This window comes from Globicephala melas, chromosome 5 (genome assembly GCF_963455315.2).
Source record: "Globicephala melas chromosome 5, mGloMel1.2, whole genome shotgun sequence".
In the NCBI taxonomy this organism is placed as follows: domain Eukaryota; kingdom Metazoa; phylum Chordata; class Mammalia; order Artiodactyla; family Delphinidae; genus Globicephala; species Globicephala melas.
The window spans coordinates 465879-535795 of NC_083318.1; the positions used below are offsets into that span (position 1 = coordinate 465879).

At 52.7% G+C, this 69917-nt stretch overlaps 2 protein-coding genes and 1 long non-coding RNA gene across 5 annotated transcripts in view; all 3 read right to left on the reverse strand.

The window, feature by feature from the left end:
• Positions 1-2057: 2057 nt before the first annotated feature.
• Positions 2058-27849, reverse strand: RNF212 (ring finger protein 212). The gene is made up of 11 exons (XM_060299186.1): positions 27741-27849; positions 24981-25042; positions 21371-21445; positions 18416-18472; positions 18123-18181; positions 16353-16405; positions 16205-16265; positions 15404-15449; positions 12050-12113; positions 2668-2737; positions 2058-2238 (listed from the first exon to the last, which is right to left on the reverse strand). The coding sequence occupies exons 1-11, from the start codon at positions 27847-27849 to the stop codon at positions 2058-2060; spliced, it is 837 nt and encodes a 278-aa protein (XP_060155169.1).
• A 1772-nt stretch (positions 27850-29621) lies between these two features.
• Positions 29622-47647, reverse strand: LOC115863755 (uncharacterized). Its single transcript, XR_004043657.2, has 5 exons — positions 47449-47647; positions 42283-42383; positions 31378-31503; positions 30563-30709; positions 29622-29777 (listed from the first exon to the last, which is right to left on the reverse strand). It is a non-coding gene; the product is annotated as an uncharacterized lncRNA (long non-coding RNA).
• A 20276-nt stretch (positions 47648-67923) lies between these two features.
• The window catches only part of SPON2 (spondin 2), a 3659-nt gene continuing 1665 nt past the window's right edge, over positions 67924-69917 (reverse strand). The window contains exons 4-6 of one of the 3 annotated variants that reach the window (XM_030876650.3): positions 69751-69917; positions 69478-69649; positions 67924-68317 (exon numbers count right to left, since the gene is read on the reverse strand). The exon at positions 69751-69917 is cut by the window's right edge and continues 25 nt beyond it. In XM_030876650.3, coding sequence (XP_030732510.1) covers positions 68133-68317; positions 69478-69649; positions 69751-69917 — 524 coding nt within the window. In that variant the 3' untranslated portion in view covers positions 67924-68132. Of the gene's footprint in view, positions 69650-69750 lie in introns of all 3 variants that reach the window. The other 2 variants (XM_060298722.2, XM_060298721.2) reach the window with 2 other exon arrangements.

Below are 69917 nucleotides of genomic sequence, written 5' to 3' on the forward strand. Positions count from 1 at the left end.
CACATCGCAGACAAGACACTGAGGTCCTGACACGGCCTGAGCAGGCCCGGCGCCCCCGTCTCCCCAGCCCCAGGCCCTGGCTGTGGCCCGCCCCTCATGCCACCCCACGACGACCCTGCACCCTGCCGCTGGCCCTGGGCCTCCCCGCCACCTGTTTTCCTGCACTCACACTCCCCTTTGTCGGTCAACGCCCAGGCTGAATCTGGACGTCCGTGTGTCCACAGGCAGAGGGTCTGAGCTGGCGTGACACCAGGTGCTGGGCTGCGACGTTGCCTTTGTCTACAGCAGGGGGTGTGCTGCTATCTGGACGTGTTATTTAATTCTGCCTCTTCGCTGAGAAGAATCAGAAAAAGGAAAGCGATGTGCTGATGTGAGTGGCCAGCTGAGCTGGAGGGGCAGGTGGCACAAGCGCTGGCCAGGTGCCCACGGGACTGAAGCCCGACTGGGAAGAGCAGCAAAGATAAAGAGCAGAATATGCGAAAAACGCGGCATCGCGCTTCTGTCTGGAAGCGCGGTGAGGTGGCCGAAGAGAGTGGGGTTTCGGAGCCGTGGGCCGGCGAGCAGGCCCCAAACCCGCAGAGCCAGGGCTCCATCTGCGGGGAGCCGGGCGGCGGCGCGCGACTCCTCTGAGGCGCCGCCGCGCCCCCTCCCGGCTCCCGCCAGCCCCTCCCCCTCGTCCCCGCTGCCGAGTGGCAAACAGGTGAACTCTGCTCTGCACACGTGCCTACGTTTTCCCGCTTGAGGTCGTCGTGCTCACCACGCTAGGAGGCACGCAGGGGCCACAACGGGGCAGGGATTTCACAAGACGCCCCACGGCGTGCTATCTCGCGGCAGGGAGGGCTGCACACCGAGAGCCCTGGGGAAGGAGGGCTCCTCCCTGCCCCGCCCCGCCCGGCTACAAAGCTACAAAGGGCAACCTGCCCATCCTCGGCTGCCCAAGTGTGCAGCGCGTGGCGTCTGCTTCCCGCCCTTAGGCTGTGGGCCTGACCCAGGTGAGAGGAGCCGGGAGTCTGGGGGCAAGTCTCAGGTAACCGCACCACGAAGGATCATAATCATAACCGTCTTTGCAGCCGGCCTTGTCCAGAGCGACACTGGGGTGAGGAGGGCACATCGGCCTGCAGGGAGAAGCCACACACGAAGCCCACGTCTGGAGACAGATGAGCCTCACGTGACAGGCACCCCCGGCCCTGGGGCGGGTCTGACCCACGTGGCCACCCGCAGGCCTCGGTGGTCAGCGCCCAGACCCCCCGCTCGCCTACCCAGGAATCGAGCCTGGAAGCCCCCAGCAGGGAGGAGGCAGGGGACGGCCGCCCCTAAGGAAGTTCTAAGGTACCAATTGCAAACACATCATACACTGCTGCCCCGAGAGAGTCCAAAAAACACTTTATTCACTCGTATCACTGAGTCACTCCATCAGGAAACGCAGAATCACAGTACTGGATACGTGCACGTGCTGCAGGCGGGCGCAGAGCCGACGTCCAGGCAGGCGGGCGCTTGCTCAGTGCTCGTGCACGAGCCCCCCGCGGCCGGCAGACCCTGCGGGAAGCGGCAGTCACAAGCCCCAGGGAACGCACAGGTGAGCGCGGCTGGGGTCTGGACCGCCGCCAAGGGCGCAGAAGCACAGCTCTCGGGGGCCCCAAGCTGTGTCTGCTCCTCACACAGCGTCTGCCTTTCCCCGCGGCACTTACCTAAATGCCGCCTCTGCAGCAGCCCCGAGATGCTGAGGGGCTGCCTGGGTGCCACCCCTGTCCCGGCTCTGCCTGCTGCCTGGGGCGCAGGGCTCTGGCTGGGCCACTCCCAGGGCGTCTGCAGGGCTGGGATCCTAGCGGTAAATTCAACAGACAAAATCACCAGCGCCTCTGGCCACGAGGTCATTTTCAAGGTGGCGCGGCCAGCCTGGGGCCACGGCAGGCAGCCCCGCAGGAGGGCTTCTCTGGGCCGTGGGGACCGTGGCAGGGCCCCCGAGAACTGCTGCCCGTTACCAGGGCCCAGGACCTCTGTCGCTGGACCCTCCCACAGGGCCCCTCTGTGCTGATGCTGAAAGAGGCAAGTTACAGTCAGAGGGCACGGAGCTGGGGCCGGCTGCTGCCGTGGAGTGGGGTGCGGCAGCCCCACAGAGGCCACGGGCGCAGCCTGCGGTCAGGGAGGTAGGTGGGTGGCCCTGTGAGTCGAGGGGCGGCGGGCACGCAGTCTGGAGGCCAGTGGCTGGACTGTGCCGAGCCACAAAGCGTGGACAGGCTTTGGGAGAGGGGTCAGGGGTCAGGGGAGGGTCCACCTTTGGAGACAGCACCTGAGTGCCCAGCGCTGAGGAGAGCGCCCCGCGTGGAGGCGGCCCTGCGTCCAGGAAGGGCACGGCTGCTCCTGTGCAAATGGCGGCGCTGGGACCTGGCCAGGCAGAGGGGCAGCACCGGCCACAGCGGCCACCTGCCCTTCAGGAAACCCTGCCGACCCCGGGCTGTCCTGGAGTAAAACGTCCTGCAGCCGTAATGGCTCTTCCGCGGTTTCTCGCGACAGGGCACCTGCTTAAGTTACGTTTTAGCTTCAAGAACGTGACGTGGTCTTCTGGGCACCGCCTCACTCGGGGCCCGCAGACGGCGCCGGGACGAGCAGGTCCCTCCCACCCCCACCTAACCCTGTCGCCCCCCAGGAGCCACGAGCGGGACCTACCTGAGTGCCTGGGGCTCGCTGGGGTGACGCGGTGTCAGGCCGAGGTGCTGAGGGCGGTGGGCAACGCTGCCTGAGGGCGGGTGAGAAGTGAACGAGCTGCTTCCCCATCCCTGCCACAGGTGGAGCCCTGCCCCCGCCCCGGGAGGGTGCGGACCCCACCCTCTTCCCCATCTTCTCACCCACGTGCGCCGTCCTTGACCGCGCAGTCTCATGCCCGGACCGGCCGGGGCTGACCTTCAGCTGCCACCCACACCCACACTGCCCACGGACTCCGTTGGGGGCCACCCTTGGTATGCGGCAGGCGCTCAATAAATGTCTGGACACCTGCTTTAAGCCTTGGCTCCTGTTACTCTGACAACCGCTCCGGGGACAAGAGGAGGGCGTGGGGCTGCGGGCGACCCCTGGCGCCAGGACAGCCGTGTCACCTCCACCCAGACCACAGGAGTTTTACACAGCTCGACCTCTGCCCGTTGACAGCTTCTGGGCTAATAAGAAGCTTCTTCTGAAGATGTAAATGGTCCCGGGTACGCTTTAGTCACACCAGGGAGCAGACATGAAAAGACCGTTCTTCCTCAATACCTGAACCCCTCTGCATCTAAATTTTGGAGAGTTTCAACAGAAGGAAGCCAGGGAAAGAAGGGTAGGCAGCACTTAGGTTAGGCTCCCTCTGTGTCCTTTCATGGTACCACTTTCATAACCAAAGAACCTGGACCAGAGAGGGCGAGTGCCTTTCCCAAGGCTGCACAGCACGAAGTGGGCAATGGGGGTCTCATCTCTTTGTCTTGGGCCGTGCGGACTGTGAGGACACTGCCCACTGCAGGTGACCCTCAGGAAGCCCCAGAGAACAGCTGAGAACCAGGCGGACAAACCATCTGGGCAGCTACGTTCACCGTGTTTGTTGTTTTCTGTACTTTACGACGGTCTGGCGTCTGGGGGCCTTGCTGACTCCCAGAGGTGGCGCCGGTCTGCCTGTGAGCGAGCGCAGCTGCCAATCCGGAGCCGGCGCTGAGCCCCCCCCCCATCCGCTGCCCCACTCAGCCCTCATCAGCCCGGCTGGACCTCAGACAAGCGGGGCGGCCCCCACACCTGCGACCACAGAGACGGCTCAAGCCAGCCAACCTCAAGCCTGCCAGCCTCTGCCGCGGCCCTGCCATTCCTCCCTTGAAAACCGTGGCCCAGGCTCTGGTCCAGGCCTCCGCCTCACCCCTCCTGGCGGCCGTGCCGCCTGCTTCCAGGGACCGTGAGTCCACCTTCCTCCTGCACGGCGGTGGCTCCTGATCTGTTGGCCTCACACACCCGACGGGTCCCGGGTACAGTCCTCTGTTCAGTGGCTACACGCTCGGCCCCACGACGGCAGGCAGCAGCACTTTCTCACGTGCGCTTTACAGGACTTCATGCGGACAACGGCTGTCAACGCAGCCGAGGCTACCGAGGCCTCAGGAAGTCAACAACTCATGGGTCGTGTGGGCAGCGCTCTGGTGCCAGGCCCTCAGTAGACCCGAGAACCATGGGCCACGGCAGGTCTTGGTCCTGAGGGCAGTGACCCCGGGCGCTGCAGGAGGCCCAGGCAGCACCGAGGAGCCGCCCCCTGGGCCGGTGCTACTGAAAGCCAATGACCGGACAAGGCCCCACAGCCAACAGGACACATCCAAGTCAGGGCCGAGCTTCTGTTCAGGAAAGCGGCGTGATTCAGTGCATTTGGAAAGATTTCCATTGAAAAATTTAAATGGAAAACATGGTGACATTTAGAGAGGATAAGTTTCCAGGTCGAGAATGTGGGGACGCTCATGTCCCTGTGCTGCCAGGTGGACAGGCTGCATCCTGTGGACGAGACCTGGGCACTGACGGGTGGGCGGCCTGAGACGTGGGAGCGGGTCGGCCTCGTGCACAAGCTCGTGGGACAGAGCAGCAGGGGGCAAGGCTGAGGTGCCCGCGGCTCGTCAACTCACCCAGGCAGCGCTTGCTGAGAAGGGCCTCCAGCTGGATGGAGCTGACATCCGCGAAGCTCCTTCCCAAGACCGAGCATGAGACGGGACCATTTTAGGACATCGTCTAAGACAGACAACAGCGCCTGAGCCCGGACGCCCGCTGCCGCCTGCCTGGGAAGGGGGCTTCCTTGCCTGGGCCGTGAGCGGGCCCCTGTGCACCTGCGCCTTTGCGTTGGGGGTGAGAGCAGGAGGAAAGAGCACGGCCGGGGGTGACCCTGCAGGACCTGGGAGCGTACAGCTTTGCTGCGTGCAGAGCAGAGACTGAGCACAGAGAGGCTGCCCTGCCTGAGAGACGCCTGGGCGCCAGCTCGCGCAGACCCGCAGAGCAGCCACGGTCACCCTGGAAGAGAAGCGCGAGGTCAGAGGACTCACACTAGACGAATTCGAAAAGTCCTCCAAAGCCACAGTGAGCAAAGGGCAGAGACAGTCCTCAGAGCAAAGGGGAAAAGCGACTCGTCACACACGAGGACACGGCTGAGGGCGGCAACCCCTCACCAGAAACAAAGGAGGGGCCAGAGGCAGCAGGACGACTCGGCAGAGTGCTAAGAACAGTCATCTGAGAATTCTCTTCCCAGTGGGATTACCCTCAAAACGAACACATCATCATTCAAAGGTGACAAAAACTGGGAGAATTCACAGCTGGCCAAACTGCCCCACAGTAACACGGTGCTTGGGTCTGAAAGGAACACCCACCGACAAGCACTTGGTCCCACAGGAAGGACGTGGGCCCAGAAACCTGACGAGCGCGAGGGGCACGTGTGCGTCTGCCTCCTCTCCTGATCTTTGGGGCACGTGAGCTTCTGTAAGGGTCGTCATCACAGGCCTATCGCTGGGGTTCTATGTAACCTAAGTGGCTACACGTAATCAAAGCATCACAGAGCAGCGGGTAAGCAGACCGCACGGGCAAAGCTGCCGCATGTGACCAGAATCCAGCTGGGTGGCCGGTAAGGCACAAGGCTGCCCCCGAGGCAAGACAACGAGACAGCGCAAACATCAACGGAAGGTCAAGTCTCCCAGTCCGCTCTGGCTGCCACGCCACCAGCGCAGGCTGGGGCTTCAGCAGACGCCTATTTCTCACAGTCCCCGAGGCTGGAGTCCAAGATCAAGGCGCCGGCAGACCTGACTCCTGGTGATCCAGTGGATCCCGCTTCCCGCCTGCAGACGGTGCCCTCCTGCTGTGTCCACACGTGACCTCTTCCCGCGCGTGCCGGCTCTCATGAGGACACGAATCCTATCGGATTAGGGCCCACCCTCAGGATGGCGCTGACCTCCTAGAGACCCCCGACTCCGAATGCACTCACAGCTCTGAGGGAACACAGGGCACTAAAAATAGTTAATGCCAAAAAAGGCAGTTAAGGAAATATAGACAAACAAAAAATCCCAAAAACACATAGCAAAGAGGCAGACATCAATCCAAACCTATTAGTAACCATGCTGACTCAATGGACTGGACACTCCAGTCAGAGGCAGAGATTACAAGCAGCATCCCACCACACACTGTCCACAAGACGCACACTGTCCACAAGACAAGACACACACTGTCCACAAGACAAGACACACTGTCCACAAGAGGCACACTGTCCACAAGAGGCACACTGTCTGCAAGAGGCACACTGTCCACAAGAGGCACACTGTCCACAAGACACACACTGTCCACAAGACAAGACACACACTGTCCACAAGAGGCACACTGTCCACAAGAGGCACACTGTCCACAAGACAAGACACACACTGTCCACAAGACAAGACACACACTGTCCACAAGAGGCACACTGTCCGCAAGAGGCACACTGTCCACAAGAGGCACACTGTCCACAAGACGCACACTGTCCACAAGACGCACACTGTCCACAAGACACACACTGTCCACAAGACAAGACACACACTGTCCACAAGACGCACACTGTCCACAAGACACACACTGTCCACAAGACAAGACACACACTGTCCACAAGAGGCACACTGTCCACAAGAGGCACACTGTCCACAAGACAAGACACACACTGTCCACAAGAGGCACACTGTCCACAAGAGGCACACTGTCCACAAGACACACACTGTCCACAAGACAAGACACACACTGTCCACAAGAGGCACACTGTCCACAAGACGCACACTGTCCACAAGACAAGACACACACTGTCCACAAGACAAGACACACACTGTCCACAAGAGGCACACTGTCCGCAAGAGGCACACTGTCCACAAGAGGCACACTGTCCACAAGACACACACTGTCCACAAGAGGCACACTGTCCACAAGACAAGACACACACTGTCCACAAGAGGCACACTGTCCGCAAGAGGCACACTGTCCACAAGAGGCACACTGTCCACAAGACGCACACTGTCCACAAGACGCACACTGTCCACAAGACAAGACACACACTGTCCACAAGAGGCACACTGTCCACAAGACGCACACTGTCCACAAGACACACACTGTCCACAAGACAAGACACACACTGTCCACAAGAGGCACACTGTCCACAAGACGCACACTGTCCACAAGACACACACTGTCCACAAGAGGCACACTGTCCACAAGAGGCACACTGTCCACAAGACACACACTGTCCACAAGAGGCACACTGTCCACAAGAGGCACACTGTCCACAAGACAAGACACACACTGTCCACAAGAGGCACACTGTCCACAAGACAAGACACACACTGTCCACAAGAGGCACACTGTCCACAAGACGCACACTGTCCACAAGACAAGACACACACTGTCCACAAGACAAGACACACACTGTCCACAAGAGGCACACTGTCCGCAAGATGCACACTGTCCACAAGAGGCACACTGTCCGCAAGATGCACACTGTCCACAAGAGGCACACTGTCCACAAGACACACACTGTCCACAAGACAAGACACACACTGTCCACAAGAGGCACACTGTCCACAAGACGCACACTGTCCACAAGACACACACTGTCCACAAGACAAGACACACACTGTCCACAAGAGGCACACTGTCCACAAGAGGCACACTGTCCACAAGACAAGACACACACTGTCCACAAGAGGCACACTGTCCACAAGACAAGACACACTGTCCACAAGACAAGACACACACTGTCCACAAGAGGCACACTGTCCGCAAGACGCACACTGTCCACAAGAGGCACACCCTGGCTTCAAAGACACAATCAGGCGAAAGCGAGGAACGAAAAGACGCCCCACGTAAACTGTACCCAATGTGAAGTTAAAGAAAATTCCACTATCAAGATAACTCACTACTCGGGTACCAGCTTATGGATAACGCCTAAGACCCATACACTGAAAACGACGATTCCTCAGGTCAATCGGGGTCCGGTAAGCAGAGAGGCAGACACGTCAGGTCTATGGACTGGGAGACACAGGAGTGTTGAGAGAGCAACTCCCCCCAAACCGATGAGCTCCTACAAACCCCAGCAGGCTTTTTTGGTAGAATGTGACAAGTGGACCTTAAGATTCACATGGAAATGCAAAGCCCTTAGAAGAGCCAAGATTACTTTGGTAAATTAAGAACAAAGTGTCTGATCTCAAAACTTAACCGTAAAGCACAAGTAATCGTAACAATGTGGCATCTATGAAAGGAAGGATGGAGTATACTCGTTGACAGAACAGGAAGTCCAGAAGGAAACCTTGACAGTTATGATCTATCAGCTACGTGCAATTTTGGACTGTTGGTTGTTAGTATACAGAATTACAACGGAGTTCTGCGTATGGATCTCACACCCTGTAGCCTCCCCAAGCTCATTTATAATGCTTGACAGTATTCTTACAGACCCCTTGGGATCTTCTACAGTAAGACCAGCTGTCTACACAGTAGTTACACCTCCTCCTTTCCAACCTATGCGCCTTAATTTCTGCTACGCTAGCGCCTCCAGGACAAGGCAAGTAGACGTGACGGCTGTGGGCATCCTTGCCCTGTTCCTGGTCTCCAGGGAAAAGGTTCCACCTCTAGGGTCTTGGCCACTCTGTGGAAGTGCCCTTCTAGTGCGTGTCTCCTAAGAGTTTCTACCACGAATGGTTGCAGAGTTTTGTCAAATTCTTTTTCTGTTGTAAAGATCTTGTTTATTAGGTATTTCATCCTACTAATATAGTTAACTGATCTTCAGATGTCAATAACCTTGAATTCCTGAGATAAACCGCGCTTGGTGATGGTATATAAGTCCTTTTATATGTTGCTAGATTTGATGGCCTCGTATTTTAAAGAATTCTGCACCCATATTCACGAAGATTATGGCTCAGTTTTCTCCTCATGTTATCTTTGGCTGTGTTATGAAGACACCACTGACATAAAATGAATGGGGAAGTTTGGTCCTCTCCTACTTTCTGAAAGAGTTTATGTAGGGCTGGTATTAGTTCTTCTTTAAATGTTTCAAAGAATTCACCCATGAAGCCAGTGAGAATTAGGCTTTTCTTTGTGCAAAGATTTTAAAATTACTAATTCAACTTCTTTACTTGACAGAGGTCTACCCAGACTTACTATTTCCTCTTGAGGTAGTTTTGATATTTTCTAGGAATGTGTCCATTGCATGTAAGTCATCTACTTCGTTGGCGGAGTTGTTCATAATATTCCTTATAATCCTTTTATTATCTGTAGGATAATACTTATACTAGTAATTTGTGTTCTCTTTTTCTCTTGGTCAGTCTAGGCAAGAGTTTGCTAATTTTTTCGAAGGATAAACTTTAGGTTCCATTGGTTTTCTCTATTGTTTTTGTTTCCTGTTTTGTAGATTTCTACTCTGTTCTCTTGTAGCTTCTTAAGGTGGAAGCTTAGATTACTGCCTTTAGATCTCCTTCCTAATATAAGCATTTAAAATTATACATTTCCCTCTAAGCCCCGCTTTACCTGCATCCTATAAATTTGGTACACTGTATTTTCTTCCACTCAGTTCAAGCTACTTTCTGATATTACTGTTGACGTTTTTTCTTTGGTCCATAAGCTAGTTATAATTGCATTGTTTAATTTCCAAATATTTGTTTTATTCTCAGAATTTTTTTTCCTGTTGATTTCCAATTTAATTCCATTGTGGCCCCAAAATACACTCCGTATGAACATCCTTAAGTATCAGGACCTGTTTTATGTGCCACTGTGTGACCTTTTCTGGAGAATGTCCCATTTGCACTTGGGAAGACTGTGCACTCTGCTGTTGCTGGTGGCATTGCGTTTGCCAGAGAGGCAGTCTCTTGTCTTCTTTCTGATCACTTGTCTAGTTGTCCACCAACTATTGATAGTGGGCTACTGCAGCGCTCAAATCACGTGTAACTCTGGCCTCGTGCATTTGGGGACTTTCTTCTGTGGCGTGTTTGCACTAACGGTTACGTCTTCCTGATAAATGACCTTTACTCATCATGCAATGCCCGTCTCTAGAGACGTTTCCCATCTTATGACCGTGTGTGTGACGTGAGGACAGCTGCTCCGGCTCTGCACTGGCTGCTGGCTTGATCCACCCTGTACGTTATCTCGTCTCAGCCTATTGGCGCCTCTGGCTCCGAGATGTGTCCCTCGCAGACAGCGCGCAGCAGTCTGACGTCTCTGCGTCTGCTGCACACTCATACCCGATGCTGTCCGTGGCTGACATCAGCGTGTCCACTTTGCTCTTTGTTCCCTACACGTCTCGTGTCTTTTTCGTTCCTGCTTCCCTCACAGCTTTCCGTCTCTGAAGGGAGAGCACTGAGCTCCCCAGACCGGATGGTTGGCTCTTCTCTCCATGGGCAGCTTTTGCTCCACGTACCTGCTCTGCTGTCAGGTGTATACACATTGGTAACTGTTGTTTTCCTGACACCCCGTTACCACAGGGTGTTCCTTCTGCTCCTGGTCTCCAGAACAGTCCTCGTCCCGGTCTGTTTCTCTGGTGCTCACGCCGCGCCCCAACCCTCATCTGGCTGCCACACGCACGGTGTCCTTCCACTTGGAACGTGTCTGTGCTGCTGTGGCTCAAGCACGTCTCTCGTGGGGAGCGTGCGGGGCATCTCTTCCCTGGTGTGGCCAGTTGCTCAGGGGTACTGGGTGGCTGACGTGCACCTGCACCTGCCATTCTATTTACTGGTTGCACCTCACTCTCTTTTCTGTTAGTCTGCCCGTGTCGCCTTCTAAATGCTTTTCAATGTAATTATTTCAGTTCCTCTTTTAAACTGCATTTTTGTTTTTTAAAAAACTGAAGTATAGTTCATTTACAATGCTGTGCTAGAAAAGCATAGTACAGCTATGTGATTGGGTTATACACACATATATGTTCTTCTTCAGATGCTTTTCCATTTTAGGTTGTTACAGGATGTTGATAGAATGGATAAACAAGGTCCTACTGTACAGCACAGGGAACTACATTCAGTATCTGCCAGACGCCTGTCTCCTGAGGGAAGGATGCTCCCAGCGCCGGGCTCTGCCCCACAGGCCGGCCTGCAGACGCTGACCTGAAACCCACACCCGCACGGCAGCATGATGGTGGGGGCACAAGGCGGGGACGCTGGGCCGGGCACGAGGGTGGAGAGGACGTTGACGCCCACAGGACACCCCAGGGCCCAGGGGAAACGCCACCTCCAAAACCAAGGGAACCCTGATGGGCGGACACTCCAGCTGCACAGGAGGATGGAGGCGGGAAGCATGAGGAAAGGGCCCTGGAGTCACAGATGGCCTGGGATCCCAGGGGAGGGCAGGGAAGGGGGACAGGAAGACACAGGCCTGACCTGTGAGCTGAGGCTGGGAGCACAGCGTCCACGAAGGGGAGAGGAGGGGAGGGGAAGGGAGGAAGGGGCAGGTACAGCAGCGATTCCAAAGCGCAGAAGCAAATCAAGCCCCAACCGGGTGCTCAGGTGCAAGGGCGGCAGCAAGAGGCCCTAGACAGCCGCGGCTCAAGAAACGTACACCTCAGAGGCAACGATCAGAATCTCAACTTCAGCACGAAAAGAAGTGAATCTAAGGACGGAGATGCAAGAAGCAATGGCAAGAAGGAAAACAGAGGGGCTGACGGTTAAGAATGGATAAGCATCTATCTCAAATGTAAATATTTCCATGACGACACACACCGAGGAAACTTCCAGGGCCTTGGCCCGAGTTTGGTGAGGGAGGGACTTGGGGTGGAGATGGGCGTGCGCCAGAGCCTAGTGCTTTGGGCAGGCGGGCAGGCTCACGCTGACCCCCGGGGAAGGCCCGGGTGCTCCCCCAGCAGCCACCCCAGCAAGCACCAGTAAGCACGGCAGGCCCTAGGATTCCTGTTCAAAGCCCAGGAGACGGGCCACGAGGGCCCGCCTCCCTTGTGCCGGGTCAGGTGGGGCCCTGGATGGACCCAGGAGGGGCCCGCTCTGGGGGAAACGTGCCTCCACATGGACCCACACCCACTGGGTAAGTCCTTCAGCACGTGTGGACTGGGGTAAGGTGGCGGGTCTCCACTTACCCATGCGTCCATCCCGAGGTGGACTGAGCAGGGAGATCCTTGTCAGGCCGGTGGCAACCTCACGCTAGGTTGTAAGAAGAAAACAATTGGTAACGTTCCAGACCTGCCACTCTGGAGGAGAGAATCTCCTCATCTGCTAAGAACACAGCCCCTCAGTCTCATCTGCCTGAGAAACAAACGCCTGTCTGACCGCGTTCTGTGCGGGAACGTGGCCGAGTAGGCAGGGCCCACGGCGGTGAGTGGACGAAGGACCCACCGAGTGCTTTTAAGAGTCTCAGAAGAGGAAAAGTAACCCAACTTCTTGGCTGACATTAGGAATTGCAAAGTCCTGAGTAAATCACTTGGGGAGCGTCCTGTCACCTTGAAATCCAGATGCTGACGGGCGTGGCTAGGGCTGGCAGGCAGTGCCCGGCGCCAGGCCTGCTCCACGCCACGCGCGCGGCAGCGTCCGCCAGGCGGCGCCCCACCCCACCCCACCCGCTCTGCCCCTCGCTGTAACTGCGCGGTGGGACCTGGGGCGGGGCACACAGCCGCTGCCAGGATCTGCCCCCCTCACTGTAACTGCGCGGTGGGGCCTGGGGCGGGGCACACAGCCGCTGCCAGGAGCCCAGGCTTGGCGCTGCTTCTGTGCCCGTCTCTTCATCTCCACAGCCCGTCCTGGCCCTTCCTGGGGCCCTAGACTCGGCCACCGCCCCACCTGCGCCCCTGCTGTGACCTCGGGCCCACCTTCCCAGCTCCCGCGCCCACGACGGTCCTTTGTTCCTGTCAAGCAGCCTCCCCGCCAGCTCGGCGGCGGCCTCGTTTCAGGGCACTCTGCAAACGTCCCCACCCCGGCCCTGCCTCCGGCTCACGCCTGCTGGCAAGACTCTGACCTTGGAGGGACTGGCCCCCAGCCTCGAACGTCGCACTGCCTGGCAGGTTGCTGCCCACCCACCGGAGCAGCCTCCCCTCCCTCTGGCCTCCCTCCCCGGCCCACCCACTCCAGGCCCGTGCCCAAGGCGAAGGCCTCTCCAGGGTCTGCGAGAACGGCAGGGCTGGCTTGGGGACGCTCACTGCTCAGGGTGCCCTCATCCCATTGCTGCAGTGGCTTTAACGTGGCTCGCAGTGAGCAGGGCCTGACCTCACAGCCCTTCCTGCCGCTGCTGTCTCTCGGCTGCGTTCAGAGCCTCCCTCCAGCTCGGCCACCCTCCCCGGCCCCTCTGCGGCTGCCTGTGCACCGGCCTCTGCCCCTCCTCCCACCTCCGGCACGTCCTACATGTCAGGCCACGAGTGTCCAGCACAGGCCAACTCTGAAAAGTTATCGAAGAGAGGAGACGAAATCGCTCCTGTCGGGTTAGCACCTATCTGGGGGAGGCTCCAGTAACAGGCGAAACAGAAAGAGTTTAAAGATGCAGAGTGTCCAGGATGGTGGCTGTGATGCAGGTGAGCGCCGGCCGCGGCCCAGGCCGGGGAAGGGCACGGGCGCGGCACCTCCAGGAAGCGGAGGTGCCGAGACAGGCCCCCACAGACCCCGCTTCTTCGAGCGCGCCGGGGAGCTGCTGTCGAGGATCTGGGTTGTTGGCAGCCGTACTCGGCTGCCCTCAGGATTTCAACGGTCACCCGGGCTCGGTGCGAGCACATCTCTGCGTGGACGGCCAGGTGGTGAGGCCGGTGTGGCAGAGTGGGACCACACCCGACCAGGGCCGCCAAGGCCAGGGATGGCCCCGACCTTGGGCTGCATTCTCCACCGGCCCATCAGCCACCAAGTCCCCATAATGCAACCGGGCTGGCTTGTGGGACGTGACTGACATGCTGCGTCACGGCCTCCTCCACACACCTCACTCCGCGGGGAGCTCCTGCCACTAGAGGACGGGTGTTCTGGAGAGGCCCAGGCCCCGTGCCAGGAAGGTGTGGTGGGGCCGTGCGCGTGTGCGGCCCCTCAGGGTTCCACGGGGCCACGTCCTCACTGGAGGCCACATCCTGGAGGGGACGACCGGGAGGCCCCTGCCTGCTGCCCGCAGCGCCGCCTCCCCACGGTTCACGGGCTCAGGCACGCCCTGACTGTACACGTGGGTCACCCCCTCCCTGTACACGTGGGTCACCCCCTCCGGGGAACCAGCACCTGCCGAGCTAGCCCTCGAGCATCCACGGTCCAAGTCCCCACGCGGAACCTCACCGGCGGGTCCCCCTCTGCTCGCAGGCGCGGCCGAGGGCAGGTGGCAGGCTCTGCCTCTCCCTCCCTCCTAGGACCCAGGCCCAGTGCAGGGGGGTGGGAGGGGGGCAGGATCCCACTCTCCTCCTCCAGGATCTCCCTCACCAAGGCCACCAGACTCCTTCCAGGGTCACCTCAGGGAGCGTGGGCACTGCCATGCCATCTGCGGGACCTCCTGGGGGGTCTTGGGGTTTCCAGGAGACACCTCACTGCCCCGCTCGGGGTCTCAGGGCAGCCCCACCAGAGAGGGGTGCGCACACCCACCCCAGGGCTGATGGGGGTGTCCAGGAGGTGGGCCACTGGGTGGACAAGCTTTCCCTGAAAACGCGCGTCCCGTTCTGACGGCCACAGCCTGTGACTGATGGCTTTCCTGGAACGTGGCCGTGCCTGTTTGCTCCCTACCGCAAGGAGTGAGTGCTGAGATGGGGACATGGGCCCACAAGGGTCGACCCAAGCCCGCGTAGATGTTGGTCTAGAACCTCACTTTGGAATCTCAAATCAGTTTGTGGCGTTCTGGTCCCAAGGCACAATTTCCAACGTGCCGCCCAGGAACACATCATCGCTGAGCCGTCAGCCTTAATCTCTGGAACGTTTAACCTCCAGAATGGGGCCACGTGTGGGCCGAGGCTCGAGGCCCAGCTCCTGGGGCAAAGGCGAGCTGGCAGGGACCTGTGAGCTCCAGGTTGGGGGACTGCCTCATGAGCGGCTGAGGCCTGGGGCAGGGCGGAGGTGTACCCACGCCCCCTTCTGGTGCTGGGAGATGGCTGACGAGGGGTAGTGGGTGGGAAGCGTCTCCCCACCGGAGCCCGGAGCGGCTCTGCTGCCCACCCACCCAGAGCACCGCTTCTCGCCAACCAGCCCACATGCTGGCATCCACCTCACAGGTCGTGTGTACTCGGTGACCACAGCAGCACGAGGCCTCCAGGCAGGACTGAGTTCAGACGCCAGCGGGGGGAGGAGGGCAACCCACCCCGCCCCAGCCCCGAAAGCCCAGGGGCCCCACAGCCGCCCCCCAGCCTCCCTCCCAGGTCCCTCCTGGGAGCCGCCTGGAGACTGGCCGCCCAGAGTCTGCGGAGCTGGCGTGCTCGAAGGTCATCAGCGACGAGAAAACCATCCACGCGGAGCATGTGGGAACCAGGCACGCGGAGAGCAGGTGCACTCACCTTTCTCCTCGGGGAGGGTGTGAGGTCAACCTCCATGGACTCCACCCTGTTACAGACAGTGAAACACGGTCACGGGCCTGGTTACGACCAAGTAACAAAAACACACGAGGCCCCGCGGGCGGCTCTCCCTCCGGCAGCTGCTGAGCACCAGGGGAGCCCGGGGATCACAGCCCCGCCGTGGCCAGCGAGACCTGCAGACCACCGCGCACCCACCCGAGGACACGGAAGCCCCCGCTGTCTGCCCTCCCGCCGCCTCCCCCCGAAGGCCCCCGTGTGGCCACCTCCTGGCTGGCTGCCCCCTCCGGTCACTGTCACTGGGCCCCTCCGCTTCCTGCTGGGCTTCCCGAAGCAGGAGTACTACTTCCGTCCACCCTGCTGCCGGGCCCACACGTTTCATGCAGGTAGGGCTCGACCCACGGCAGTTCCCTAATTGATCAGCCCAGCGGCTGGTGTGGGACGTGGCCGGGCGTCCCCGCAGGGCACAAGGCGGCGGGAAGAGGGCGTGCTCCCTACTTTCTGAACGAGCTTGGGGTGGGGGCGGCCTGGCTGATGGGGCCTCGGGCGCCCTCATCCCACTGCTGCCCGTGGGCTCGACTCCAACCTCCCAAGAGAAACACCCCCCCTCTCGTCCTGTTTCCTCCACGTCCCTCTGTCCCAGTGTCAGAGGGTGGTCCTGGGGACGACACCCAGCTGCCCAACCCCGGGTCACGTGACCACCCCCACCGATCCCTGCGGCCACATACCCCTGCGTCTGAAACACTGCCCGCTGACGTTCGGGGGTTGGGGGCTGGGGGTGCACACCTTGCAGAGGCTGATGAGTCAGGCGGCAGGAAGAGCGGCCCGTTGGGCTTTGTCGAAGGAGCTGTGGCGAGAAACCTGGTGCTGGAGCCTATCGGGTCCACTCCGTACCGCGTCACAACCCTCCCCTTCCGGGCGTCACTTTACTTACTTGAAACTGGAGTTTTTATTGTGCTGAAAGCCGTTTGTTGTGACAATCTCACACTAAATAGATGGAGAAAAGGCATTAATTGAGCCATAAACGTTTACTTCCAGGTAATTCCTTCCAACCTGAAGGTAAAGAAAACAGAAGCAGACTCTGTTCTCCATGGCGCTGCCCCCTGGCCCCTCCACAGCCTCAGTGACTGCACACGCCTAGCTGCATCCCACAGGAATGGAGGGAGCTCCTTCTGACTCACCAGAGCCCAAGACAGTGCTGAGAACACAGCAGGCGCTGAATAAAGGCCTGCTGAGCGGCCCATCGACCAGCAGGGGGACTGGCCGTGCTGGGGCCCAGCTCCCTGAAGGGCACTCACTCCCGCTTCCAAGTGACTCAGTGGAACAAACTGGGTGCCACGCTGGGTGTGTGGGGAGGGCGAGTGTCCAAGGCCCCGCCGAGACAGGCCCTGTGACAGGGTCAGCAGTGGTGACACCATGCCGTGCTTGGCGGGGCAGACCCAGGCAGGCGCGTCGGGGGCACAGGCTCCCCCCAGAGGGAGACGCAGGCCAGTGGTGCATGCAGAGCCGTCAGCGGGTGGGCCTGGCACAGAACCACCGCGCCAGGAACGCTCCACCTGGAGCCCGAGGGAAACGGGCAGATTGGGACCCTGAAGACACCAGGTGGGAAGCAAAGCGCTGTGAGGCAGAGCGAGAATACAGCAGCAGAGATGGCCAGGGATGGGCTGGGAGGGTGAGAGCAGCCGGACAGACGCGGGGAGAGGGCGTGCGCGGTGGGGCGGGGAGGGCGCCGCAGGTACTGGGGTCTGAAGGAGCAGGCCACCAGGTGCAGACACCAGGTGGGGACAGAGCCACAGAGGGAGAATGGGAAAGGTAAGGGCTGGAAGTTTTCCAGAATTAAGGAAAGACATGATTCCACAGAAAGAAAGCGAACTGCACACCAAGGAGGACAGATCCCAGGGACTGGCCCGGGGGCCTCTTGTCCCCGTGTCAGGGTCAGGCCTCGCCCGCCACAGGAGGTGTCGGCCGCGCTGTTTCCCGCAGTCCTTCAGGGAAGGGAGGGCCTCCTCTGCCGCGGCGCTGGCCCGCAGCTCGCCGACCCCAAACACGCCTTCACGGGCGGCACCGGCAGCTCATGCCCCATCACGAAGGCGGGTGGGTGGAGGCCTCTTCACCCCAGACGAGGCTGAGTCCACACTGGCAGGCGCCCAGCTCCGACTCTGGCTGGTGGCCCCGGGCGCCCACGCTGCCCGGTGCAGCGAGGAGGCAGGAGTCCACGCACTGGGGCGGGGGGGTCACTGCTGGCAGACAGCAATCCCGCAGCTTAACCTGTGGCCCCCAAGCTGGGACTTCTGAACGTCCATTGCGTTCATACCAGGTCTCATGAAACCGAGAACGTGGCTGAACACGGGTGGTGCCGTACTGACCCCCGGGGGCCAGTGGGCCCAGGGCTGCCACAGGGCCCGGACCAGGGCACGGGTGTGCTGCACACGCTCTCCGGGGAACTGCAGACGGGGTTAACTCTCCTCCAGGCCCCCTCCCGTCACCCCAGGAACCACTGGGGGGCCCCCCAAGGGGAACCACTCATGTTTTTTAAAATTCTTCTTGTCTCCCTTTCCTCCCCTCCAGTTTCCTGCACTTTTGCTTTGACAGAAGTTTCTAGCCAACGGAAGTGCTCTTTCCTCTGCACCCCTGGTTACGACAGGGCTGAGACAGACGAGCAGTCACGACAGGCCCACCGCCACCCTCGCGCCCCGGGCCTCACCTCTGCGGCTGCCCCATCCTCAGCGCTGACTTCCTGAGGGACTCTTCCAGCTGAGAAATCTAAACACAATTGAACGACTTCCAGTTACCACACGCACTACACCAAGCGACAGTTTAGACGGAACACGTGGATCCTCAACTTCTTAAACCACAAAGCAGAACGTGACTTATGTGGCAGTGGCCCTCACACTATTTATGAGTGAACGTGCACCAAGTCCAGGTCACCAGGTGTGTAGGGAAAAGCGCTGGGTGACGCGACCGCTGTTCTCCTCGCCGCCAGCCAACTGGAGTTACCTTTTCTCCGTAGAAGGCTAACAGTCTCCTCCTGTGCTTTTCTTGAAATTCTAAAACCTGCAAAGACAACACGTTGTCAGCGGCTGATGCGCGCGTGGCGGCTGCCGCAGAGGCCATTGGGGGCTTCCTGCAGCCGCCAGCTCTTTCCAGGACGTGGCCCCACTGCAGCCTGGCAGCCAGAGCTGAGGACGGTCACGGCCAGGCGCACTCCACCCAGAGGCAGCGAGGGCCGCGGGTCCCACGTGAGGACCGCGTGGGCAAGGGGGCTGCTGTGCCTCCCTTCCGCATGGCTTCAGTGGCCCTTGGGGCCCAGGCCATGGGATGCGACACATTTCACAAGGGCCGATCACCATGTGCTGTCCCTCAGGCAACAGCAACTGGATCACAGATGGCCTCCTGACCAGACAGACCAACCAGGAACCCCCTGACCTGCCACCCCGACTGGGCCTGCGCCGGGCAAGAACGCCACCAGGCAGACAGGCAGGGCCGTGCCATTCCAGGAGCCCAGCGACCTTGACTGGACATCTGGGGCCAGCAGCACCTGCAACCAGCAGCATCCCTGGTCCTCCATTTATACGAGCCCCAACCTCCTTGTCTGTGGTGCCCAGAGCCTGGACCGGCCCCTGAGAGTGCCCGTGTACATTAGAAGACGGCGACTGTGATTTCCTCAAGGGAAGAGAGCTATTTTCACCACTAGAGTTTCAGACAACGACACCCACTCTCTCAAAACACCACACTGAATTGCTTAAAGCTAATTCTTGTCGCTGTCCGCGCACAGCTGACACACAGCAGAACCGGGTGCGGGGCAAGCTGGGATTTGAAGTCCACGTTGTATAAACGCGTCACCCACTTCACTCCCCCCAGGAATCTGCCAACATGAGTGCAAACATCCAGGGACGGTGGCCTTTTCCCTGGGGCTCACTGGTCTGGTCCAAACTGAGGGAAAGGAGGCTGGCCCAGCCCACCTCCAGAGGGTAGGGCTGTGGTTAGGAGGGACAAACCCTCTTCAGAGTCTCCTGACCTCCTGGCTCCTACATCCTGAGGGATTCAGAGCCCTTGGGGCAGGGGACATGCTCCACAGTGCTCCAGTGAGCCCCCCCACTCCATGAGACCAGGGGCGCGTGTCTCCACCCAGGGGAGGGGCGACGGGCACAGGCTCTGCCCAGAGCGTCAGCCTGTGGAAGGGTGCCCCAAGGGGACCCCAAGGCCGCCGCTGCACAAAGTCCTCATGATTTGCGAGGTCCTGTCCCAGAAAGGCTCGGGACCGCACCAACGGCTCTCAAGTCCTGCTGCCCCCGGGCCTCAGCAGGCAGACTTCTGAGTCCTCACTCCGGGCGAGGTGAAGCCCCCGTCAGCCCGTGACCGGGTGCCTTTTCCTCACAGCGTGCAGGGCACTGAGGCAGGGCCGTGCACAGCTGGGAGGGGTTTTGTACAGACAGCTCTCAAGCCACCTTCCCCAATCACCTTCAGCAAGACACAGTGACAGTCACCTCTCTCCACAGCTCACTCCTCCGTGTGTCCTACGCCTGCAGCGAGAGACTAATGTCCCGCGCTGACCCCTGACCTCCTGTCTTGGTGCAGGGCCCAAACTGAGAAACAGGCAGCACCGCCTCTGGGAGCAGCCCCGGGCCGTTCTGGAGCAGCTGGCACACGGGACCCCGCCTCGCAGGCACTGGGGCTCAGCAAGGCCTGTGGACAGGCCAGTGGCTACCTCGACTCTGGCAGGCCATTTCTGAATGAAGACCCTGGTGAGGACAAGAGTGCAGGCCCTCTGTGGCTGACAGAGACGCAACAGGACAGGTGAGGCCGCAGCAGGGGCGGGGCCACGGGCAAAGCTGGCCCTGGGAGAGGGGCCGGCCGGTGGGGTGCCTGAGCGGCAGGCGAGAGCAGCCCCACTGAGGGCGCAAGGCTCACGCGGGCTCGGGGGCAGCCCGGACCCTGTGGCCACACGCCATCTGCACTGGCTGGGGCGCCCGAGGCTGAGCGCTGCGGCCTCGGCAGGGGTCAGATGGTCCCAACAAAACAAAATGAAAAAGGGCTCGAGTCCTCATGCAGCTCTGGCCCCGGGGACCTGGCCGGAAAGAGGGGCCCACTGCAAAAGGGGCGATGCGGGCAGTCCCTGACCCCCGACCCCAGCACTCACCGCGTGCTGATGCTGAGCCTTGGGGCACCCCTGCGTCTCCCTGGAGCAGTCCCGGGATGATGGGGGACAGCCATGGCCCCACCGGTGCTTCTGGCCACGTCGGAGCCAGAGAGCAGCCTCCCAGGGAAGGGGATGGTCTCTGCAAGCTGGCTGACCACGGCCTCCAGACATGCAGGCCAAAGGGCGAGAACGGTCAGGCCAGCGGCCCTGCCCCAGGGAAGGGCCTCGGCCTCAGGCAGCTCCCGGCCACTCCTCCACACGGCCTCCGAGGGCAGGTGGCAGGCAGCCAGCAGTGGGGGTTGCGCCTTTGACAGAAGGACAGCCGGGGGGACCACAGGCTGTCCAGTGACGTCCAGGGAGGAACGTGCAGAGGGCACGGATAGCGGCATTAGAGGCTGGGCACGGGGGCGGGGCGAGTGTGTGAAGCAGCAAAGGGGGCACGTGCACAGTGACGAGGAGGGTCGGGCAGGCACAGATGACACGGGGGCCACAGGGTGGGCGAGGGCTGCACAAGTGACCCCCGGGAGAGGACAGCGTCACAAAGCGGCCCACCGCCCGGAGTCCAGACAGCCCCAGCCCCACCTCCCAAACCCCAGATCTAAGGTCCGTCCCTCGCATCGTGAAGCTCAGTGGGGCGTCCTGACCAAGCGACCACTGTGTCCTGACACCCAGCAAAGGCACAGAGACCACGGGACAGAGAGCGCGGCTTCGCCACAGCGGGGGTGGGAGACACTCGCCGACCGTGTGCCCAGAGTGGACTGGTCTCCACAACACCAAGTCTCCAAGGGCTGAGGGCAAAGCCTAGGACTCACCTGGGAGGTCTCCCTTGCGTACTTCCTGCACAGGCCGTCTATGCCCATGAAGAGCGCCTGGATGTCGGAGTCCGTCTGAAAGAGAAAAGGCTGTTTCCTCTGCCACGGGCCAGGGCTCTACGTGCTTCAGGGCCCAGACTCAGCCACAAGGACGTCACGGCTGCGTCCAAGGGGCACCGAGTACTCCACGGCGCGGGTGAGGGACGGTGCCCCCTCCTCGAGGACCAAGGGCAGTGCTGAGGGGCTCCAGGCGGCTGGGGGGAGCCGCGTACAAAGGAAACAGTGAAATCAGAAGTGGGAAGAGCGATGGGCACGACTTCAAACTGCTCACAAGTACGTGTTATTTATTTTTTAAAATAAATTTATTATTTATGTTTGGCTGCGTTGGGTCTCCGTTGTTGTGCATGGGCTTTCTCTAATTGCGGAGCACAGGCTCGGTAGTTTTGGCACGTGGGCTCAGCAGCTGTGGCACGCAGGCTCTAGGCGTGGGGGCTTCGGTACCTGTGGCTCGCAGGCTCAGTAGTTGTGGCTCACGGGCTCTAGCACACAGGCTCGGTAGTTGTGGCGCACGGGCTCAGTAGTTGTGGTTCACAGGCTCAGTAGCTGTGGCACGTGGGCTCAGTAGTTGTGGCGCATGGGCTCAGGAGTTGTGGCTCGCGGGCTCTAGAGTGCAGGTTCGGTAGTTGTGGCACATGGGCTTAGTTGCTCCGCGGCATGTGGGATCTTCCCGGACCAGGGCTCGAACCCATGTTCCCTGCGTTGGCAGGAGGATTCTTAACCACTGCGCCACCAGGGAAGCCCCGTGTTGAGTTATTTAAAAAGCAAACATGAAAAAGTAGGGTTTACGAACTGGCACCTGCCCACGTACACTCCTCGTGCAGATACACCTGCCTCCCACCGCCACCCACCACCCGGCCACAGCAGCACGAGAGACACAGAAGGGCCGGGACAAGGACACACACAGGCCGATGAGACCAGGAGCCTGGGCCCCTCCCAGTCTGTACCAAGCGTACAGGCCCAGCCGCTCCCCATCTCCGCTGAAATGACAGGAACACTGCACTTAGGGAAAGCGAGATCCGAGCTAGAAACTAGGAAATGCACTCGAAGGGCCAGGGCCCCCAAGGAGCTTCTGGAGGACCCTGTGGAGGGGCGGCTGCAGGGGAAGCTGCTCCAGAATCCACTGCCGGCTCGGAGGAGGGCTGAGCAGGGCGCCAAGAGGGCAGGGCGCCCGCGGCAAGGGCTCCGTGTGCACGCGAGCCCCGCGCTTGACCTTTGCCCGAGACCCTGGACAGCACCCAATGTCTCGAGCCCCGTCTTCCAAGGGAAACAGGACAGAAGCCACACCTCCCCTGAGGGCCTGGGTGAGGCCTACACCCTAGGGGCAGGGGCCCCAGTGAGTGGAGACCAGACTGATGCCCACACAGAACCCGGTTCTACACAAAGACCTCCATGGGCCAGGAGGGAGGTGAGGGTGTCAGCACTGACCTGTCAGGGCCCAGGGCCTTCCTTTTTTTTTTTTTTTTTAATTTATTTTTATTGGAGTATAGTTGCTTTACAATGTTGTGTTAGCTTCTACTGCGCAGCAAAATAAATCAGCCATATGTATACATATGTCTCCACCTTCTAGGACACTGCAGTGCATTAGGTAGAGGTCCCTGTGCTGAACAGGGTGTTCCCATCAGTTGACTATTTTACATACAGTAACAATAGCATATGTGTGTCAACCCCAATCTCCCAATTCCTTCCACCCCACCCCTTTCCCCCTTGGTATCCACACGTTTGTTCCCTATGTCTGTGTCTCTATTTCTGCTTTACAAATAAGATCATTTATATCATTTTTCTAGATTCCACATATATGCATTAACATATGAAATTTGTTTTTCTCTTTCTGACTTACGTCACTCTGTACGACTGTCTCTAGGTCCATCCACATCTCTACAAATGACCCAATTTCATTCCTTTTTATGGCTGAGTAATATTCCATTGTATACATGTACCACATCTTCTTTATCCATTCCTCTGTCGATGGACATTTAGGTTGCTTCCATGTCCTGGCTATTGTAAATAGTGCTGCTATGAACACTGGGGTGCATGTGTCTTTTTTTAAAAAATTAATTTATTTATTTTTGGCTGCACTGGGTCTTTGTTGCTGCGTGAGGTCTTTTCTCCAGTTGCGGTGAGCAGGGGCTACTCTTTGCTGCAGTGCGCGGGCTTCTCATCGCGGTGGCTTCTCTTGTTGCGGAGCACGGGCTCTAGGAGTGCGGGCTTCAGTAGTTGTAGCACGCGGGCTCAGCAGTTGTGGCCTCGCGGGTTCTAGAGCGCAGGCTCAGTAGCTGTGGCGCACAGGCTTAGTTACTCTGCAGCATGTGGGATTTTCCTGGACCAGGGCTCGAACCTGTTTCCCCTGCATTGGCAGGTGGATTCTTAACCACTGCGCCACCAGGGAAGCCACATATGTCTTTTTGAATGATGGTTGTCTCTGGGTATATGCCCAATAGTGGGATTACTGGGTCGCACGGTAGTTCTATCTGTAGTGTTTTAAGGAACCTCCATACTGTTCTCCATAGTGGCTGTATCAATTTACATTCCCACCAACAGTGTAGGAGGGTTCCCTTTTCTCCACACCCTCTCCAGCGTTTACTGTTTGTAGATTTTTTGATGACGGCCATTCTGACCAGTGTGAGGTGATACCTCACTGTAGTTAAGGCCCAGGGCCTTCCTAAGGGGAAATACGGATGGAGTCCCCGAATGGGACAGAAGGGAGAGGGAGTGATTGCACTCCACACGCACGGAGACCCCAACAGAAAGCCCTCGCTTTCCCACTTCTAGGAATTTATGCTCTAGAAATAGTCTTACAAGTATGCGGAACTATGGTAAAAAAAAAAAATGTTCACTGTAAGATTGTTTGAAATAGAAAAAAACCCAAAAAAACCCAAAGGTTTACCAATAGGAAAATACTGTCATACCGTGCAATCACTTGTAGAGAATGTGGGTGTGTACATTTTAGAAAATGTAGTGTCAACTGGGAAACACCCCACAAAAGGTAAATCACACTAACACGCAGAGAAGGATCCAGAGAAGGACCCACGCTCCTGGCTGTCATCAGCTTTGGGAAGTAGGGCCTGGGGGACTTGCACATTCTCTGTTATGATTCTCTGCTACGTTTGAGTTTTGTGTAATTTTATATTTGTAATCAGAAAAGCAATTTTTATAGATTAAACATCAGATCAAATACACATCTTAGACCTTAAATGTGAAGGAATCAATTCACCGACTTTCCCTCAGCCCTCTTAATTGGAAATGACCCCAGGAAAACCAAACTGCACCACCTTCCTGAGGAGCTGGTGTTGTACTGAAGAAACACAGGCACCCGACTTCTGTTCCCAGGAGCACCACACCTCCTAATGGGGCCAGGCTCTGGCTAAAGAGAAAGTTGTGCAAGGTATTCAGAACCACGCTATTGGACTTTATGCAGAAAGCTTGTAAGATCTCCTACTGCACGTAGCAAAACAAACGAAAGTTTTAGACACCGCAAACGACTAAAGATTGAACGTCACATTTAAAAAGAAACACTGTGGTTAACTTTCAGACAGTACAGATTTCAACTTACACGTTTCGAAAGCAGAACTGCACGGCATGGAACTTTACAGACCAAGCATTCATCCCCTTTACCTGTAATAGAAGCATATGTTATTCTATTAGAGTGAGCAGCGCTTTTAAATACGTATAAATGCACACCTTCTTGCAAAAGTACACAGAATTACAGCACTTGCAGTGGACATGCCTGTGGGCGTGCACATAGCCGGAAAGACTTACATAAGTAACAATCTTTCTTTTCTTGTTTTGCAAATATGCTCCAAAATGGTGGCCATAAAGATCAACAACACAAACTTAGATCAGTCCCAGATATTTCTTACTATCAGGTTCTATAGGAAAAACTTAACTTAAAATTTTAAACTCTACAAAATGGAAAGCTCCTCCCACCCACCTGGGGGGCTACAGTGTTCTGCTCTGCCCCGCGGCCTCAGCCCTGCGGCAGCTGGGACAGCTCGCCTGGCGTCGGAGCATTTACTGAGCTCCTGAGACAGGCCAGGCAGTGCCGGGGCTGAGCACGGAGGTGTCACGTCCCCCGGGCCGCCCCCACCCCTCGCTCGGCCTCCTCCCTGTGGGGTGCCCGCCTCCACAGGCTCCTCCCCCACCGGCTGGCCCCGCACCCCCAGGGCTCCCCCCACTCCGTCCCCCTCGCTTCCAGCTCCTGGTTCGGCCCTGCCTGGTCCTCACAGCCTCTGATCTTGGCTTCTCCACTAGGCAGCTTGGAGGCCAGCCGTCGGTCCACATCCACCGCCACGGGTCCTTCCAGGCAGCACAGCAGCCCAAACCCGGGGCTGCCTCCCCGCCCCCCCAGTTCAACACGGCTGAGAAGCAGGATTCCAACACTGCGGAATCTGCAGCATTGCTGGGCACCCCTCTGCTTTTCTTGGTCATTTTCCCCCAGTTCCCTGCAGGGGGTACTCAAACAAGCCCCCATGTCGTCTACTGAGGAAAAGGCCCGTCATGCGCACCTCTCTCCGCCTGCACCACTCGGCCTCCTTCCTCTGTCTTAGGCCGACAGCCCCCCAGGCCAGGCCTAACCCTCCACCCTGTGCTCACCTCCTCTCCTTCCCACAGCCCTGAGGGCTCCCGTCCTGGCTCAGACGCCCTCCCACTAAGCTCCGCCCCTAGCCCTCCCTGGTACTTCCCAGCCCCGAGCCAGCCTGTCCCCACCATCCCCATAGCATCACGCAGGTCACCCAGCCACTAAGGCCAGGGCCACATGCGGATGTGCTGGCTGACTGTGCTGGGATGCCTGGTTTGACGTTTCTGCTTTCTCTTCTCCTCACAGCCTCCTCCTGTCTCCACCCACCTTCTTTAGGAAATGCTTTTCCCCAGGTGAGAACAGGCTCCTCCATCCCCTGCCTTCAGCCCTCCCGTCACCGCAGCATCTCCACTCTCTTCTCTGCACTAATCTCTCCCTGCTGCGCTCCAGCTGCCCGGACTCCCAGACCCTCGCGTGTCCTCACAGCCCCTCGGTCTCTCCCTGCATGGCTCTCCTTGGAACCTCCGTGTCCAAAGGTAAGGTCCTGGGCCTCACCCCAAACCCGCTGTCTCCCCGCAGCGTCCTGGATGGCCACGGGAACCCCACCGCCAACCCCGGCGAGCTCCACACGCTGGAAACCGAGATGCCTTTCTGCACCCAGGTCTGCCCAACCTGCCCGCTGCTTCTGTCCAGCCCCGTGGGCGGCTGTCCTGCTCTGACACCTCTCCCCTGTGCAGGGTGCCGCTTCTTCCCCAAGTCCTGCCGCCCGCCAGGTTCCACTTCCCCCGGCCACGCAGACCGAGACTCAGCCAGCCCACCCCTGGGCACGCGACGGTGCTCACCCCCAGACCCCGCATGAACATGCCTGCAGCACCACCGGTGACAGCCAAAGCCTGGAAGAGCCCGAGGGTCAGCCGCGAGCTGGGAAATACACCAGGACACGGCGTCGGTCCCGAGCAGCAGGCAAGGGGCGCCAGGGGCAAGTGTGCACCGAGGATCCCGCAGCGAGGGGCCCAGGCAGGGGCCACCCGGGGCGGGCGTGTGTGTGGGGAGCCTGCTGCCCGCTGGACCACCCGCTCACCGGCGTTAAACAGTCCAAGGCGATGGACACCAACGCGGGTCAGGACAGTGGTTTCCCTTGAGGAGGCCTGGGGTGTGTGTGTGTGAGACGTTCTGATTCTTAATCTGTGACCTGGTTTCACAGGTAGGTCACTTTATGAGAATTCACTGTGTTTCCATTTAGGCTCTTCTCCTGTATAAACTCTATACGTCAATAAAAACATTTCACAAGAAAAAAAGTACACGTCGATCACGTCACTGCCCGCTGCCCACGGCGGGGGGGCCGGGGCCTCCCTCGCAGTCCTCTCCCGCCTCAGGCCTCCTCCTTCCTCCCACCCCCTCTGCCGGGGACACTTCTGCATCCCCCGCTTCTGGCTGCGCTTGTCCTTATAGGGACCAGCCTGAGGTTGGACCCCACGTGGCAGGCGGGCCAGTGCCGGAACTGAGACACTCGGCCGGGGTGCTGCCCGCCCTCCCTGTGGCCCCTACAGGCCCTGCCCCCCCCAGCCCGCAGGCAAGCGCCCAAGAGTCGCCAACGGGAGCCTCTCGGCCTGTGCCCCGCCACCCCCGCACGCCCCGCCCTCCCCCAAGGCCCCCTGCTCCGAAGGTCCTCTCCCCACCCTCCAGGCCCGCTGAGGGCCCCTCCCCCGGAAGCCCCTCCGCCCCCCCGACCAGCCCAGGGGTCCAGGTGTGGGCCTGGCCCGAGGGCCCTCAAAGCCCTGACCCCACCCTGACCTTTGCGCAAGCAGACATCGCAGTACACGTGGCCGCAGTTAGTCAGGCTGAAGCACGCCGTCCCCTGGGGTGGCTGGAAACAGCGATTACAGAACACCCAGCCGGCCATGCTTCGCAGCGATTTCCGCTGCCGCCAATGCTGCTGCCCAACCGAAGCCCTCCTGAGACCCACGCGAGACCTGGACGCGGGATCTGGGCGTGGCCCGAGGGCTGCAATTCCACGCCTGCGCACCGCCAAAACTCATGTGTTGGAAGGTACCAACCGGGGAAGAGAGGGAGGTTAGAATTAGACTTTCCTCTCTGAGGGTTGTTTTGGCTGGACGTCGGGGAGGAGGAACATACAGGCGAGGACCTGGCCTCGCTCTTTCCAACGCTGCAACCTCCAGCGATTCTCCTGAGGGCAGCGCGTTATAGTCCAGGACCTATGTGGGCCCCCAGGCGGCGCCGAGGTGGGTGCGCCGGGACGCCGGCGCAGGCGCAGAGCTGTGGGAGGCCGCTGCACCTCACAGACCGACAGCGGGCCGCCAGAGTCAGGTGAGACCCACGCCTGAGGGTTGGGTGGGAGTAATCACATGGAGGCGGGATGTGCATCGACCTTGAGACACGGAGAGCTGAGCGGACCGGCTAGGTGGACCAGGTGGCCCCTCGTGCCCTCCATTATGCAGGGGGTGGGGAGGTCAGGGGGAGGGCCCCTCGGTGCTCGCCGTACTGGGAGTGGGAGGCGTAGGGTCCTTGGGGCCCCGGAGGATGAGGGCCGGGAGACAGGAGGGACCAGAGGAACAGCAAGGGGGTCTGGGCCGTCGGAGGTAGGGGATGGGAAACTCTGGGGCCGGGGCATTAGGAGACCTGGTAGCCCAGGACCAATGTCAGGATCACGATGGGGTGTGAGTGGGGCCCGGGGCCCACTGTCCGGACCCCATGGTCGAGGTGGGCCGGGTCGGGCCAGGCGCCGTTGCTTGCCTCTAACACGCACATGTGAAAAGGCTTGACCTGGGGGAGGTTATTTCGCTTTTAAAAACGGTGGATAGGGGAGTTGGTGGAAGGGACTCTCTGCACTGTTTTTTGTAACTTCTAGTGAGCTTACGCTTATTTTAAAATTTAGAGGAAATAAATGGAAGTTGCTTCTCCTAGAATTACACTCCTCGCGGGATGCCCCATCCTCTCCGAAGAGCAGTTTCCATCCGCCTGTGGAGGTGGATCAGAGTGGGACCCACTGAGAAAACTTGGTTTAGAGGAAGTCTCTGGGCCATTCACTTGTGTGGAGAAAAGTGGCCATCTTTCAGGGAAATAGAGAAATGCAGAGATTCAGGACCACTCTAAGTGGAACGCCGTGGGGAAACGAGGTACTCCCTCTGTCCCGTGCTGTAGCCATGAACCTTGTGTGGCCATTGGTCTCTGAAATGTGACTGGTCCAAATTGAGATGTGCTTTGATTGCAAAATACACCTGGGTTTCTAAGACTTCCTATCAAGAAAGGAATGTAAACTACCTCATTAATAATTATGTATTGATTGCATGTTAATATGGTAATATATTTGATCTATTGGGTTAAATATAGGTCACTAGGGTTAATTTTACTCTTTAAAAAAAAACTTTTTTAATGTGGCAACCAGAAAACTTAAAATTTACATATATAGCTCACATTTATTTCCGTTGGACGGTGCTGACCTATACCAATTTTAAAATAAGGCCTGGATCATGTATTTATTTTATCAAACTCAGAAGCCACATTGTTAAAGTGACATTTTATCAGTGTTACAATGATATAACATCAATTCCAACCTCTGATGTCTTTGAAATCAGAAAAGTTATGCACACTTATGAATATATTTTGATATTAACTCAAACATGCAAGGTAGAAGGTAGTTATTTGCCTTTATTAATATTTTTAAACAAGTTTCTTAGCTATGAAGAAGTCTTTAAGGTACTTTATTTGGAAAATTCCAACTGAGATAAAGATTAGTGTTTGTGCAAAGGCCCACCATAAAACGTTGCTGTTTGTATCTTCACTGGTCATTCGAAATTCTTCTTCACGGTCCTACGCAGAAGAGAAATAGGCAGGTTAAGTTTCTTAAGGTACTTCCTGCATGAATTTGAGGGGAAGGTGCTGTATGCATTCAAGGTACTTAATGTCACCCAGGTAATCTCTTATGCCAAAGTGCAGTATCATTTTCTAAGCCAAGGGGTGTTGTTAGTCAAAGACAAGGAAGGAGAGTCAAGCTTATAAAACACACTTTTGTGTTTTGGCGTAAAGTATCAGGTATTTGATCTATTACTTTATATGTTTTATTTGTTACCATCAAACAAAGTGAACATTACCTAATTGACAGATGTTCATCATTCAGGTTCTTACTTTACTTTAAGCTGGGCACTGTGCTCATTTTATTTTCCAGATAAAGAAACAGAAGCTCAGAGACGACAGAAGGTTAGTGAGTGGGGGGGCAGATTTGAGCCCACGTCTGACCAGGGTCCACTGAGCACAGTGACCCAGGAAACGCATAATGTCACAAGAACAAAATGGTGATTTAGAAAGTGGGCACACTGAGACGCTGCGGCCACGTGGGGTGTGTTTGGAAACGCTTATTTATTCATTCTGTGAGCTCACACCCCAAGGCGAGTGAGCCACGGTCCCCTTCCTAGAGGAGCTCATGGTCCAGCGAACGGTGAACGAGTGCTGTCCCTGCATCCCCTGCATGTCCACGCAGTCCTAGCTCAGAGGAGGCCCGGGGAGCCGGCAGTTTACTCTTTCCTTGGTTCGCGGGCTTCGTGGAGAATTACGTACTGGGCAGGAAGAGGGAGCATAAGCTGAATAGGCAGACTGACCCTTTGATAGTTTTGTTCTTTGACTATTTGCTCCATTTGCTCAATTAGATGTTCAAGCTTGAAGCTAACTTCATTAACTTTGTCCTTTGCTTGAGCAATGGCTGCATCAAGGTCATGTTCTCCAACTCGAATATCTAAGTGGATCCGCTGTGCAAACAGTAAAAAGGAAGAAACGTGTTTTTAACGTGGCTCACTCTTTTCCTTTGCTTTTTCCCTCCTTGTGTCCTCCCATTCCTTCCTTTTTCTCCACTCTTCCTTTTTGAGAGCAAACACTACTTCATTCTCGAGCTCTCTATTTTTCTTCACCGCCACTCTATTCCCTGTTATACCCAGTAGTCTTTCTTTGTAATAATAATGCTGACCTGAAAGAGTACTTATATTAACAATAGACTGTTAGGCAAGAGCCTTTGCCCCGAGAGAATTTGATTTACTCAGGAGAATGTTCTTTACATATAACTAAATTTCTGATGCTAAAGTACAGATTCTCTTCATCTGTTCTCAGCACATTTAGAAAATAGCCAATCACCATCTACCATGTAAGAGTTTTATTTATTGGAATTCCATTATTAATTCACCCTTCAGCCTTCAATTGTTTTCAAGCCTGAATAATCACAGTTCTCTTAAGCTTCCCTCCCAGTTCTCATTTTTCAAGCCCTTTAATCAACTCCGTGGCTCTCCTTTGAACCCCTTCCAAGCTCTCCAGCTCCCTCTTTGGTTGCTGTGCTGAGGTCTGGGTATAATGGTCTGCATATCATTGTCGCGCCTGAATAGTGCTGACGCTGCTCATCACCAAGTACTCGGAGGCACATACTTACCAGCTTACTCCCTCCAAATGACACGAGCCTCGTAGAATTAGACTGTAAGCAAATGATGTGTTCGCCAGGTGAATGTGAAGTGAAGTAGAATGTTCCCTGTGGGCCATATAACTTTGACAGTAATACCTAGGATTGAGGATTTCCATAGTTTAAGTTTATTATTCTCTACTTTCCATTTAAAAAAAATCATCCCCATGTAATCTAGTGAAAACTGTGCAATTCTTAAAGAAGAAATCAAGTGGCCAATAACATGCAAAATACTCAGTCTTGCTGGTAATCAAAAAAATACAGACCACAGTAAGATATTCCTTGTTGGTTTTCAGATTGGCAAAGACTTACAAGCACCTGGGGCGGGGACAGTATGGAGAAATACTATCTCTAGACACTGTTCTGGGAATGTAAGTTGAACACCCGTTTCAGAGAGTGCTTTGGCCAAGCGTATAACACCGTTCACCCAGCAGCGCTACGTATAGAAATTTATCCTATGGGAATGCCCAAATGGACAGTTATATGTAAAAGGATATTCAGTGTGATGTTATTTATTTAAAAAATTGTGTTTTGAAATAACTAATACCTTTGAGTGTGGATTGATTAAATTTAGGCAAAGCCAAATGAAGAGGTGCTAGGTAGCAGTAAAAGAGACTATAACACCCATATCTATACGAAAGGTGTCCGCAATATTCAGGGATAGTCTGTATAGAATCCTATTTTTGTAAAAAGTATCGTTTGTAAAACTACACGTGCTTAGAAGAAGATTCTAAAGAATATATACCAAGTTATTAGGCAGTTATATTTGTTGGGGAACTTTGACTTTTCTGCTTAGTACATTTCTGTATTGTCTGGCATTTTAAAAACAGGTATAGGACTTCAAGTCTGGCATATAAGGAGCTTGGAAGTTGTCCCTCTGTCTTAAAAAGTAAAAGCTGCATAGAAAGAAAATCAGTTCTTAGATCTGTCAAGAGAATTGAGGTCACAGGGTAAACTGCCCCCAAAATGGGAGAGGCGAATGCAAAGAGTCCCAACTTAGCCTGAGCACAAACCCCTGTGGGAACCAGTACGGGTTCCTTTTACCCAGCACATCACGTCCAACTTTCAACAACAACAGAAAAATAATAAGACATACTCAAAGGCAAAAACCGCAGTTTGAAGAGACAAAACAAGCCTCAAAACCAGATTCAGATATGGCAGGGATATTGGAACGATCATATAAGGAATTTAGAAAACCTATGATTAATAGTCTGTGGTCTCTAATGGAAAAAGTAGACAACATGCAAGAACAAATGGGTAGTGTGAGTAGAAAGATCAGAATTCTGTGAAAGAATAAAAAGAAATGCCAGAGATCAGAAACACTGTAGCAGAAATAAAGAGTGCCTCTGATAGACTCCTTAGCACACTGGACAGGACTGAGGAGAGACTCTCTGAGCTTGAGGATATGGCAACAGAAACTTTCAAAACTACAAAGCAAAAACAGACTGGGGGAAAAAAGGAACAATATCCAAGGACTACAGGACAACTATTAAAGGTGTAACATACACATAACGGGAATACCAGAAGGAGAAGAAAGAGAAAGCAACAGAAGAAATATTTAAATAAAGACCGAGAATTTCAGATTAGTGTCAGACACCAAGCCACAGAGCTGGGAAGCCCAGAGAACACCAAGCAGGATAAATGCCAATAAAACTACACCTAGGCATATCATATTAAAACTGCAAATATCAAAGATAGAGAGGAAATCTAGAAAGAAGCCTTATTTATAGAGGAGCAAAGCTAAGAATTACACCCGACTTCTCCTCAGGAACCATGCAAGCAGGGAGAGAGTAAACATTTAATGTGTTGAGAGAAAAAAACTCACCAACCTAGAATTCTGTATCCTGCAGAATTCTCCTTCAAAAGTAAAAGAGAAAGATTTTCTCAAACAAAAGTTGAGGGAATTTGTCCCTCATAGACCTGTCTTACAAGGAATGTTAAAAGTTATTCAGAGAGAAGGATAATGATATTGGTCAGAAACTCGGAGCTACGTGAAGATTGGAAAGCATTAGAGAAGGAATCAGTGAAGGTAAAATTAAAACTTTTATTTTTCTTATTAACTGAGTTAATAGATACGTCTTTCAAAATAATAGCAATGTATTTGATGATTATAGTTTATATATAAATGAAATTAGCAACAGCAAAGATGCAAGGGATGGGAGATAAGAATTAGGATTACTTTGTTATTATAAAGTACTTGTACTACCTGTGAAGTGATATGGTGATATTCAAAAGTGGACTTGGAGTAGTTGTAAATGTATATTGCAAACTCTAGGGCAACCACCGACAAAAAGTTAAAAGAAGTATAATTGATAACTATGAAAGGAGATAAAATGGAATCGTAAAATAATTAAAACCACAAGAGACAGAAAAAGAGTGGAAAACAAAAATAGGAACAAATAACAAGGATGACAACTAGAAAACTAATAAGTATGATGACTATTAACTCAGCTATATCAACAGTCACTTTGAATGTCAGTGGTCTGAATGCATCAATTAAAACAGATTGTCAGAGTGGATCCAAAAAAAAAAAAAACAAAACCCCGACTATGTATTGTCTACAAGAACCCCTCTTTAAATATAAAGACACATATATATTAAAAGTTAAGGGATGGAGGGACTTTCCTTGTGGTCCAGTGGTTAAGACTTTGCCTTCCAATGTGGGAGGTGCGGGTTGGATCCCTTGGTTGGGGAACTAAGATCTCACATCATGGCCAAAAATCCAAAATGTAAGCAATATTGTAACAGATTTAATAAAGACTAAAAATGGTCTACATCAAAAAAATCTTTAATTAAAAAAAAAGGGACGGAGAAAGATGTATATGTCAACTTTCAGCTAACCTTAATCAAAAGAAAGCTGGAATAGTTATATTAACTTCAGACAGAGTAGACTTCAAAACAAGGAAAATTATCACGGATAATTACATAATGGACCATAGTAATAAATAGGTCATTTCTCCAAGAAGACGAACCTTAATGTGTATGCATCTAACACCAGAGTGTCAAAATACATGAAGCAAAAACTGATAGAACTGCAAGGATAAATACAAGAATTTAGTATTATAGTCGGAGACTTGGATACTCCTCTATCAGAAGTGGGCAGATCCAGCAGCAGATCAGTAAGGACACAGTTGGACTCAATGGCACCATCAACCAACTGGATATAATCAATATCTGTAGACTACTTCATCCAACAAAGCAGAATACACATTCTTTTCAAGCTCACATGGAACACTCACCAAGATAGACCACATTCTGGGCCATAAAACACACCTTAACACATTTGAAATAATAGAAACCATACAATGTGTGCTCTTAGACCATAATGGAATTAAAGTAGAAATCAATAACAAAAAGATAGCTGGAAAGTCCCCAAATGTTTAGAGATTAAACAGCATACCTCGAAATAACACAGGAGTCGAGAAAGAAATCTCAAGAGAAACTAACAGTATTTTGAATTGGAAGAGAAGTCTGGGAAGATGCTGGAATAGGAGGCACCAGGAATCTGTCTCTAGGCAACAATTACACTGGAAGAATCTGTCTGATGGGACTGTTTTGGAACTCTGGAGTCTATTGAAGGCTTGCAACTTCCAGGGAAAGACTTGGATGGTAAATTGTGGTTAATTTTGGTCAATATCAGCTCTTAGAACAGTGGCAGCTGCCTACCTCCCACCCCCCACCCCCTGCCAGCCACATGGCAGGCAGCTGCACAGGTGTTCCTGGAGCAGCTCGCATGCATCTTTTAGAAGCCAGGGTAGGCAAAAAGGACCCTGTCCTCCAAATGTCAGGGTTTTTTGTTTTTGTTTTTGTTTTTGCGGTGCGCGGGCCTCTCACCGCTGCAGCCTCTCCCATTGCGGAGCACAGGCTCCGGACGCGCAGGCTCAGCGGCCATGGCTCACGGGCCCAGCCGCTCTGTGGCATGTGGGATCTTCCCGGACCGGGGCACGAACCCGTGTCCCCCGCATCGGCAGGCGGACTCTCAACCACTGCGCCACCAGGGAAGCCCTGTCAGGGGTTTTTTATGTCATCATATAGAAGGGATTCTCAATAAGATTAACAGAAGATTTCTCATCAGAAACTTTGGAGACCAGAGGCAGTGGGCGGATACATTCAAAGTGCTTAAAAAACCCCAAACAACCAGAAAAAGCCAACAAGCACATGAAAAGATGCTCAACTTCACTGATCATTAGGGAAATGCAAATCAAAACTACAGTGAGGCACTACCTCACACACATTAGAATGGCTGCTATACAACAAACAAAAAACATACTGGCGAGGATGTGGAAAAATTTCAACCCTTGTGCATTGTTGGTGGGAATGTAAAGTGGTGCAGCTGCTGTGGAAAACATCATGGTGGCTCCTCAAAAATATAAAATAGGATTATCATATGATCCAGCAATTCCACTTCTGGGTACCCCCATGCTCATGGCAGCAGTGTTCACAACAGCCAAGACGTGGAAGCAACACAAGTGTCCACTGGCAGGTGGATGAAGAAGCAACCCGTGGCACATGCATAACAGTGGCACACGATTCAGCCTCAAGGGAGCAGGTTCTGACACGCGCTGCAGCATGGGTGAACGCTGTGGAAATGACGCTTACTGGAGCAAACCAGTCACAAAGAGACAAACGCTGTAGGACTCGACTTATACGAGGTATTTAGTCATGGGGAGTTACTGTTTAACGAGTACAGAGTTTCAGTTTTACAAGATTTAAAGAGTTATGAGGATGATGATTATACAACATTAAGAATATATTTAATACCACTGAACTGTGCACTTAGTAATGGTTAACATGATGAATTTCATGTGTACTTTACCACAATTTAAAAATCTCAAAAAATATTTTGAACTGAATTAAAATGAAAATACAACTTAATCAAAACTTGGGGGATACAGTGAGAGAAGCATTTACAGAGAAATTTATAACATTGAACGCATATATCAAAAAGAAAGAAAGGTCTAAAATTAATCATCTAAGCCTAGGAAACTAGAACAAGAAGAGCAACTAAATCCAAAATCAGCGTAAGAAGAGAAATAAGATCCGTGCTGATAAAGCTAATGCAGAAACCAGTGAGAACAGGAGATACGCAGAGAAAACCAGCAAACAGAAAGCTGGTCCTCTGCAAAGATCAGTAAACCTCTAGGGAGGCTAACTAAGAAAAGAAGAGCCAAGTTAATAACATCAGAAATGAAAGAGGAGGCTTACTACAGGTCTCACGGACATCAATGGGGTAGTAGAGGAATACGATGAACAGCTCTGTGCTCACAAACGTGGTAACCTGGATGAAATAGACCAATTCCTTGAAAGGCGCAATTTGTGAAAACTCACACAAAAATAAATAGACAGTCTGGATAGGCTGAGAGCTAGTAAAGAAACTGAATTGATAATAACTTTCCAAGCAGAAAGCACCAGGCCAAGATGGGTTCACTGGTGAATTCTACCAAAGATTTAAGTAGGAAATCAGACCAATTCTCTACAATCTCTTCCAGAAGTAGAGAGAATACTTTCTAAATCATTTTCTGAGGCCATCATTAGCCTAATACCAAAACCAGAGAAAGACACAAGGAAACTATGGACCATTATCTCTCATGGACATCGATACAAATATCCTCAACAAAATATTAGCAAATTGAATCCAACAATGTATGAAAAGAATCAGGCACCATGACCAACTCAGGTTTATTCCAGATACGCAAGGCTAGTTCAACATTTTAAAATCAGTTAATGTAATTCATCGCATCAACAAGTTAAAGATCACTTGATCATAACAATAGGTGTAGAAAAGGCATTTAACAAGATCCACCATCCATTCATGGCAAAAACTCTGAGCAAACTGAGAATACGGGAACTTTGTCAATTTGATTTAAAAAATCTATAAAAACCTTACAGCTAGCATACTTCATAGTGAAAAACTAGAGGCTTTCCCACTATGATCAGAAACAAGGCTAGGATTTCCTCTCTCACTATTCCTTTTCTTTTTTATTATTTATTTATTTTATTTTTGGCTGTTTTTGGGTCTTAGTTGTGGCATGTGGGATCTTCATTGCAGCACATGGCCTCCTCGCTAGTTGTGGCATGCGGGCTTCAGAGTGCGTGGGCTCAGTAGTTGTGGCACTCGGGCTCCAGGGTGCATGGCTTCTAGTTGTGGCATGCGGGCTCACTAGTTGTGGCACGCAGGCTTAGTTGCCCCACGGCATGTGGGATCTTAGTTCCCCAACTGAACCCGCGTCCCCTGCATTGGAAGGTGGATTCTTAACCACTGGACCACCAGGGAAGTCCCTCAGTATTCCTTTTCAATATCATACTTCAATTCCTAGCTAATGCAGTAAGAGAAGAAAAGAAAACAAATGGTATACAGGTTGGGAAGGAAGAAATAAAGCTGTGTTTGTTCACAGATAACAGGATTGTCTATGTAGAAAATTCAAAATAATAAAACTTACTGGAACTAATAAGTGATTATAGCAGGGTTGCAGGATACAAGGTTAATATGTTAATCAGTTTCTCTGTATCAGCAGTGAACCAAGTGGAATGTGAAATCAAAACCAATACCATTTACATTAGCATCTCCCCCAAATGAAATACTTAGGCATAAATAAAACAAAGTATGTTTAAGAGATATATGAGAAAAACTAAAGAACTGTAATGAAAGAAATCAGAGAAGATAAAATACATGGAGAGACGCTCTGTGTTCATGCCAGGAAGACTCGATATTGTGAAAAAGTCAGTTCCTCCCAACTTAATCTATAGATTTGACACAATCCCAGTCAGAGTGTCAGCAGGTTATTTTGTGAATATCTTCAGGCTGATTCTAAAGTTTCTATGGAGAGGCAGAAGATCCAGAAGAGCCAACACAATATTGAAGGATAAGAATAAAGTCAGGGGACTGACGTTCCTGATTTCAAGACTTACTATAACTGTGTAGCACGGGGACCTCTGCTTAATGTGCTGTGGTGACCTAAACGGGAAGGAAATCCAGAAAAGAGGAGCTATATGTGTATATAGAGCTGATCCATTTTGCTGCACAGCAGAAACTAACACAACATTGTAAAGCAACTACACTCCAATAAAAGTTAATTTAAAAAAGCCTTACTATCATGCTACAGTAACCAAGGTAGTGTGGTATTGGTGAAAGAGCAGACAAAGAGATCAGTGAATCAGAGAGCCCAGAAACAGACCCACGCAAATGTAGACCCACTGATCTTTGACAAAGGAGCAAAGGCAATACCATGGAAAAAGGTAGTCTTTCCAACAAATCGTGCTGGAACAACTGGACATCCATATGCAAAGAAATGAATGTAGACACAGACCTTACACTTTTTACAAAAATTAACTTAAAATGGAGCATAGGTCTAAATGTAAAATGCAAAACTATAAAACTATTAGAAGGTAACATAGAAAGTCTAGAAGACCGTGGATTTAGTTATGACTTTTTAGGTACAACACCAAGAGCACGATCCGTGAAAGAAAGAATTGAGAAGCTGGACTTCATTAAAATTAAACTTCATTAAACATTTGACGTTAATGTTGAACGTTGAACGTTGAATTTCATTAGAATTAAAAACTGCTCTGCAGAAGAGAGAGCTGTCTGTCTCTCTGTCAAGAGAATGAAAAGACAGGCCACAGACTGGGAGAAACTATTTGTAAAAGATGTATCTGATAAAGTACTGTTATCCAAAATATACAAAGAATTCTGAAAACAACAAGAAACTGAACAAATTAATTGAAAAATGGACAAAAGATCTGAACAGACAACTCACCAAAGAAGACATATAGATGGCAGATAAGCACATGAAAAGATGCTCCCCATCGTATGTCATTAGGGAATTGCAGTTAAAAACAACGAGATACTTCACACCTATGGGAATGGCAAAAATCCAGAACACTGACAACACTAAATGCTGGCGAGGATGTGGAGCAACAGGAACGCTTGTCACTGCCGGCGGGAACGCAGAATGGTGTTCCCATTTGGGAGACGGTTTGGTGGTTTCTTACAAAACTAAACATACTTCTACGTACAGTTCTGCAGTTGCACTATTTATTTACCCAAATAAGATGGAAACTTATGTCCACATGAAAACCTGCACACAAATGTTTACAGCAGCTTTATTTATAATAGCCCAAATTTGGAAGCTACTAAGATGTCCCACTGCATGTGAATGGATCAGTAAACCATGGTATACATCCTGACAACGGAATATTGTTCAGTGCTAAAAAGAAATGAGTTATCAAGCCATGAAAAGACACAGAGGAAACTTAAGTGCATATTCCTAAGTGAAAGAGGCCACTCTGAAAAGGCTGCCTGCTGTACGACTCCAGCTGTATGCCATTTTGGATAAGTCAAAACTGTGGAGACAGTAAAAGGATCGGTGGTTGCCAAAGGTTAGGGAGGGGGGAGGGATGAATAGACGGGTTCCAGAAGATGTTTACGGGAGTGAAACTACTCTGTTGATACTACGATGATGGATACATGTCATCACACATTTGTCAAATCCACAGAATGTCCAACGCCAAGAAGGAGCCCTAATGTGAGCCGTGGGCTTTGAATGATGTGTCAGTGCAGCCATCAGCTGCAACAGCTGTGCCATTCCAGGCCTGCTAGTGGGAGAGGCTCTGTTCACATGGGGGCAGAGGACATACGAGAACTCTGTACTTCGTGCAGAATTTTGCTGTGAACCTAAAACTGCTCAAAAAGATAGCCTATTAAATCACTTTAGAAACAGGTATGTATTACACATAGAAAAATGCAACCAAGATTCTTTTTTTAAATCTTTCAATTTTGATTTGGAGAAAATTAAAGGATCTTGCCATGTACTTAATTTCACTTAACAGAGTGTTGATAGGGAAACTTTGGTAAATACAGCTGCATTCAAGGTCAGGTTTGCATTTGATTTCTAATTTTCATGAATAACAGAGTTACTCTTCCCTGGAAAAATATGCAGTGATGACTCATCACCTGTTAAATTCCATTTCTGACCCTTAGTGTTGGGTCAGGGTTCTACAGAGTCTGCTTCCAGTGACTATTCACGTCAGCAAACATGTCAGTCAGCAATGCCTGTTAGTTTGGTGTGTTGGAAAAAGACATGCTTGAATTTAGACCTCAGTGTTTCCACTTGCTGATGATGTGATCTTGTATAAGTCATTTTACCTCTCAGGACCACAGTTTTCTCTTCTACAAAATGGAATAGGAATATTGGACACGGAATAAGGGACAATGGAATACAAAATGCATAGTTTGAATGGTGCCTGTATATTGTCATTGTCTGCCCTGCCTACCCTACCAGCCATGTTACCCCTTGGCCTGCCAGTCACCTGCCGTAGGAAGGGACATGTGTTCAGGTTAGCATCCGAGAGTACCCTGCGTCCAGGCACATGGACCCGGGTAGGAGCAGTCCGAGCCCTTGGCGGGGTGCTGTTCAGGATCTTCAGAGAGGATCTTAGCTCGTTAGGAATGTTAAACCAGAGCTGTGTCTGGTCCTCTTACTTCCAGAGGGAGAGAGCCTTCCTGAAAATCAGGCCTTTGGGGTGAGAATTTTCTCTCTCCTAGGCCCGTGGCAAATATCTGTTGGATGTTTGCAGAATGAAAACACTTCTCCTCCCATCTAGAAGGGGGTATTGTTTCGAGTAAATGTATTTTTTGGAGAATGAAACAGCTCTGTCTTAAAAACAGTGAACAGGTTTTTCTGTGAAGCTGTTTTGTCCAACTAAAATTTGGGTTCTGGGTTTAACAAGCTATGCAGACATTTCCAGATCAGTCATGAAAGGTTACAGGGAAGGACAGCAGAGAATTCTGTTTTGGTTTAACTGGGCAGGAAGTGAAGGAGGCGGGGGTGTCAGGAGGAGAGGGTAGCTGTACGAGAATTAGGAAAATGGCCCCAGTGGAACTGTTGCCAGGGAGGTGCCTGGTGTACCAGGAGAAGGCTGCTACAGTGGGCCGGAATCAGGTGTCCGGTCCAGTTGGAATGGAGTCTCCTGGGCTCCACGTGAGTGGGGGCGTCACAGTGTCTGGCTTGAGCGCAGCCCTCATGAGGACAGGAAATTGGGCCTGTCTACATCAAGTACCCTCTCCTTGCCAGCTAGAGAGATGCCTGTCTGTTCTGTGAGGCTCTGCTCCACCACCATCCTGCTACGTCATGAGCACATCCCCAGGACAGCAAGTCCAAAGGGAAGTAGTTCCTGCAGTCACGTTGGAATTATTGGACGGAGCAGGTCACAGTCCCTTGAGCTGGCACGGTGGGGACAACATCTGCTGCGACCGTTGGACAGAGGAGAAAATGGAGGGTTAAAGCAGCCAAGTAACCCCTCGAGGTCCAGCTTGTAGATGACCGTCTGCACTCACACCTGCCTCCGACCCCAAGATCCACCTTCTTTCCCTTTGACCGTGGTGCCTTTTCTACTCTGCAGCTCCCAGTGAGGAGGCGCCCCGTGAGGCCAGACAGACCCAGAGGCAGCACTCCTACAGAAACCCCACCAGACGGGCGGAGGGAGAGGCGGCCTAGCCGACCCTCGTGTCTGGGTGAGGCTGTGGCACCTGCAGAGCAGGTGAAGCCTGGCCCTGCACGACCAGCGGGATGCATTGGCCCTGTGGGTTCCCTCTGCCCAGCAAGACCGACAAAACCTCGGGATGATGCGTGCGAGGCCTGCCCTTTGTACTGTCTCTACCTTGTGTGTTAAGGAGTCTCTGCTCCTCAGCTGGACTGTAGGCCTGTTGAAGGCAGGCATCTGTGTCTTGGTGCAGTGCCTCTGTCAGGGCTACACATGTCAGAAATGAGATGCTGGACAGTGAGCGCTGTGTGGAGATGTGAAGTGTGTGGGTGTACATGACACGTGACTTTTTAGAAAATAAAAGATTTCAGTAGCAAGACAAAAAGTGTGTTTTACCTCATCATTGTAAGTTGTAACAGTCACAACCATTCCCAGACCAGGAGCAGATTCAAGGAAATCGTGTCTGCCCAAGTCCCACTGTTGTATCTTGAAAGTCCCTGTTTCAAAAATATAAGACATTTATTTTTATTTATCTTTTTTAAGTCTTTATTAAATCCCATTGAGAAACATACAACTAGTAAATATATAACGTTGAAGATGTTATATATGCTACAAGAAGAAGCAACAGACAGGGTGGGAGTGGTAGGGGACTTGGAAGCATTATGTGGGGAAGTCAGGGAAGGCTTCTCTGACATTTGAGCAAAGACCTGAAAGGATAGGGGAGTAAAAATATATCCGCTTCTATAATATTTGTTTATCACATACATGCAGATTACATCCATATCTATCTATACATCACATTCAGTGCTAATTGTGTGCCAAGCACCGTTCTAAGAAACTTACACGTGTAATCTGAATTGTCATGACAACAGCGCTATGTAGGTAGCTAATATTTTATGACGATTTTACGTGTGATGACACTGAAGCATAAAGTACTTTGCCCAAGGTCACGTACCTAGCAAGTAGCAGAGTCAAGATTCAATCTAGGCAGTGTAGTGCCTTTTTCCTTAACTACCTCGTGATGCTCCCTCCACTGGTGAAAGATCGTCCCATGCAGGAGGACATGCAAAGGTCCTGGGGCAGGAGAATGCTTGGAGTGTCCAAGGAACAGCAGAGTGCTGGAGTGAAGTTAACAGGAAGAAAATCACAGGAGATGAGGCTGAAGGGGTAACGGGCCAGATCGTGGCTGGTCTACAAATCCTTTTTAAAATTTTGGGGAAAGGCTTCCCTGGTGGCGCAGTGGTTAAGAATCTGCCTGCCAATGCAGGGGACATGGGTTCGAGCCCTGGTCCAGGAAGATCCCACATGCTGTGGAGCAACTAAGCCCGAGCACCACAACTACTGAGCCTGTGCGCTAGAGCCTGCAAGCCACAACTACTGAGCCCGCGTGCTACAACTACGGAAGCTCGTGTGCCTAGAGCCCGTGCTCCGCAACAAAAGAAGCCACCGCAATGAGAAGCCCGCGCTCCGCAACAAAGAGTACACCCCGCTCGCCGCAACTAGAGAAAGCCCGTGCGCAGCAACAAAGACCCAACAGACAAAAATTAATAAATTTTAAAAAAAGACCCTATTCCCCCCCAAAAAAAATTGGGGGGAAGCAATTGGGCAGGTGAGTGAAATGATGTGGCTTTCATTTGAACATTTTTTTCGCATGGAGTAAGGAATGAAGAAGGATAGGAGTGGAAGAAGGGAGGCTGTCATCATAGTCTAGGTGGCTTGGACCAGGTGCTAGTGGCAGAGGTGGTAAAAAGTGTTGGATTCTGTATTGTCCCTATTTCACAAGGCGGAAACTGAGTGTCAGAGTCACAGCCCAAAGTCACACAGTGAATAAGCTGTAGGTGCAGAATTAGATCCGAGGTGGTTTGATCCCGAAGCCCAGAACCACCCTGACTCCCTGGGAGGCAGAGGGAGACGCATCCCTGACGGGAACCTCACCCTGGACACGACCGCACGGGCAGCCCTGGGGAGAGAACGGGTTTCCTGGGACGGGCGGGCGGCAACGCCCCTGAGCCCTGCCTGCACTTCGGAGCGGCTTCAGTTCAGGCCTCACTGAGCAGTCCTGGTTGTCTTGCCTCCACAAGTTTGTTAACTCTGTGTCGTGTACGTTATAGACTGTTTAGAATGTTCCAGCTGAAGAGGATCTTTAAAAAAGGTGTCATTGGTGATACCAGAAAAGATGGGGTAAGCCCATTCCACCCTATTTTCTCCCGCTAATTACAACTAAAAACCCTGGGCAAAATGTCTAAAGCAAGTATCAGAAGACTCTGAAAGGTGGAGAAAAGAAGGTGACTGCCAAGGACTCAAAGTGTGACTCAGCTGTGAGTTCCCTCTCTGTCCCCCACCCCCATATCCTGGCCTGGGTGCTGGAGCAAACAGCAGTCCCCACGAAACTGAAAGAGAGGCAGGGAGGAGGAAAGAGAACCCGCTCAGGAGAAGTCTGCGCTCTCGTGCAAAAGGATCTGGAATAGGGTGACCCAACAGGGTGGAACCCTTTGACTACACCCGCCCTACTCCAGACGAACCCTGTGAAAGAAACGGCACCCTCTCCACGGGCTGCTTCATGTGGGGACTGGGGTGAAGACCTGTGGAGATGCCTGACCTGCACTTAGTGAAGGACAGTGAAGAGGCAGAGATGGGGAGGGTGACAGAGAGGCGGGAGCTGGAGAGGCGATCTTTAAATCTGTGTATGGGTGTCCTGGGCACACCCCTAAGCAGCCTATGCATGAGGCCAACCAGAATAAGTACAGCAGAAACTCTGAGAATCCAATCGTGGTGTGGAAAACACCCAGGTTTCAGATTGGCCCCTGGGTAGTACGCAAGCAGGGTAGGCCAGAATAATAGTGCAGAGTCTCAGAGAAATAAGGTTAGGATGTGTGATCTGAAACTAAATGGGTTGACTACTTGTTAGAATAGAATATTTAAATAGGAACCAGAGTTATAATACTCAAAATGTCCAGGATACATTACAAAATTACGTACCATGTCAAGAACCAAGAAAGCCTCAACTTGAATGAGAAAAGACAGCTAGTAGACACACCAAAATGACATAGACATTGAAATTATCTGACAAGAATTTTAAAGTCGTCATAAAAATGCATCAACAAGGAGTTTGAAACCCTTAAATGGAAAAGTAGAAAGTCTCAGAAAAAGAATAGAGATATAAAAAGAAATAAATGGACACATTAGAACAGGAAAAATATAATATTTGAAATTGAAAAATAACCAAATGGACTCAATAAAAGAATAGAGACGACAGGGAAAGAGTCAGTGAACTTGAAACTAGATCAATGGAGACTTCCCTGGTGGTCCAGTGATTAAGACTCCGCGCTTCCACTGCAGGGGGCGTGGGTTCCATTCCTGGTCGGGGAACTAAGATCCCACATGCTGCATGGCATGGCCAAAACAACAACAAAGAAAACCACAAACAAACAAAAAACTATAGATCAATAGAAGTAATCAAATCTGGTCAATGGAGAGAAAATAGATTGAAAAAAAAAACAAAACTCAAACAGTCTTACGAACTTGTGGGACAATAATCAAAGGTCTATAATTTGCGAGTCCCAGAAGAAAGGAGGAAGCGTGTAAGGCTGAGTAAACACTGGAGGAAATGATGGCTAAAGACTTCCCAAACTGGGGGAAAGAGATGAAAGAGATAAGCCTACATACTCAAGAAGCTAAGTGAACCCTACAAGGTCAGACTCCCCCAAATCTACCACCGGATACATCATGATTAAATTTCTCAAAACCAAAGAGGGGGGAACCTATGAAAAATAGCCAGAGGGAAACACTGCATTACTGATGGGGAAAAACAATTTGAGTAACAGCAGACTTCTCATCAGAAACATGGAGGCCAGAAGGAAGGGGCACATTCCCAAGTGTTGAAAGAAAAAGCATTGTCAAATCTATATCCACCAAAAATACCCTTCAGAATGAAGTCAAAATATTCTTAAGCTCAAGGAAAACTAAGGATTTTTTCACTTGAACACCTACTGTAAAACAATTGCTAAAGGAACTTCTGCAGACAGAAAGAGAACGGTAAGACGGAAACTTGGAATAGCAGGAATGAAGGGAGAACAATGGGGAAGTCAACACCGGGGAAACCACAATAGAGGATTCTCTTCCCCTTTAAAAAAAAGCTGTTTGGGGCTTCCCTGGTGGCGCAGTGGTTGAGAGTCCGCCTGCCGATGCAGGGGACGCGGGTTCGTGCCCCGGTCCGGGAAGATCCCACATGCCACAGAGCGGCTGGGCCCGTGAGCCATGGCCGCTGAGCCTGCGCGTCCGGAGCCTGTGCTCCGCAATGGGAGAGGCCACAGCAGTGAGAGGCCCGCGTACCGCAATAAAAAAAAAAAAAAAAAAAAGCTGTTTGACAGTTGAAGGTAAAAAAAAAATCAACATTGCCTGGTGGTGTTCTCAAAGTATGTAGACATAATATTTACAACAACTATGTTACAGGGTGGGGGGCAGAGGGATTTACATGGTCATAAGGTTCTATATTCCTCTTGCTATGGTAAAATATTGATCCTTGTAGACTGTGGTAAGTATGTGTATTGTAACCCCTAGAGCAACCACTAACAAAAACTATACAAAGAGATACAGTGAAAAATACTACAGATAACACAAAATGCATTACAAAACATTCAAGTGACCCACAGGAAGGTACAAAACAGAAGATGGGAACAAAACCCAAAGGGAGCAAAAAGAAAACAAATAATAAAACAGCAGACCTAAATCCTGACGTATCAGTAATTACATTACAAGCAAATGGTATAAACGGAGATAAGACAAAGACTGTCAGAATGGATTTTTAAAAAAATGAACCAACTATTCAGTCTTTGAGAAAATCACTTTGGGTATAATGCTATAGGTAAGTTAAAAGGATAGAAAAGACATCATTACGACAGTCAAAAGAAAGCTCACGTGGCTCTATAAATATCAGATAACGTAGACTCCACAGCAAAGGAAATTACCACGGACGGAGCGGGGCCTTAACGTAATGATAAAGGGGTCAATTCAATATGAAGACATAACCATCCTACATGCATCAACAGTTTCAAAACACACGAAGTAAAACTGCTGAAAGGAGACGTGGACGAGTCCACCCCATGGGTCGGCAGCACTCCTCGGCCGTGGACAGGGCTAGTGGGCGTGGGAGAGCTGACTTGCACCGTCCACCTGCAGGGCCTGGCTTGGCACTTCGGGGATGGCCCCCAAACAGCAGGTACACATTTCAAGTGTACGTGGAACCTTCACCAAGTTAGGCCACAAAGCCCTAAACCTGATGCGGCACCTTTGCTGAAGCAGCCGAACGTCCTGGAGAAAAGCACACAGCCAGGCAGGCGGACAGCGCCTGGAAATGCCCGCGTGGGTTCCCGTCCTCCGAGACGACGGTCTCCTCGGGAGCCTCTTCCAGCCCCTCGCCCGTCCGGGGCTTGCCTTGCCCACGTGGACGCACTCAGCGTCTCCGTCCTCCACCTCGAGCACCCTCACCCCGGCAGCTCACCGCCCTCTGCCTCCCCTCCCTGTCCTCTAGGGCTCTGCGCTTGTCACTCTCCCCACACTCACCATCCGCCCTCTTCTTGTCCGCGTGCCAACTGTCCCAGTGCCGGCCCCCCGCCCCCGCATTTATTCTGGGAGGGGCTGGGGTCTGGGGACGTACGGCGTCTTCCTCTGTGGGCCTCCTGGGCCCGGACTGAGCGAGGGCAGAGCCCGCTGAGGATTTGTACGTGTTCGATAACGGGTTTTGAACGGATGCGCATCCTTGGCCCCTGGTTACAGCGCCGGTGTTCCTGGCCCAGAGGGAGGTGTTATGCCCTATGGCTACCACCAGGTGGCAGAAGAGTAGCACTGCTCGCGGGTGCATGGGCCCGGCGGTCCTCCCAGCGTGGACAGGACAGTCCATGTGACGGGCGCCCAGAGCGGGCCAGGCTGCCTCACGTGTTTCTCATCAGGATAACAACGGTGTATACCCCTTGGGGTGTGAAGACCCAGTTAGTATTTGTAAACGGCTTAATGCAGCACTTATCACGTTGTAAGCGCTATGCAAGCACTTGATGAATTATTCCTTACGTTGTTATTGGGCTTTTGATGTCAACGCCCATTAGGGCCTACAACCCTGGAAAGTCGGTATAATAATACCCACCTTTGCAGACGAGGCTACGGGACTTGTCTAACACCAGCCAGAAAATAAAAGGCTGAGCCCGGATGCAAACTCCGCAGGCTCGGTTCCCAACTCAGCGCTCGGCCCCTCATCACAAACTCCACCCCGGCTCTGCACGCAGCCCCGGGCTGTGTGGCGCGTGTTAAACCCCAGGTGTAGTTCCGGCAGAACTTCTGTGCTGACCTAGCTCCCCAGGGGCCCTTCCTCCTGGGGGCTCCACTCAGTGACCCTGGGTGGGAGCTATTGGGTGCCAGGCGTGAGCCGCGTGCCACAGGAGGCCACCTGCCTCCCTGGGACCCTGTGTGCGCCCCGTTCAGGCACTCAGCTCGTCCTGCGACCCCTGAGGTGGCTCGCTCTTCTGCTCCGGCCTGTGAGTCCTTGAGCCTGGAACTGAGGGCCATCTGAGTTGATACTAGAAAAGTAAAATGCATCTCTTGTAGGAATTTTAGAAAGTAAAAATCCCCTCCAGAAGCCTTTGGTATTCAGTATTATCCTGCTAACCTTTTTTCCCTGTAAGTACACATCGTATATTTTATAAAAAAATGAAATCATACTGTACATCTCTGATTTGGTTTTTCCACCCAATTTTTTCGTGACCATGTTTCTATGTCCTTAAATGTTCTTCTGTAACCTAATTGAGGTCTATTCAGAGAGCTGAAGAAAGATCCAGTGTCGTTTGTCCAGTGCTGAGCACAGAGCTCTACAGACAAACTGGCCACGCAGTGTCTGAGGAACGAGAGAAGGAACTGGGATGGGCCGCCTGACAGGAGGGGGTTCAAAGCCAGCTCATCCTGTTGACCCGGGTGCAACGTGGGCATAGAAAGCAGCTGCTCCCAAGAGTCGCCGTGAATACAGAGTGGCCTCTTCCAGGCGCTCCAGGCTCCCCGAGCACCTTGGCTTCCCTCTGACCTGTGAGCCTTTCTGAGATCCTTCCTGTGTGGAGGGAACGCAGGAGGTGACGTGTCACTGACGGGACGTGAGCACACACTTCCTACGCCACACATGCCATCAGGGTACAGTCAATGAGTAATTGCCACTAACTCACCAGCCGAAACATTGCTGGCACCCCAGACACCCCGCGGCCTCACCACCCGTCCCCAGAGGCCGCCAGCCCCCTGGCTTGTGAAACATTGCTGGCGCCCCAGACACCCCGCGGCCTCACCATCCGTCCCCGGAGGCCGCCAGCCCCCTGGCTTGTGAAACATTGCTGACGCCCCAGACACCCCGCGGCCTCACCACCCGTCCCGGAGGCCGCCAGCCCCTGGCTTGTGAAGACAGCGTTTTTGTGTCTTTGTACTTTATATAGTGCGTGTCCTCCTGTGAACACCGTCAGCGTGTGTGGGGGTCCGTCCGTGTCACATGCGGTGGAGACCGTCCCTGTTGTGGCTGCTGAGTGCCTCGTTAGTGCCTCGTCATGTGAACGGCTGGCTTTATTGTCCGTCTGTCCGTGGATGGACACTGGACGGGCCTGGTTTGGGCCATCTTGGGTCGTGCCTCTCTGAAGATTCTTGTGCAGCTGAGCACGTGTGTGCATTTCTGTTGGGCATGTCCTGCATTTACCCAGCTTGTGGACTGGGCCTGTGTTCATCTTCGGAGGGGCACCATTTTGGGGGTGAAGTCTGCAGCCTGGAGCGGGGGTGGCGGTGCACACCTACCGGCACACTCGGTTTTCTCACCGGTGGGTGCGTGGCAGCGTCTCATGGGCTTTGTGTTGCCTGGCGGGCACGGAGTCAAGCGCCTTTCCCCCCGCTCCTGGCTGTTTGCGTTCCGCCTCCTGTGAAGTGTCTGCTGCTCTTCAGCTCGCGTCTCCCTCCCGTGGATGGTCCCCTCCACGCTGGTCCCTTCCGTGCAGAGGTGTGCATCTTAGTTGCACACTCGTTCTGGGTGTCAAAGTTGTGTCACCAAGGAGAGGCCGGACATGCAGACACATCTCCCGAACCCGTGTCCGTAGAATCCGGGGGTGTCTGCAGACAGAGGGCCTGGGGCAGGCGGGGCGTCCAGAGACGTTGGTGCCGCTGAGACGGCAGAAAGAGCGGCCGTGACTCTCATAGCTTGTGTGCCCCGAGGCTGGAGCGGGGCCTGGGAGGGGTCCAGAGCGTCAGAGGCGGCGTGTGGGGTGGGGCCCGGCCACCAGCTCCTTTGCTGGGAGGTGGGAAAACTCTGGGGGGCTTCTTAGCCAACTACTTTTTAAGTTTTTTAAATTGTGGTAGAACATATATAACAAAATTTAACACTGTAAGCATTTTAAAGTGTGCAAATCGATGGCATTAAGGATGTTCACTTTGCTGTGCAGCCGTCACCATCCGTTTCCAGAACTTCTCCACCAAACAGAAGCTGCACCTGGTTAAGCAGTAGCTGCCCTTCCCCTCCCTGTCTAGCTCCTGGTCACGTCACTCCTACTTCTTGATTTTTGATCTGACTCTTCTAGGGACCTCGTACAAGTGGAGCCACACAGCATCTGTCCTGCTGCGTGCTACAGTGGGTTCTGAATTTCATTTTTATTCATTTCACTCCTTTTCGCGACTGGATAATATTCCACCGTGCCACGGGCCGCGTTTTGTCCATGCATCCGTTTGTTGGCGGACACGGGCCACTGCCTCCTTTGGCTGCTGTGAACGATGCTGCCCAAACGAGGGGTCTGAGCGTCTGTCTGGGTCCCCAGCCTCACTCCCAGGTGTCCTCTCGGCGGTGGGGGCACGGGGTGGGCATCTGCAGTGCTGGCTCACGTTCCCGAGCTCCCCGGGCTCAGTCTGAGCCTGGCCTCTCTCCCTCCTTCCCCTGGGGGACGCCCCCTTAATGAATCACTTGCGCTTGACTCCTTGGCTCGGAGTGGGGGGGCTTCAGCAGGCACCCAGCCCTTGACCCCCTGAGGTGTGGTGATGAGCGATGATCCTCGTTTAGCTTTGCTTCTTCCTCCTCCATCTCCTGGTCTTGCTGAAGGTTTGCACTCTGAAGAAAAAGAACTACAGAACCCTGGAGACTTCGGCCGAGTGCAAGGGTCATGTCCAAGGACCCTGTGAAAGGGAGCGACCAGGAGCGAGACTTCATTGCTTCTGAATTCGACTTCTTTTCCTTTTAATGAACAGCCTCCCACACAGGATCGCTGTGCTCCGCGGTACTTCTCGCCTTCTCTCAGCACCTGCTTTCTATAAGAACTGACAGCCTTGTTTAAAAAGTGTTTCCGCACTTATCTGGTGGTGCAGTGGTTGAGAATCCGCCTGCCAACGCAGGGGACACGGGTCAAGCCCTGGTCCGGGAAGACCCCACATGCCGCGGAGCAACTAAGCCTGTGCGCCACAACTACTGAGCCCACGTGCTGCGTCTACTGAAGCCCATGTGCCTAGAGCCAGGGTTCCACAGCAAGAGAAGCCACCGTAATGAGAAGCCTGCACACTGCAATGAAGAGTAGCCCCCGCTCGCCGCAACTAGAGGAAGCCTGTGCACAGCAATGAAGACCCAATGCAGCAAAAAATAAATAAATGAAAAATAAATGAATTTATATTTTAAAAAAGTGTTTCCAAGGATCAGCAAGTAGGTGGTTGTAAAGCTCGTCGGGCCAGCGGCGGTCACTTACCCCACAGCCCCCCAGAGCTCCCTCGTCCCTCTCGTCCCCCTCCTCCTAAAAACCTCGCCCCCTGTGTTCATTCAAAACAACCTGGAATTTATCATTAAAGAGCATTACTAAGAGGAGCTAAGAGAAACAGTATAAAAGTACACAACATATTTGACTTTGAAGTTTCCAAGCAAATTTACAGAGCAAGGATTGCTAGTCCTGCGCTTGGCTGCAGTGCCCTGCACTGGCACGGTTCACAGGTGCGCAGGTGGGTTTGTCTCCCTTTCAGCCTCCAGCAGAGGGATTCCAGGCTCTCCTCTGCTTCTCAGGAATTTCCTTCCTTTCAGGGAGGGGTTGGAGCCAGAATCAGGGCCACACCTGCTTCTCTGGTACCTTCGGACAGACCCTGGGAGGCCGAGTTGACAGGTTGGAAACAGAGTCCAAGAGGCTGGGAGAAAGTGGGACGCACGCCTGCAGCTGGTCGGGGGCCAGGTGCTCCAGGCAGGTGCTGCCTCCAGCTCATGGATAAGGGGACGAGGCTCAAAGTCGCCACCAAGCTGCTGGCAATGACGGCGATGGCCGGCACACCTCTGTCCTCCTGCGGTGCCCTGCGCGGCCTCCGCCTGGGGAAGGCGGCAGCCTACTTTCAGTCCCGAGGAGCAAAATCACGCTTTCAGGTAGATTTGGCTAAATGACTGGCCCCGAGGTCATCTCTCTTGGACGTTCGAGACGGTGTGTTTCATCGGACTTCATAGGAGCTCAGAGATGTGACGAGAAAAGGCATAGCTGCCATGTGCTCTTCCTAGACTTGGGCCACCAGGCATGGCCTCAGGTCCCCACAGATCCACAGAAATTTTAACACTTGTTTTTCCATTTTAGTGGTGATCTAAACATTAAATCTAGCATATTCTGGATCGACGCTTCTTAACCAGGCAGGGTTTGACACGTGCATTTATGATCAAGTATCACTAAGTGAGAGTCAGGGATTTGACAGGCAGCGAAGGTTCAGGGATAGTTCAGTGAGACAGGAGTGGAAACAGTTATTTGGGGTGCGGGCAGCCTAAGCGCGGAGAGCCCACAGCGGTCGGGAATGTGTTCACGCTCAGAGCAGATGGGCTGAGCTAAGGTCCTGGCTGTGGACTTAGGGGCTTGCAGCACACAGTGAACAAAAAGCAGAGAGTAAATGTGCAATGGAATTTTTTACAAAAAGGACTTTTAAAGGAGATGTTTAAGAACTGTGTCGAGGGGGCGCTATTATAGCATTTGGCACATGTGAGTAGCAGGCTGCTGATTAACTCAGCCTCTGGAAGCTGAAGTTCAGAAGGCACACTGACCTCTGCTGCTTTGTCTCGTGTTCCTGGACCCGTCTACAGACCTCACTTATCCTTTGAGAATTCAACCACAATTAGCATGATTAATGGCATCAGAGATTGTTTGACTTAAGGTAACCTGACAACTGGAAAAACAAATCAAGCTTGGATCCTGTGGTCTTGTGTTTGGGTTTCCTGTTTTACGAATTATGCAATTCCCTCTTAAGGCTGTTTTCAAGCCAGTTCTGCATAATTTGCTAATGTGTCTCGAGAGAAAAGCGCACAGCTTGAAGCTCTCTGCCAAAGAGCATGCACGTCAAGAGGATAGCACGTCCAATAAAGATGTTAGAAACAGAAGAGGTTAGCGCGACACCACCGGAGGTTAGCGAGACACCACCGCAAGATGACATCTCGAGTTCAACATTCAGCAGAGCTCATCTAACCCACCTGTTATCCAGGTGTCACTTGGAATGTCTTCTATTATGCATTTCTCCTCTCTTTCCCCTACGTGGAAATAAAAAGCCGTTGAAAGTGAAAAACAAAAACTCAAAAGAAATGTTAACATTTGCATTTCTGTTGCTTTTGCCGCCTCTGGTTCTGCTTCTTCTGAAATGGATCCGTTGCAGGTGATACTGCTTACCGAGTGCTTACATTTCATTGGACAGCTTTGTAAATTGATTTTTGTGAGAAGGGACATATGGTGGCTACACTTGGGCAGGTGATTGCAGCAGGTCCCAGAGAACAAGATAAAAGACGCCTGAACCCTGGGACCTTGCCAAGCGTGATGACATCAGAATTCCTTTGGATCGGTTCCTTTTAAGGATTTTGAAATGTTCCAATGGAATGAAAGACAAAGTGAGGCCAAGGGACAAGCCATGGACACCCCGAAGCGCCGCACCCGGCAGAGGCCCAGAGATGGCCTGAGCTGTGCGGGAGTGACCAAACGCAAATGGCCATTCTCTGGTCGCTTCCACTGCTTGGCGGGAGGTGGGGGGAGGAGGGAGTGAAGGCTGCTTCGGGGGGGGGGAGAGAAACGCAAGTCCGCCGGGCCTGGGAAGGGGTGAGAGCTGGAGTCTAACAGAGTCCTCACCCCAAACTCTCTGAGTCTCCGTTTTCTCATTAAAAAACAAAACAGTTAAAGTCGCCCAGTGTGATTTATGATGTTCTTTCAGCTCTGGCACGCAATGTTTTCTTTTTAAACCTTTTATTTTGAAATATTTATAGACTCAGAAAAAGTTGCAGAAATCGTACCCATCGCCCAGATCCCCACAGCGGTAACATCTTGCGTGACCAGCTGACTGCACAGCCGTCAAGGAAACCAGGACTTTGACATTGGCAGAGTGCAGCTAACTAGACTACAGACCTTACACGGACTTCATCAGCATTTGCACACTCATTTTTTAATGAGACTCAGAGAGTTTGGGGTGAGGACTCTGTTAGACTCCAGCTCTCACCCCTTCCCAGGCCCGGCAGACTTGCGTTTCTCTCCCCCGCGAAGCAGCCTTCACTCCCTCCTCCCCCCACCTCCCGCCATTTTTTAAAAATGTGAGTGTGCTGTCAAAAGAATGCTTCAGCAAGTAATTATGAATACTCTTGAAACAAGTAGAAAAACAGGGGGAAAATGCAGCATTGCTTTTGGATTAAGAGATTAGGCTCCTATGGCTGGGTTGTTTCACTGACCTGCTTTTTAGCTGTGAGAACACAGACAGGCCAGCAGACCCCAGGGTTGTCATCTGTAAAGCAGGGAGCTAGTGGTAGCACTGACCTCACAGCAATGTGGTTGGGCCTAGGTGAGGCCGGTAGTAGGAGGTCCTAGCTCTGTGCCAGGCACACAGTAGGCCTTCAGTACAAGATGTGCACGGTGGCCTTTCTGGCACTGGGTGGGGCGGCTGCTGGGTGCATTCCTAGTGGGAGGCAGTGGCCACCAGGCACAGGTCCTCTGTCTCTGTCTCCACCTGTGACCGCGTCCCCAGCCCTCCTGGCACTGGAGCCCTCCTCCTTGTCGTCAGGGACCTTGCTCTATCGGGGGCTTCAGCCTTTCCCTTCCTGTTGACCCGTGTCCTCCACGCCATGTCCCTCCCTGACCACCCGCGTAGTCTGTTTGGGCTGCTACAACCAAACACCACAGACCGCGCAGTGCACAGACAATAGACGTTTGTTTCTCACAGTTCTGGAGGTTGGTTGGGTTCTGGTGAGGGCCTGCTTCCGGGCTGCAGAGGGCCACACTCAACACTGTGTCCTCATGTGACAGAATGGGCGAGGGGGCTCTGTGGGGCCTCCTGTGAGGCACTGGTCCCATCCGTGACCTAATCACATCCCAGAGCCGACCTCCTAACACCATCATGTTGGGCGTTAGGGTTCCAGCATACGAATTTTGATGGGACATTTAGACCATAGCAACCACCATGCTTTCCCTTTGAGAAGGGCTACGGGGTGGTGTTCACAGCCCAGACGTGGGCCCGTCTGGAATGCCTCCTCACGTACCCCTGTGTGACCTCGGACAAGCTCCTTAGCGGTCCCTCATCAGCTGGTGGGTTACCCTGAAGTACAGTCCGCACAGCAGAGGCAGGCTGCATGCTTGATTCTTTCCCTGTAATTATCAACTTCCAAAGTGAGACACCGGTGCCTCAGTAACCTCCTGTGGTGACCAGTGGGGCTTCCGTCTTGTATCATCATGAACTCATGAGTTGTTACGTATTTAATGCTTTCCCCATATATTGTAGTCGTTATTCTTCTAGATGCGCACATGACCCCACATTTGGCCAGTGGCAGTCCCTTCAGTTTGGCTCCTATGTCCTTTTATTGTGTGTGTGTGGTAAATTACACATAACAAAATTTACTTTCTTAACCAATATTAAGTGTACAGTTCAGTGGTATTAAAGACATTTACACTGTTGTGAAACCATCACCACTTTGCATCTCCATAATCCTCTTCATCTCATGGAGCTGAAGCCATTGAACAGTAGCTCTCCTTTCCCCGCTCTGCCCAGCCCCTAGCAACCACTCTTCTGCTTTCTGTCTCTATGATTCTGACTGCTGTGAGTAGCTCAGCTAAGTGGAGTCATGCTGTGTCTGTCTTTTTGTGACTGGTTTATTCATCCACGCTGTAGCATATCGTGGAATTTCTTTCCTTCTTACGCCGTTTTATGGACGTAGCACGTTTTGTTAATCCATTCGTGCATCAGTGGACACTTGGGTTGCTTCCACATCTTAGCTATTGTGAATAATGTTGCTACGAACATGGGTGTACAGATATCTCTTTGAGGCTGCTTTGAATTCTTTTGGGTATATACCCAGAAGTGGAATTGCTGGATCCTAGGGTAGTTCTACTTTTAACATTTCGAGGAACTGCCATACTGTTTTCCACAGTGGCTGCACCATTTTACATTCCCGCCAACAATGCACAAGGGTCCCAACTTCTCTACATCCTGGCCAACACTCATTTTTTTCTGTTTTTTGATAGTAGCTCTCCTATTGGGTGTGAAGTGGTATCTCGTTGTAGTTTTGATTTGCGTTTCCCTAATAATTAGTTACATTGAGCATCTTTTCATGTGCTTATTGTCCGTTTGATATCTTCTTCGTACAAATGTCTATTCAAGTCATTTACCCATTTTTGAATCGTGTTGTTTGTTTTTGTTGTTGTTGAGTTTTAGGAGTTCTCTATATATTCAGGATATTAATCCCGTATCAGATATATGGTTTTTTATTCTGTTGCTAGTGTCTTTGATGCATAAAAGTTTTAAATTTTCATGAAGTTCAATTTGTCTGTTTTTTCTTGTTGTTGCCTCTGCCTTTGGTATCATATTCAAGAGATCATTGCCAAATCCAATGTCATGAAGCTTTTCTACTGTTTTCATCTAAGAGTTTTATTGTTTTAGGTCTTATATTTAGATTCTTGATACATTTTGAGTTAATTTTTGTACATGGTATAGATAAGGGTCCAACACCATTCTTTTACATATGGAGATCCAATTTTCTCAGAATCATTTGTTGAAAAGACTGTCCTTTCCCCATTGAATGGTCTTGGCACCATTGTCAAAATCATTTCACCATATATTCAAGAGTTTATATTGGGGCCCTCTATTCTATTCCATTCGTCTATATCCCTGCCTTTATGCCAATACCAAATTGTTTTGATTACTGTAGCTTTGTAGTAAGTTTTGAAATCCCGAAGTTTAAGTCCTCCAGTTTTGGTCTTCTTTTTCAAGATTGTTTGGACTATTTGAGTTTCCTTGAGATTCCATATGAATTTTAGCATGGTTTTTTCTATTTCTGAAAAAACATCATTGAGATTTTGATAGGGATTGCATTGAATCTTTAGCTTGCTTTGGGTCGTTTTGGCATTCTCACAACTTTAAGTCTTTCAATCCATGAACATAGAATGTGTTTCCATTTATTTATGTCTTCTTTAATTTCTTTGGCAATATTTTATAGTTTTCACTGTACAAGTCTTTCATCTCCTTGGTTAAATTGATTCCTAAGTATTTTCTTCTTTTTGAGGCTGCTATAAATGTAATTGTTTTTGTAAGTTTCTTTTCAGACTTTTCATTGTTCATGAATAGAAATGCAACTGATTTTTGTGTGTTGACTTTGTGCCCTGGTACTTTGCTGAATTCATTTATTAGGTCTGACAGATTTTTGGTGGGATGTTTAGGATTTCTTACGTTTAAGAACATATGCAAACAGAGACAATTTTACTTCTTCCTTTCCAATTTAGTTGCCTTTTATTTCTTTTTCTTGTCTAATTGCTCTGGCTGGAACCTCCGGTACTATGTTGAATAGAAGTGATGAAAGTGGGCATCCTTGCTTTGTTCCTGATCTTAGAGGAAATGCTTTTTTCTTTCACCATTGAGTATGATGCTTGTGGTGAGTTTTTCATAAATGACTTTTATTATGTTGAGGTAATTTCCTTCTATTTCCAGTTTTTTGAATGTTTTTATCATGAAATTTTGTCAGATGCTTTTCTGCATCAATTTGAAATTTGTCAGATGGTTTTTCTGTATCACTTGAGATGATCATGTGTTGTTTTCTTTTGCCTTCATTCTATTGATGTGTCATAATATTCAATACATTGATTGATTTCCATATGTTGAACCATCCTTGCATTCCAGGAATAAATCCCGCTTTGTTGTGGTGTGTAATCCTTTTAATATGCTGCTGAATTCAGTTTGCAAATATTTTATTGACGGTTTTTGCATCGGTGTTCATAAAGGATATTGCTCTGTAGTTTTCTTGTAGTGTCTTTGTTTGGCGTTGGCTCAGGGTGATAATGGCCTCAAAGAATGAGTTAGGAAGTGTCCCCTCCTCTTAAATTTTTTTGGAAAGTTTGAGAAGATTGGTATTAGTTCCTCATTAAATGTTTGGTAGAATTCACCAGTGAAGCCATCAGGTCCAGCTTCCTTGTCAAGAGATTTATTATTATTATTACAACTGATTCAATCTCCTTACTAGTTATAGTTTTATTCAGATTTTCTATTTCTCTATGATCCAGTCCTGGTAGGTTTTGTATTTCCAGGAATTTGTCCATTTCAGCTAAATTATCTAATTTATTGGTGTACAGTTATTCATAGTATTCTTGTAATCCTTTTTATTCTGTAGTATTGATTTTAATGTTCCTACTTTCATTTCTGATTTAGTAAGTTGAGTCTTCTCTCTTCTTTTCTTAGTCCATATAGATAAAGGTTTGTCAATTTTTTTGGTATTTTCAAAGAGCAAGCTTTTGGTTTCATTGACTTTTCTCTGTTGTTTTTCTATTCTGTATTTTGTTTATCTCTAATCTTTATTATTTCCTTCCTTCTGCTAGCTCTGTAGTTTTTTCTTCTTCTTCTAGTTCCTTAGATTGTAAAGGTAGATTGATTACTTGAGCTCTTTCCTGTTTTTTAATGTGTTTATAGCTATAACCCCCACCCCCACCCCCCAGCACTATTTTCACTGCATCCCATGCGTTTTGGTATGCTGTGTTTTTGTTTTCATTCCTTTCTAAGTATTTTCTAATTTCCTTGTGATTTCCTCTTTAATCCATTGGTTTAAGAGTGTGTTGTTTAATTTCCACAAAGTTGTGAATGTTCCAGTTTTACTTCTGCTGTTGATTTCTAACTTCATCCTGTTGTGGTTGGAGAAGACATTTGATATGATATCACCTTTTAAAATCCATTGAGACTTAATATGTGGCCTAACATATGATCTATTCTGTAAAGTGTCCCATGTGCGCTTGAGAAGACTGTGTATACTGTTGTCATTGGGTAGAGTGTTCTGTGCATGTCTGTTAGATCTAGTTGGTTTATGGTGTTGGTTAAGTCCTCTGTTTCCTTACTTATCTTCTGTCTGGTGGTTCTATCCATTATTGTGAGTGGGGTATTGAGGTCTCCAACTATTATTGTAAAACTGTCTATTTCTCCCTTCAATTTTGTCAGTTTTTTCTTCATATATTTTGATATTCTGTCATTAAGTGTGTAAATGTTTATAATTGTTATATTTTCCTTTTTTTATTCTTTTTTTTTAAAAAAGATTTTTTGGCTGCACCGCATGGCATGCGGGATCTAAGTTCCCTGAGCAGGGATCGAACCCACTCCCCCTTCAGTGGAAGCACAGAGTCTTAACCACTGGACCACCAGGGAAGTCCCTATATTTCCTTGTTGTATTGAAAATTTTATTAATGTATAATGTCCGTCTTAGTTTCTTACAACTATTTTTGATTTAAAATTTGCTTTATATGATATTAGTATAGCCACCCCTGCTCTCTTTAGGATTCAAATGTAATCCCTGTGATAACCACAAAGAAGATAGATATAAAGTACACAGAAAAAGAAATGAGGAAGGAATGTAAACACTCCTCTACAGAAAAATCAACTAAACACACAGAAAAGACAGTAATGCAGGAAATCAGGAAGGAATGTCGTCTCTTTCCATCCTTTCAGTTTCACTCTATTTGTGTCTTTGGATTTAAAGTGGGTCTCTTGCAGACAGCATAAAGTTGGATCATGTGTTTTTATCCATTCTGCCAATCTGCGTCTTTCGATGAGAAAAATTAATTCATTTAAATGTAAAGTCACTACTGATAGGGAGGGACTACTGTCACTTTGCTGTTTGTTTTCTATAAGCCTTAGAGGGTTTTTTGGGCCCCGGTCTTTTCTGTGTGTTTAGTTGATTTTTCTGTTGAGGAGTGTTTACATTCCTTCCTCATTTCTTTTTGTGTGTATTTTATGTCTATTTTCTTTGTGGTTGTCACAGGGATCACATTTGAATCCTAAAGTTATAACACTCTCAATTTGAATTTATACCAGCGTAACTTCAAAACATCCAGAAACTCTGCTCCTTCACAGCACTCTTCCCATCCCTTTCAGTTTCTGATGTCACAAAGTTACATTTTGAAATTTTATTTTTATTATTATCATTTTTGGCCATGCCATGCAGCATGCGGGATCTAAGTTCCCTGACCAGGGATCAAACCTGTGCCCCGTGCAGTGGAAGCACAGAGTCTTAACCACTGGACTGCCAGGGAAGTCCCACAAAGTTACACTTTTATGCATTGTATGCCCCGAAACACAAACTCATAATTATCTTAAATGCATTAGTCTCTTATTTCTATTATGTAGAAAACAAGATTTGTTGTTACAAACCAAAGTTATAGTATTACTAGATTTTACACTAACAATTTTTTCTTTAAACGTATTCGTCTCTTAAATCATGTAGAAAATGAAGTTGCAGTTGCAAACCATTGTTATAATGATACTGGCTTTTATAATTGCTCGTGTATTTACCTTTACTGGGGTATTTATTTCTCCATACAGCTTAGATGTCCTTTCATTTCACCTGAAGGATACTTCTTGCAGGGCAGGTCTAGTAGTCATGAACCCCCTCAGCTTTTGTTTTTCTGGGAAGGTCTTCATTTCTCCCTCACTTTTGAAGGACAGTTTTGCCAGATACTGGATTCTTGGTTGATAGCTTCTTTTTCCTTCTGGCACTTTTAATACATTAGTCTTCTGGCCCCCACAGTCTTGTTAAGGGTCCCTTGTATGTGACAGTTTGCTTCTCTTGCTGCTCTCAAGATTCTTCGTCTTTTGAAAGTTCGATTATAATATGTATTAGTGGGGGTCTCTTTGAGTTCATTTTACTTGGAGTTCATTGGGCTTTTTGTCTTGATGTCTTTTATCAGATTCCAGCGGTTTCCAGCCGTTATTTGTGCAGATGTTCTCTCTGCCCTTTCCTTCCTCTTCTCCTTCTGCGACTCCCAAGCCTGCACATTGCCCTGCTTGATGGCGCCCTGCACATCCCTTAGGCTCTGTTCACTCTTCTTTCATCGTTTTCATTCTATTTTTCAAACTTGATAATTTCCATTGTCTTAGCTTTAAGTTTACTGATTCTTCTACCTGCTAAAGTCTGCCTTTGAATCCCTCTGGCGGATTTTAAATTTCAGTTATCATGCTTTTCAGCTCCAGAATTTCTTTTTGGTTTCTTTATGGGTCTTCCATCTCTTTACTGGTATTTCCGTTTTGTTTTCACATTGTTTTCTTGATTTTCCCCATATCTTCCTTTACTTCTTTGAGCACCTTTAAGGCAGTTGTTTTAAAGCCTTTGTCCAGCGTGTTTGCCGTTAGATCTCTTCTCAGGAGCAGTTTCTGTTGATTTATGTTTTCCTCTGTGTAGGTGTGTAGGCCGTACCTTTCCTGTTTATTTGTGGGCCTTGTGATCGTTCTTTTTTGTTGAACACTGGACAGTCGGATCTCATAATGTGGTAATTCTGGAAATCAGATTCTCCCCCTTCCCCAGAGTTTGCTGTTTGGTGTTATTACTGTTGTTCGTAGTTGTAGGCTGTCTCTGTGCTGAGGACCAGCCTAAGGTGTAAACCTAAGGTCTTCTCAGGTCATTTCTGGGCGTGCATGGTCAGTTTCCATCAATAATTTTCCCTGCGTTTGCAGTTGTTTTTGAATGTCCCTGTCTTTAATGTTTGGTTCCTAAAAGGGAGAAAAAGTAAAAAATGAAGGGGTGGGGAAGGTTGCCAACCCTTTTAAGTCCCCTGGAAGTCACTTCAGCTGGAGGGAGAGGGTCTTGCAATAATGGGGGAAGTGCAACAACAATGGCCTGTTCATCTGCACCTCTGTGATCAGAAGCAGCAATCAGTGATCAGAGCAGAGGCCCCCAATATCTGTACAGGGTCTTTTTTGCCCCACCAGTTCCTGCAGGCTGTGGGCAGGCTGCTCCAGAAACAGGTGCATGGCCTCCTGGCCTCGGGCCTCCTGTCTGGGGGAGGTGGGGTGGGTAGCTTCTATGGTACCAAGAGCTGAAACTGACCAAAATGAACTGCGGTTTACCATCCAAGGCTTCCCCTGGAAGCCATCAGCAGACTCCAGAGTTCCCAGACGGTTACATCAGAGGGTTCTTCCCCTGCAGTTGCTGTCCAGGTGGGAGACGGAGTCTCACCTCACAGGTGCCTCCTACTCTGCCATCTTCCCTGTCTCTTGGTTCCTGTGTCCGTTGGACAGAATAACACTGGTTCTTAAATACGAAAGCATGTGGTCTAAAAGGTGTTTTTTATTTTAGCCAGTTCTGTAACTTTTGTACTGTTTTTTCTTTAAATATTATCTCTTCTCCATTATCCCTATTATATCCTTCAGAGTGTTTAACTTAAAACATTTTATAACTTTATATCCCATATCTTTTTGAATATTTCCATCTCTTTGTCTCTGTGTGCTGCATTCTGGGTCATATATCTTCCAGTTCACTAATTCTTTCTCCAGCTACGCCTAGCTCAGCTCTTCAACTGACTGAGGACTTGTCATTCTGCACAGTTTTTCCTTTCCAGATTTATCTGTTTGTTTCTAATTATCCCGTGTTATTGGTCATTTTTTGTTGCCATTGTTCTATATTTTATTTCTGACAATTTCATTACCTGTGATCTTGGGTCTTTTTCTGCTGACCTTCAATTTTAGTGACTTGTTTAATTGGTGATTTCTGTGTGGCACTCACTGCTTGGTTTTGATGGGTGGGAGCTGGGAAAGCTTTCTACAGAGAGAGATTACTTTCTGCTCTTCCCTTACGCAAGGGGCTGCTGCTGACCTTGAGGGCTGAACTTGGTGCAGAAGACTGGTCGTCTTCCCCGTCCTGCCGCTGACCTAAGCTCAGCCCCAGCTCAGCCCTCAGCCCGCAGCTCACGCGCTTACTTATGTGGCTTAACCCCAGCTCCTCTTTGCTCCAGGCCCCGTTCAGTTTTTTGTTTGCTTATTTGTAGAAGTGGACGAGGAGGTGACAGTTCTCCCCTATCTCTTAGGAAAAGGGCAGCGTCTCAAGTGGCGTTTCCATCCAGAGTGTGGGGTCTAGTCGTGCAGTGGTGGTGGAAGAAGCCTCCTCAGGGTGTACGAGCAGACCTAGCACCCCAGGCAGGCATCTGGGTTATGCCATCTAAACAGTGGGGTTTGGGTGGGAATAGGGTTTGCAGCCCACCGTCTCTGCCAGGAAGCCCCCTCTTGTCACTCCTCAATGTCCTACCCTCTGCCTCCGTCCCCCCAGTGCCACCCACTGCTCACCCCATCCCCGTGACCTGCTTGCTTTCATGATCTCCCCTGCCTTCTCCAGCAGTGGACATTCTCACCACTTCTGCCTCCTTTGCAATGGGCTGGCTCTGTGTCCGGCCACCCACACAGAGGGCTGCTGGCTGTCTGGGCCAGCCAGCAGCCCCCTGAAATCCCAGCAGACGCCTTTCTAGCCCATGTGCGGGGCCTTCAGGCATTAGCATAGATGCTGGGATCACTTTGCTTGGCCCGGTGTCCCTCATCTATTTGACATGTGGTGCACTCCCTCAGGAGGGAGCCTGTCCGCGCTGGTCCCCCCTACCCGGGCCGACCCATTCAAGCCAGGACCCTGCTGAACTTAGTGCTCTGAGGTGGGCTGGGCCGACGCAGCCGGCTGGGGGACGTACCGTTAGCCTCCAGTCTGTGAGTACCGTTCCTGCCTTTACATCAAAGTAAGCCTGGGATTCATTAACTTCCAACCCCTTCCACCATATCCTTGTGGCCCAAACCTCCCTCTTCTCTGGGTTAGTGCAGTGGCCCCTAACTCTCTCTTTTTCTGCCTTTGCCCCCCTACACTCTGCTCTCAAAATGACCAGACAGCCATTTAGAATGCGCACTGATGAGTGATTTCTCTACTCAAAGCCCTCCTGTGACGCCCCATCCACTCTTCACCTCTTCAGGAGCAGAAGCTCACAGCCTGTCTGCCCCGGCCTCCTGCCGGGCTACCCCTGCCCTCTGTGCTGGCCACACAGGCCCCCTGGCTGTGTCCTCTGCCTCTCGCTGTTCCTCTGCCCGGACACTCATTGCCATATCTCTGCAAGGCTTTCCCTCCCTCCTTCAGAGCTCTGCTTGGAGGGGCCTGTCAGGAGGGCGTCCCCAACCACCTTCCTGAAAGAGCGTCTTGTACCAACAGCACCGCCACCTGCATCACCACCACCACTACCACCATCAACATCACCTCCGCCACCACCACCAGTACCAACACCAGCACCAGCACCAGCGGCACCGCCAGCCCCACACCCACATCACCACCAGCACCGGCACCAGCAGCGCCAACCCCACACCCACATCACCAGCACCAGCGGCACCGCCAGCCCCACACCCACATCACCACCAGCACCAGCGGCACCAGCAGCCCCACGCCCACATCACCACCAGCACCAGCGGCACCGCCAGCCCCACGCCCACATCACCACCAGCACCGGCACCAGCAGCGCCAACCCCACACCCACATCACCACCAGCACCGGCACCAGCAGCGCCAACCCCACACCCACATCACCACCAGCACCGGCACCAGCAGCGCCAGCCCCACACCCACATCACCAGCACCAGCGGCACCGCCAGCCCCACACCCACATCACCAGCACCAGCGGCACCGCCAGCCCCACACCCACATCACCAGCACCAGCGGCACCGCCAGCCCCACACCCACATCGCCAGCGCCAGCGGCACCGCCAGCCCCACACCCACATCACCAGCACCGGCACCAGCAGCGCCAGCCCCACACCCACATCACCAGCACCAGCGGCACCGCCAGCCCCACACCCACATCACCAGCACCGGCACCAGCAGCGCCAGCCCCACACCCACATCACCAGCACCGGCACCAGCAGCGCCAGCCCCACACCCACATCACCACCAGCACCGGCACCAGCAGCGCCAGCCCCACACCCACATCACCAGCACCAGCGGCACCGCCAGCCCCACACCCACATCGCCAGTGCCAGCGGCACCGCCAGCCCCACACCCACATCGCCAGCACCAGCGGCACCGCCAGCCCCACACCCACATCGCCAGCGCCAGCGGCACCGCCAGCCCCACACCCACATCACCACCAGCACCGGCACCAGCAGCGCCAGCCCCACACCCACATCACCACCAGCACCAGCGGCACCGCCAGCCCCACGCCCACATCACCAGCACCAGCGGCACCGCCAGCCCCACACCCACATCACCAGCACCGGCACCAGCAGCGCCAACCCCACACCCACATCACCAGCACCAGTGGCAGCAGCGCCCCAGCCCCTCTTCGTCAGAGCCTGAGCGTCACCTAGTGCAGGATTCCTTTACAGTTTCCTTTCAGCATGTGCTTCCTTCAAGTCTCGTTCCTGAACACGCCAAACTCGTTTCCGATCGCTCTAAGCCCTGGGCACTGTCCAGGGTGCTGTCCTCCGGGTGCCGCCGAGCCTTCTGCACAGGCGCCTCCATGTTGACTCGCGCTCCCACGCGGGCAGTAGATGTTCTGGCCCCACCCAAGCCTGTGCTCCGGAAGGAGGGGGGTGGACATGGGTGTCCCAGGGGTGCCCCCCACTATCTTTCCCCGGCCTTTCAGTGTTCTCACAGGGTGGCCCTGTCCTGTAAATGGCGCGTGCTTTGTGAGTCCAGCCTACGGTGTCTCATTTGACCAGAGCGTTTAGCCCGTTGATTCAGGGTTCAATCTGTAATTGCGTTACATGCTCGGTTCAGTGGTACCCTTGAGTTTTGAGCCCAGGTGTGGATGACACAGCCAGCCCGCTTCACCGCGTCTCACACGGGGTCATCCCGAGGTCGATGGCTTTGTGGTCTGAGTTTGGAGCTTGCTGTCTCCTCCAGGTGAGGGGCGCCGCCGTCCCGTGTTCGGGGGTCTGAGTTGAGTGCGCGCCACGGTGTGGACTCTGAGTCCGAGTCCGCAGTGCGGCCTGCAGGGGGCGCCTGTGCCTATTTCTCCTCAGTGCCTCGGGATGTCAGGTGGGGTTTTCAGACCTTTGCTGTGGTCTCAGACCGCAGGCCCGGCGAGCGTCGGGGTGCGTTCGGGAATCGTGTTCTCCGTGCAGAGCCCCGTGCCGGAGGCTGTGCTCTCGCAGGGCCGGCTGTGCGCTGGCTCCCATGCTGGGGCTGCCGCTGCGAGCGCCTCAGACACCAGGCAGAGGGTTCAGAGGTCAGAGGGCTGTTCAGGGTGGAGTCTGGCTGCTGCGCCACTGCTCACCAGTGGCCGCCCTCTGCCAAGCCAGCCAGCTCCTCTGTCTGGTACTCAGTGTCAGGGCTCCTGCCAAATACATGAAGCAAATCAGGCTTCTCAATCACTTGAAGTCCCGCTGCCCCTGCCCTGCACCCCAGGGCCGCTTGCTGGGTGCCTGCGGGGCAGGAACGTCTGTGCCCCTGGACTCCCAGGGATCTGGACAGGGTGGCGCTCCAGTGACGTGCAGGGAGCCAGGGATGCGGGATGCGGGTGCGGCGCCTGGTGGGGTGCGGGCTGGCACCCCCACTGGGGAGCACTGTGCCCGTAAGTGCATGGAGCGCGTCTGCTGGGAACCTCGGGCACACGAGCCCCCTCCTAGCACCCGTGCCGTCTGTCGAGCAGGGCTCCGCTGGGCTTCCAACCCCTGACTGGGAGCGACTGCTTCCACTCCTTCCTCCCTGAGGTCAAGGGTCAAGATGACCGTGGGGGATAGAAATCTGTTGTGGAGAGGATGAGTTGGGGGGGTCCGAGGTCGAGCTCGTGGGGAGGGGTGTCAGGGAGGAGAGGGGCGCCATCAGAGGAGACAGGCCAGTGGGGGGTTGGGGCGGGAGCCTGGGGGTCAAGGGCACATGCGGGGCAAGGAACAGGAGCAAAGTCACGGGCCCCCAGGTGCAGGGATGGGCAGACAGGGCCCTGGACGGCAGGGAGAGGGGGGCGGCTGCGAGGACGGGTAGGCGCTGGTGGGAAACGCGAGAGCCCTTTCCAGGCGTGTCTGCAAGCCGGCGGGGGCGGGCCCAAGAGAACCGTGTCCTTGGGTGGAAGGGGGAGCACGTCTGCTGGGGCAGAGGGACAAGGGGCACAGAGGGGAGACTGGTGACAGAGACCCCGCGGCAGGTGCGCGGAGCTCGGGGGAGGGCCTGAGGAAGCCGCCTGGACGGGACACGGAGGGTCACCTGTGCTGACTCGAGCGAGGACCGAGGCCGTGGGGAGCCCGGGGGGCCGCCCAGAGCAACCTTCAGGTGGACAGGTGACCCTAAGGGAATGGAGAGGGTGGGCGAGTGGATCTCCACGAGGGAGAGAAAGGGCCCGAGAGCCGAGAACCGGCCGGAGCAGGCTGAGGAGGGCAGAGGGCGTGGCGCTGGGCGGTGGGCGGCCGAGGGCTCTGCGTCTAAGGAGGCCAAGCAGGAGAAAGAGTGGTCTGGGGGCGTCAAGGGAGCAGGCAGTCCCCTGAGGGACCAGCCGGGATCCACACCAGCAGGACGAAGTCGTGAACCCCGACCTCAGACAAGGGCTAGGGCAGGTCGGGAGTGAGGCCTCAGGGCCCCCCCTGCGAGGCCAGGGGCCTCGATGGTCAGAGGCCCGGGGGGGGGCGGTAATGCTGGTCCTCTGAGTTCCCCATGTGCCGTGTGTGTGCGCGCCGCGTGTGTGTGCGCGTGGTGGTCCACTGGCTCCTCCCCGCAGGGTGACACCTGCTCATCAGGGAAGTCTGGTGGCCCATCTGCCGGCCCCGCCTTCACCCGGCGCCTGCCCAGGACACACAGACCACAGCACCGGGTGTCAGGTCTCCTGCTGGTCTTTATTCAAGAGCTGGGATGGGAACGCGAGGAGGCAGGTGTTGGTCTCGCGCCGGCGACCCGGCGGCCCCGGGCGGCTGCCTGGCGACCAGGTCTGAGGTATTTCACGGCCGGGGTGTGCCTCTCGTGCAGCGCGGCCGCCGGGCCAGGTGCCAGTCTCTGCGCGGAGGTCGCCGGCGGCGGGGCTCAGGGGGCTCGGAGGCGTCAGACGCAGTTGTCGGGGACGCACGGGGCCTCCTCCTCCAGCCCCGGGCAGGGCGCCCCGTGGTTGGCGGGCCGCGCACGGACGTAGCGCGTCCTGCTCTTGGCCCCGGGCCGCCCGCACGGGCCTGCGCACAGCCCCCAGGACGACCACAGCGACACCTCGCAGTCCAGCGGCGTCTCCGGAGCTGGGGGCGCAAGGAGGACGGTGAGCGAGGCGGGGCTGCGGGAGAGGAAGGGGGTCCTCGCCCGACACCGCCTCCGAACTTGGCCGGGAAACTCCTGATTTTATCATTGCGCTTTCCGGCCACCTCCAGGGCGACGCCACCAAGCACACCCCCGAAAAGCCACCCCCGAGCGACTGGGTGAAGGTTTCCGCCCTGAGAGCCCGATGCCGGCTGGATCCCCGCTCTCCGGGGTGCGGGGCGTGGGGCTGGGGGAGAGCGGAGATCCTGTCGTGAAACGTTCTCTGACGTGGGCACAGACCGGCAGGGTCTCCACCGCTGCGCTGCTGTTCCAGGTGCGGACCCTTCGGGAGGCTGGCCACACTGGGGCCGCGGCCCCCCTCGCTCGCCCGGCACCTGCGCACCGCTCGCCCCTCCCCCGCGGGCGGCACCGCCCCCACCGACCCGCTGCCAGGAGGGCACACAGGGGTCAGCGGGGACACCGGGCGGGGCCTGGGGCCTCTCCGACTCACTCTGGGCTGTGGAAGTGTGAAAGGCTTTCAGTTGAAAATGCTGGGCACGAGTTAACTCTTCAGTTTGGAGTCGAATGAACCAAATCCCAAATCTCTCAGAACCAGCGTCCCAACCAAATGCTCCCATCCTGCTTTTGAAGCCGCTCGGAGACGCGGGTTCACGCAGCCCCGGCGGCGCTGCCCCGCCCTCTGAGCACCGGCAGCCTCTCCCGGTTTGACCCGTCCTCACACTCCACGCGGCCACGCAACCCAGCTCTGTGGCCTGGCGACGGGCGCTCTGCGTGGGGCGGGCCGGCGGCGCAGGGCTGAGCCCTGGACCAAGGGCCCTGGGGGCGGGGCGCACGCGGGGGCGGGGCTGCCCCTGTGAAAGCAGCGGGTGTCACTTCACAGGCGTTCCCCCTGGGGCGGGCACTGGCCTTCGAGGGTTATTTAGGGTGAGAGGTAAGAGCTGGAGCGGGAGCTCAGGACCAGGTGATGTCCGAGCAAGTCCCGACTGACCCCCAAACCCAAGTGCTGCTCCTGCTCCGGCGCAGCCAGTGGTGAACGTCGCGGCTGCCCGCCAGCCCGAGCGCCTGCAACCCAGGAGCACGCATGTGAAGCGGGGCTGGGGGGTGGCCGTGGGCGCTACGGAGGGGTGGGAGCTGGGCTCACCTGGCAGGCTGTCGGCGACCTCGTTGCCCCCGCCCCCGAAGGCCGGGGCGGGCGGGAAGGCCCTGGGGCTGTGCGGGAGCCGCGCCAGGGTCACCGTAGCGATGGGAGGCAAAGACTTAAGCCGCGGGTAGTAGAAGGAGTTCGCGGGGTGGCTGGGAGAGGAGGCCGTGATCTGCAGGAGGGGCCCGGCCCGGAGATGGGTCAGGAAGGGCCAGCCCCGCCCCCTCACTGTCCTCCCGGGGAGCGCCGCCCAGAGAGCTGCCATCCCCTCACCTCGGTCACCGTGTCCTGCGGGACGGTCGCGAACTTGGGGGATGAGAAGGTGAAGCCGCTGTCGGTCCCGGCATCGTAAGGGTGGAGGTCCACCACCACCTGCTCCCTCCAGCGGCCCCCGTCACACAGGTCCAGGCTGTCGATGCCCACGAACCAGTCGGGGCTGG

What these genes read in the sequence shown, in the direction of transcription:
- RNF212 (XM_060299186.1), bottom strand. Translation starts at nt 27,849, where the DNA reads ATGGCCGGCTGGGTGTTCTGTAATCGCTGTTTCCAGCCACCCCAGGGG. An exon ending in CGATGTCTGCTTGCGCAAAG is followed by an intron (nt 25,043 to 27,740) that starts GTCAGGGTGGGG and finishes CTTCTATTACAG; the next exon opens with GTAAAGGGGATGAATGCTTG. An exon ending in AATAAAAACTCCAGTTTCAA is followed by an intron (nt 16,266 to 16,352) that starts GTAAGTAAAGTG and finishes TTCTCGCCACAG; the next exon opens with CTCCTTCGACAAAGCCCAAC.